The following is a 72,089-nucleotide window of genomic DNA, read 5'->3' as shown; positions in this document are numbered from 1 at the left end:
TAATGTTACACAGACAAATTTTAATACGTGAAACGTAAGAAAGTATAGTTAGAGGTCCAAATACTAGTTTAAATGGTTTTTGAAATATTCGTTACCAACTGTAGCCAGTTATTGGTCAACGCGTCAAAACCAGTTATTCTAAATTGTGGGCTACAATTCGTAACCGGTTTTTACGTGAAAATTGTAACACCCCGACCAAAGGCGGATTATACATCGGGGCGCCACATATTGTTTCATTACTCGTGACACTATTGGTGTCAATATTTATTAATACACATTTTATCGCGCACGCGCAGCGGGGAAAATAAAGAACATAAATCAAACATAAATCAATATATTATAAATTATAACATTCAAACAACATTAACTTGTCTTGATACATTTTAATTCTAGGTCCAAAAGTAAAAACGTCCTACGTGTCCACAAGCTCCAAAACAGCTACTGCAAACCTGAACATGTGTTAAAATAAACGTCAAACACTTTCGTGTTGGTGAGAAATCAAGTTTAATACAATACATAGATAACAATAAATCTGCGCGCAACATGTGTATGTCTGGTTTTCAACAAGGGTGTAATCTGATCGGGACCAACTCTAAGAGACAAGACTGCCAGTGCTCACAATTGAGCTCACAAACAAGACTAACTGTGCATGTGTATACAAAAGAGAAAATCATAAACGATAGTTCTCCCGTGTTCATCTAATGGTACCATGAAAACTGCGGAATAGACCGTCCATACGGTTAATGATCCACACATACAAATAAACAGCCAAGTCTACGTCCTCAACACATGGGATACTGCGCGACTAAAGTTCATAAACAGTTTAAGACTCAAGTTTTGTATGAACACATGAACATCCCAAAGCATTTAAAATAAAAAGGGATTAGATACGAGATAACTCACGTGATAAACGGTGCGGTGTAAGATAAAGCAAGAATCAACTTTAAACAAGCACAAGTTAACCTATAATTAAAGATTATTGTTTTAACGATCTGTTTTAAGTCTTGATAATAAGTTAGCATAATTAATAAGTAACTTAAACATTATTATCATATATATATATTACCGGAAAGACAAGGCAGAACGGAGAGGAAGACGGAGGCAGAGAGGAGGCGGCAGAGAGAGCAAGGAAAACAGGAGAGATTAAGTGTTTTGTGTGTGAAGTGTTAGGAAAATATTATTATTATTTATAGGAAAACCCTAGGAGACATAAACCCTAGAAAAGGGGAAAAGATCTCAAAAAGTAAAAGAAAAGATATCAACGGTAAAAAGTTCTGAAAAGTAAAGATATCAAAAGATATGGCAGCTGCAGGGGGCAAGATAAAGCTGTCAGCGAACAGTAAAAAGGCATGGGCAGGTCAGATAAAGGTACTGGTCAAGCATGGCAAAAGCAGATCTCAAAAGATTATGTCAGTCACTTTATCTGTCAACCAATGGGGTTGGTGCGCATGCTGCGCCGAAAGTAACTATTCAGACATTAGCTAGGTTAGGTCAACAGCACAGAAGATAAGACAACACAAAGCATACAGGCTGGAATAAACAGAAGATACAAGGGTTAAGCGCGGGAAGGCTGAGTGCGCGAGCGCGAAGGCTGGCACAACAATCCTTAGCGCACTGCGGGAAGAATCACAAATCCTTCGCGTGCTGCGTGAAGAACAAGAATTCTAAGCGCATCGCGGGAAGAACATACATTCTTAGCGCATTGCGGGAAGAACATACATTCTTAGCGCGCTGCGAGAAGAGTTCTCTCCACGCATCGCAGGAACAAGATGTCTTCACGCAGGCTTCCATGTAAGGAGTCTGGCGCGTGGAGCTGCAGACATCCTTAAGCGGGAGGAACCAAAGGACAAGCAAAGAGTTGAGGGAAACAAGGTTTAAGGGCGGGACGGCGACAAGAGGGAAAAGAAGGCGGAAAGAGAGAAGGAGAGGGACGGGACGGCGGAAAGAGAGAGAGAGAAAGAGGCGGGAAGGAAATTATATATTTTTATTATTAAAAGTAAAATATAAGTATAAATAAATATTAAATCATAAAAGAAAGAGATCGGATAAGGGAAACGGGTACCTGGGTCGGGTCGGGTCGGGCAGATGTCACAGTCTCCCCTACTTTAAGAAATTTCGTCCCGAAATTTATCTCGAAGTAGGTTGCGCAGAGAACAGGTGCGGGTACTTGATCTTCATTTGATCTTCCCTTTCCCATGTAAACTCGGCTCCGCGCTTGGACTCCCAACGAACTTTCACGATAGGGATACGACTGCGCTTGGTTTGCTTAACCTCGCGATCCATAATCTCAACAGGCTTCTCAACGAAATGCATAGATTCATCAACTTGAACTTCATCGAGTGAAATGTGAAGGTTCTCGTCAGCTAAACACTTCTTGAGATTGGATACATGGAACGTTGGATGCACATTACTGAGCGCGGGCGGCAGGTCAAGTCTGTAGGCAACTTTTCCCACACGCGCGAGAATCTTGAATGGACCAACATAACGAGGAGCAAGCTTACCCTTCTTCCCAAAGCGGACAACACCTTTCCAAGGCGACACTTTGAGGAGAACAAGATCACCAACTTGAAATTCGAGAGGCTTTCGCCTACGATCTGCGTAACTCTTCTGTCGGCTTCTGGCAGTCAGCAGATGATCACGGATCTTGGCGATTTTATCGGTTGTCTCTTGAACAAGTTCGGGTCCTGTGATTTGAGCTTCTCCCACCTCGCTCCAACAAATCGGGGAGCGGCACTTACGACCGTAAAGTGCTTCAAATGGGGCCATACCAATACTGGAATGATAGCTGTTATTATAAGAGAACTCGATCAAAGGCAGGTGCGAATCCCAATTACCTCCAAAATCAAGAACACAAGATCGAAGCATATCTTCAAGGGTTTGAATGGTGCGCTCAGACTGTCCGTCAGTCTGAGGATGATATGCTGTACTCATGTCCAAACGAGTTCCTAGCGCAGATTGGAGAGATTTCCAAAAGCGAGATATAAAACGGCCATCGCGATCGGATATGATGCTCAAAGGAGTACCATGGCGGCAGACAATTTCCTTGACATAAAGCTGCGCGAGATGCTCAACACGGTAGTTTTCACGAATGGGCAGAAAGTGAGCAGATTTAGTCAATCGATCCACTATTACCCAAATGCTATCATGTTTGCTTGCTGTCAAAGGTAACTTGGTAATAAAGTCCATCGCTACACATTCCCATTTCCACGTAGGAATTTCTGGTTGTTCGAGCAAACCAGACGGGCGTTGGTGTTCAGCTTTTACTTTAGAACAAGTCAGGCATTTAGCTACGAACACAGCAATATCCTTCTTCATACCGGGCCACCAATAAGTAATGCGCAAATCCTTGTACATCTTATCAGCGCCAGGATGAATAGAATACCGAGATTTATGCGCTTCACACAGGATATCAGCGCGAAGATTCTCATCAAAGGGAATCCAGATGCGACTGAGATAGCAGAGAATTCCACTCAGATTAGGGACAAAATGCGCTTCCGCGCCACACGCTAACTCGGCGCGAAGGTTACCATTACTGATGGATGCGCGCTGCGCGTCACGAATACGCGATTCAAGGTTGCTTTGAATCGGCGCGAAGTGAAGCTGGGTGCGCGGCAAGATACAGTTAAGTTGGCAGGGTTTTCGGCTGAGCGCATCGGCTACCACATTAGCCTTACCAGGATGATACCGGATCTCACAATCGTAATCGCTGATGAGTTCGTTCCATCGGCGTTGCCTCATGTTAAGTTCCTTCTGATCAAAGATATGCTGAAGGCTTTTATGGTCGGTGTAGAGGATACACTTAGTACCATAAAGGTAGTGTCTCCAGATCTTCAAGGCAAAAACAACTGCACCAAGTTCGAGATCGTGGGTTGTATAATTCTTTTCATGAACCTTAAGTTGCCTTGATGCGTAAGCGATAACCTTGCCTCGTTGCATAAGAACACAACCGAGACCTTGGTTGGATGCATCGCAATACACGACAAAATCATCATTACCCTCAGGTAGCGCAAGAACAGGAGCTTCACACAACAAACGCTTGAGCGTTAGAAAGGCTTCTTCTTGCTTCGAGCCCCAAATATATGGTTTACCTTTGCGCGTTAGAGCTGTTAAAGGCAAAGCGATCTTCGAGAAGTTCGAAATGAAGCGCCGGTAATAACCAGCTAAGCCCAGAAAGGAACGGATCTCGGAAGGAGAGGATGGCGTAAACCAGTTCTTGATTGCTTCAATCTTGGATGGGTCGACATGAATACCCATCTTGTTTACAACATGACCAAGAAACTGTACTTCATCAGACCAGAATTCACACTTGGAGAGCTTGGCAAAGAGCTGCTCAGCTCTAAGCTTTTGCAATACCAATCGGAGATGTTGCTCATGCTCGGCCTTGGTCTTAGAATACACCAGAACATCATCGATAAACACGATCACGAATTTATCCAAGAAAGGCCTACACACCCGATTCATTAGATCCATGAAAACGGCGGGTGCGTTGGTTAGACCGAAGGACATGACCAAGAATTCAAAATGGCCATAACGAGTTCGAAAAGCAGTCTTCGGAATATCTTCATCGCGGATACGCAACTGATGATAGCCAGAGCGGAGATCAATCTTCGAGAAACAAGAGGCACCTTGGAGTTGATCAAAGAGGTCGTCAATACGCGGTAAGGGATACCGGTTTTTAATGGTGAGTTTGTTCAACTCGCGGTAATCAATACACATGCGAAACGATCCATCTTTCTTTTTAACGAACAACACCGGAGCACCCCAGGGCGAAGAGCTAGGGCGAATAAATCCTTTAGCAGTCAACTCTTGAAGTTGGCTGGCCAATTCTTGCATCTCAGCGGGTGCAAGACGATAAGGAGATTTAGCCACGGGGGAAGCACCAGGGACAAGATCAATACGGAACTCGACTTCACGAGCGGGAGGGATACCAGGAAGATCATCAGGAAAAACTTCAGGGAAATCACGCACAACAGGGATATCGCGAAGCTTCTTCTCTTCAGCAGGTTTAACCACATGGGCTAGAAATGCAATACACTTCTTCCGCATGAGTCTTTGGGCTTCGGCGCAAGACATAAGTTTAAGACCACTGGAGGGTTTTTCGCCGTAAATGTAAAGATCACCATTTTCTCGAGGTATGCGAATCAATTTCTTGGCGCAAATAACTTCAGCGCGATTATGCGTAAGCCAGTCCATACCAATGATAACATCAAAGCTTCCAAGAGGCATAGGGATGAGGTCAATCAGAAAATCGTTTTCGTTAAGGTTAAGCGTGCAATCTTTAATCACCGAGTTAATTAAAACAGTTTCACCGTTAGCCAATTCAACTGAAAAATCCTCTTTTAAATCGCTGCGCGGTCGCGCAAGCTTCTGCTCGAAGGCGCGAGAGATAAAACTTCGATCGGCGCCAGTATCAAAAAGTACAGAAGCATAAAATCCGTTAAGTAAAAATGTACCATTAACTACGTCATTATTCGCTTGCGCTTGGTGCGCGGTTATATTAAAAGCTCGTCCACGCGTCACTTGGTTCGAAATCTGGTTCACCGGATTCGCTTGTGTGATTTGCACTTGTAGTCTCGGGCACGCGTTCCGGAAATGACTGGGATCACCGCAGTTAAAGCACGATCTGGGTCGTGGGTTTTGGTAGATTGATTGTGGGTTCTGCGGGTAGACTGGTGGTGTTGGCGCAATTGGATTGGCGGGAAGGACTCTACAGTTCTCAGCAGTGTGACCAGTACGGCCACATCGGTTACAAAGTCGACACGGGGTTTGGGTTGGGTGGTGAAATCTACAGGTTGGGCAGAAAGGATGGTTTCCTGTGTAAGGTTTCTTAGGAGGCGGGGCAGGGAGTGCGGGATTGGTTATGGCATAGTTGTGGCCTATAGGAGGTGTTGGGTAGGCTGACAGAGGTTGAGGGGCGTATGCTAGAGGCTGGTAAGCGGGTTGCTGGACTATGGGCGGGTTGGTAAGCGCGTAAGCTTGTCTGCGCCTACGTTTCTGGTTATGGTTTGAGGGTTCTGGTTTGGTTTCTGCGGGTTCAGGGACAGTTTTGGTGGTTTTGGTCTTCTCAGTTCCCCGCAGGAACAGGGTTCCTGCTCTGACATGGTTGTCGCTAAGCACAGCGGCCAACTCGATGGCGTCAGAGAGGGTAACTGGGTTTCTGGCCCATACAGAATCTTGAATTTCCATGGGGAGACCCCCAAGGAATTTCTCGATGGCTCGGCGTGAAGGGGTAACAAGGTGAGGGACAAGCAGGCTTAGTTCATGGAAGCGCGTCGCGTACTCGCGCGCTTCACCGCTGTATTGCTTCAAGTTCCAGAATTCTTCCTCCAGGCGCTTAACTTCGTTGGGAGGGCAGAATTCTCGCGTAAGAATTTCCTTGAATTCCTCCCATGTCATGCTAGAAGCAGCCTCTGCGCCACGCGCATGAGCTACTCCATTCCACCATGTAAGCGCTCTGGATTCCAGGACACTGGAAGCATATAGGGTTCGTCTTTCTGAGGGGCATTGGGTATGGAGGAAAGTGTTTTCTATTTTCTCAAGCCACTGGAGCATCACGGTGGCTCCTTCAAGACCTGTGAACTTTGGAGGGTTACCCGCGTTAAAGGATTTAATGTTATAACTCGAGGTGTTGGTATTGTTTTGGCTCAAAGCTTGGGCTATTGCGGCGGCCATTTCCTGGGAACGTTGCTGTCTACGCATGCGCGAGGCTTCTCTTCTCTGAAATCGGCGAGATAGCGGAGGCATTCTATAAAAGTTTTAATTTTAGTTAATATCTTGGTTTTATCGCAAAGTATAACTTTATAAAGCTTGGTTTCGCAGAGTTAGATACTATCAAAAGTTAAAGTAAATTAAATGACTTTAAATGCAGACTTAATAAAGGTAACAAATTCGAATCAGAAATCGACAATTCATGTATCACCATGACTTTCCGAATTCCCAATTTAAAATATACGAGTAAACGAGTATTGGGGATTGACGATTCATGTATCACCATGACTTTCCAATCTTCAATATAAAATATACAAGAAAATGAGTATTGGAGGTTGACAATTCATGTATCACCATGACTTTTCAAGTCTCCAACCTCAGAACATAATCGTAAATGGAAATTGAAAATCAACTATTCATGTATCACCATGACTTTTCGGATTTTCAATCCCAACAAACGAATATGTAAGTAAAATCAATAAAAATCGAAATTCACAAAAATCGAAATATCGCGGAATAAAACATAAAACCATATACTGCGCAAGTGCGAGCATATTCATAAATAACGAGTAATTAACAATAAGCGCGCAAACATGAGATTTCTCTCATGCGCGAGAAGGGACTCTTAGGTATTCTAGGCCGTTACGTCTAACCACCTATCCTAAAGTCAACGAGCTCTGATACCAATCTGTAACACCCCGACCAAAGGCGGATTATACATCGGGGCGCCACATATTGTTTCATTACTCGTGACACTATTGGTGTCAATATTTATTAATACACATTTTATCGCGCACGCGCAGCGGGGAAAATAAAGAACATAAATCAAACATAAATCAATATATTATAAATTATAACATTCAAACAACATTAACTTGTCTTGATACATTTTAATTCTAGGTCCAAAAGTAAAAACGTCCTACGTGTCCACAAGCTCCAAAACAGCTACTGCAAACCTGAACATGTGTTAAAATAAACGTCAAACACTTTCGTGTTGGTGAGAAATCAAGTTTAATACAATACATAGATAACAATAAATCTGCGCGCAACATGTGTATGTCTGGTTTTCAACAAGGGTGTAATCTGATCGGGACCAACTCTAAGAGACAAGACTGCCAGTGCTCACAATTGAGCTCACAAACAAGACTAACTGTGCATGTGTATACAAAAGAGAAAATCATAAACGATAGTTCTCCCGTGTTCATCTAATGGTACCATGAAAACTGCGGAATAGACCGTCCATACGGTTAATGATCCACACATACAAATAAACAGCCAAGTCTACGTCCTCAACACATGGGATACTGCGCGACTAAAGTTCATAAACAGTTTAAGACTCAAGTTTTGTATGAACACATGAACATCCCAAAGCATTTAAAATAAAAAGGGATTAGATACGAGATAACTCACGTGATAAACGGTGCGGTGTAAGATAAAGCAAGAATCAACTTTAAACAAGCACAAGTTAACCTATAATTAAAGATTATTGTTTTAACGATCTGTTTTAAGTCTTGATAATAAGTTAGCATAATTAATAAGTAACTTAAACATTATTATCATATATATATATTACCGGAAAGACAAGGCAGAACGGAGAGGAAGACGGAGGCAGAGAGGAGGCGGCAGAGAGAGCAAGGAAAACAGGAGAGATTAAGTGTTTTGTGTGTGAAGTGTTAGGAAAATATTATTATTATTTATAGGAAAACCCTAGGAGACATAAACCCTAGAAAAGGGGAAAAGATCTCAAAAAGTAAAAGAAAAGATATCAACGGTAAAAAGTTCTGAAAAGTAAAGATATCAAAAGATATGGCAGCTGCAGGGGGCAAGATAAAGCTGTCAGCGAACAGTAAAAAGGCATGGGCAGGTCAGATAAAGGTACTGGTCAAGCATGGCAAAAGCAGATCTCAAAAGATTATGTCAGTCACTTTATCTGTCAACCAATGGGGTTGGTGCGCATGCTGCGCCGAAAGTAACTATTCAGACATTAGCTAGGTTAGGTCAACAGCACAGAAGATAAGACAACACAAAGCATACAGGCTGGAATAAACAGAAGATACAAGGGTTAAGCGCGGGAAGGCTGAGTGCGCGAGCGCGAAGGCTGGCACAACAATCCTTAGCGCACTGCGGGAAGAATCACAAATCCTTCGCGTGCTGCGTGAAGAACAAGAATTCTAAGCGCATCGCGGGAAGAACATACATTCTTAGCGCATTGCGGGAAGAACATACATTCTTAGCGCGCTGCGAGAAGAGTTCTCTCCACGCATCGCAGGAACAAGATGTCTTCACGCAGGCTTCCATGTAAGGAGTCTGGCGCGTGGAGCTGCAGACATCCTTAAGCGGGAGGAACCAAAGGACAAGCAAAGAGTTGAGGGAAACAAGGTTTAAGGGCGGGACGGCGACAAGAGGGAAAAGAAGGCGGAAAGAGAGAAGGAGAGGGACGGGACGGCGGAAAGAGAGAGAGAGAAAGAGGCGGGAAGGAAATTATATATTTTTATTATTAAAAGTAAAATATAAGTATAAATAAATATTAAATCATAAAAGAAAGAGATCGGATAAGGGAAACGGGTACCTGGGTCGGGTCGGATCGGGCAGATGTCACAAAAATTATCTAATTTGTAAAATCAGTTTGGTTCGTTTATTAATCGGTTATCCGGTAATAACCTATAATAATTAACCTTATTAAGATTAACCATATTAACCAATGATTGGCTTATTGGTTACGATTCCATTTTAATCACAATGGGTTTTAATTTGAGGCGCACAAATCGGGTTTTTCGAATACCCGGGTTTGGGTATGACCGGGTATTAGAAAATAGGGTATTGGCAAAACCCGGGTCGGGTTCTGGTCCGAGTATTGTCTTTAAAAACCATACCCTATGTATCGGGTTCGGGTCGGGTATAGAACCGGATATTCTAAAACCGGGTATTTAAATACCCTATTTCCGGGTATTGAAAAAACTCTATTTCCGGGTTTTTTCTGGCTTTTTTCGGGTATTTTTCGGATATATATTGGATTTTTTAAGGAGTTGCACCTTCTAGGATTATTTTTTCGGGTATCTTTCTGGTATAGATTGAGTATTTGAGAGACCCGGTTCCGGGTATTTGTAAGCCCGGTTTGGGTATGGAATCAGTTCGGGTTTTCAGGCATTACAGGGTACAAATCGGGTCCGGTTCCGGGTATGGGTTTTGGTACTGAAATGCATACCCTATCCGTACCCTACGGGGTACAAGTAGTGTCGGGTATGGGTTCGGGTATTAAAAACCCGAGTATTAAAATCCGGTTCCGAGTATTTTTATTGGGTCCGATTCCGAGTTTTTTGTGCACCTCTAGTGTTTTTATCTTTTATGGGCCCTTTCGTTTTATATAACAGGCCCATTAATATAAAACCAAAAGCCCACTCTCAAAACCCATAATAACCCCTAATCGCTAAACTACGCACATAACCAACCAACAAACAGTGAAACCATACGCCGATTGTCCACCGTGTCACCGTCGTTCCGCCACCAGTCTCCGGCACCCTTGAATTTGTCACCACCAGTCAACCGTCAATCCCTCAGGTAAGCTTAAAAAATTGTTTTTTTTACCACATAATTATCCTTTAGTTATATTTTTGTATTTTAAATATTATCCTTTAGGTTACTGGTTAATTAATTGAACCATCAATTATAATAAATTGTATATAAATTATTATTATTATTATATTTTGTTTTTTAGACTAATAAGTTGTTTTACTAGTGCTTAAGACTGTATATTTGGGTTGTTAAGTATTCGAATCAGACTCGAAAATAATGGTGTAAGCGAAATGAGCCTAGCCTGAGCTCGGCTCGTTTCCAGCTTATCTTTCTCAAGCGCAAGCTGGGGCCGTGAGTTGGTTTTTCAAGCTCGGGCTCGGCTCGTTTATTATTTATTAATTAATTTATATATGTTTTTTATTATTTTGAAAAAAACCTTAAACGAGACTAAGCTCGGCTTGAGCTCGGGTCATGAGTTTCTCGGGCTTGTCTCGTTTATTATTATTTAAATTATGTACGTTTTTAATTATTTTTACGTATTTTGAGAAAACTTTTAATGAGCTTAAGCTCGGCTCGAGCTCGTGTGTACCGCAAACGGGCCGCTCAGCTCGAGCTAGAGTTAGACTGTGCGGTATAAAGCTAATACATTGAAGTTCAAAAGAGATAAAACATATAAATACAAAAGGCTCAAGCTCGGGCTTGATAAGTAAACGAGTTTGATTTTGAGGCTCGGGCTCGAAAAAGCTTCGCTTGTTTTTGAGCTTTTTATTTATCCAAGCTCGAGTAGCTCACAAGCAACTCGGCTCGTTTGCACCCCTACTTGAAAAACTAAAAATATATATTCTTGGCGATTTCGGTTTTTGAATATTTGAAATTTGGAATCGAATACGAATTTTTTTGATATTTTCGATTTGGTTCGATTCGAAATTCGAATACAAATTATGCATTTTAATTTGTATGTATACAGACATATTTGTATTAATACACACACATAAGTACGTAACACAATTATAAAAGAGCTGTTAATAAGATTTAAATTATGACATTTAATATTCAATTCAAATAATCAACACAAGAAACAATTACCCTATATCAGTAGATGTGTAAAGTTTTTTACTTCCTGTATATGATTTGTTCATTTAGTTTGTTATTTGATTTTGATTTATAGAGAAGTTTGTCAACTAGGCGTGTTCAGTGTTCTTAGACTTGAAAGTTCGGTTCGCTTTGGTTCAAGTTCAGTAACCGAATTTCGAAGTGAATCTGAGTCCGTCTGTATAACCCCTTTAAAGATTGAATTCACCATGGCTGAACAAGAAGTATTAATCGATAAAAACTTCCCCTTATTTTCTCGAAGAACGTCTTCTAAGCCCGCTACCACCACCAACACCACCACCGTTACAACGACCACCACGTCTGACAAACCCCAACTCACCAAAGACACATCATCAAACACTACCAACACTCGACTCACTTTCGCCGACCTCGGGCTCTCAGACTGGGCTCTAAAAACCTGCAAAGAATTAGGCATGAAAAAACCGACACCCGTCCAACAACACTGCATCCCACGCATCCTTGCCGGCGAAGACGTGTTAGGGTTAGCCCAAACCGGAAGCGGTAAAACCGCAGCTTTTGCGTTACCCGTTCTTCACCGTCTCGCTGAGGACCCGTACGGTGTGTTTTGTCTTGTAGTTACACCGACACGTGAGCTGGCGTACCAGCTGTCGGAACAGTTTAAGGCACTTGGATCGTGCTTGAGTCTGAGATGTGCGGTTATTGTTGGCGGGATGGATATGATTAACCAATCGCAGACGTTGATGCAACGGCCTCATGTTGTGATTGCAACTCCCGGTAGGATTAAAGTTCTTATTGAACAGAATCCTGATATTCCTGCTGTGTTTTCTAACACCAAGGTCTGGATTTTTTTTATTTTTTGGACTTTGTATTTTTTTAGTTGCCATTCAACGATTGCATAATATTTAAAGTTTTAACATGGTTTTGTTTATGCCAATGAAAAATTGTGAAATGAAAAAAATGTTTGCAAAGCAACTCCAGGGGTATTTTTGTCATTTAAAAGTTATGCAAGTTTTTTGTCACTAAAGGATTATAGAATATTCAACGTATTAATATGGTTTTTTTTATGCCAATATGGTTTTGTTCATGCTAATACAAAAATATCAATGAGTCAACTCAAGGGTTATGTTGTCATTTTTAAAGTTTCGGTGCAAAGTTTTGTCCTTCTACGATTACAAAATATTTAAAGTATTGATTTGGTTTTGTTTATGCCAATGAGAAACGTCTATGAACAAACTAGGGGTGAGCAAAAAACCGAATTAACCGAAAGAACCGCACTGAATTAAACCGAACCGACGCATTAACTGATGGTTAATTTTTTGTTTTTTTGAAAAACCGAATTTTCGGTTTCGATTCGGTTATCTATTTTTAAAAAACCGAAAAAAACCGAAGCGAATCGATTGTTGGTGATAAAGATTATCAAGATGATGAGGAATGGACTAAACTTTGAAGATAAATAAGATGATCAATGAAGATTGGGAGTGGGACTAAACTTATAATGCTGTTTCATTAAAAACTTTTTTGTTTTTTGAATTTTAAACTTATAATCCCAATTTTAAACTATATTTAGCAACTTTGTATTCGTATAGTTCTACATAACACGTGCCTATTTTTGTTTTTTGAATTCAATATATATGTAGTACTCTAATACGGTCTTGTACAAGCTTAAAATATGCATTTTCATTTTTCATTTTTTACTTTTTTGCAATGTTTACACATAATTAAAAAAAAAACAAAAACAACCGAACCGAAACCGAAAATAACCGGAAAACCGAAAACCGAAAAACCGAAAACGTCAAGGTTTGTATATTCAAATAACTGATTACTTCGGTTTCGGTTTGGGTTTCGCCTAATAACCGAACCGAACCGTGTTCAGCCCTAGAACAAACTCTAGGGGTGTTTTTGTCATTTTACAGTTTCGGTGCAAGTGTTTAGCTGGCCTATAAAACGCATAAAACTGTTAAGATGTTTGGGTGAACTTGTAACATAACATTTTTTATTTTTATTTTGTGGTCTGGATTTTCAGTTTCTAGTGTTGGATGAAGCAGACAGAGTTTTAGATGTCGGTTTTGAGGATGAGTTACGAGTGGTATTCAACTGTTTACCTAAAAACAGACAAACATTATTATTTTCTGCAACAATGACGGACAATCTCCAATCATTACTTGAGGTTTCAGCAAATAAAGCATACTTTTATGAAGCTTATGAAGGCTTTCAAACAGTTGACACTCTCAAACAGCAGTATGTGTTTATTCCAAAATCCGTTAAAGATGTTTATTTGGTTCATATATTATCACGAATGGAAGATATGGGCATTCGGTCAGCCATCATTTTTGTTTCCAAATGCAGGTAAACTTATCAACCATTTAAATTGAAAATAGGGATTAAACTAGATAGTAAAATGACAAAAATGCCCCTAGGGATTAACAGTGAAAATTTTTGGAGGCCACATAAGTAACGATCTGGTTTCGCTCATCCCAAATTTGGCTAAAAAAATCCTGCCGGAATTATAGTAAAATGACCAAAATGAACGAAATTCTCAATTTGATTTTCACGTCTAGAGTTGTAAGTTTACAAAAATACTCTTGAAGCTACTCTTTGAGTTGAATGAGGGGCATTTATATACTTTTTAAACTAGAGAGCTTCAAGTTTAGGGGCATTTTTGTCATTTTACAAATCTTTTATCAGTAGGCCCGTAAATGAACCAAACGAACACAAACTGAGCATGTTTTTGTTCGTCTCTTTAGCTTTATCCAAACAAACAATGGAGCCTGAACATTTAAATGAATGATAATTTTGTTTGTTTGTGCTCGCTCGTTAAGAAAATGGACGTGTTTGTGTTCGTACTTCGTCTATGTCGGTTTGCTTACAGTATAAATAAACGGTTCACGAACGTAAACAGACAAACATGTAGTGCAAAGATAAAATTTAAAATAAACTAAAGGTTACAACATACAAAGCTCGACTAAATTTTGGCTAAAGAGCCTGCTAGAAAATAGTAGAATGACAAAAATGCCCTTAATTCTCAATCTTTTATCGCAAATATTTTTAGTTTATTTTAATTGTTATGTGTCCTTAACGAGTTTTTTTATCAGCTTAGATGTGTGCAAGATTGAACTTTTTTACATCATATTTATGATGGATTTTATTTTATCTTATTAATTTATCAATGTGCAGAACTTGCCATCTTTTGGGATTATTAATGGAAGAACTCGATCACGATGTAGCAGAACTGCATTCACATAAATCGCAATCTCTAAGGCTATCTGCTCTTCATAAATTTAAATCTGGAAAAGTGCCTGTTTTGCTTGCAACCGATGTTGCTAGTCGCGGTTTGGATATTCCTACCGTTGATCTCGTGATTAATTATGATATACCAAGGTAAACTTCACAAAGCTTTCTTTAATTATTATTAATCAATATTCAATAGTTAATAATACACTATAATCTTTTTATCAGATATCCAAGAGATTATGTTCATCGTGTTGGGCGTACAGCTAGAGCCGGTAGAGGTGGATTAGCAATAAGTTTAATCACACAGGTTAGAATTTGGAATATATATATATATATATATATATATATATATATAGGATAAGGATCCTATTGAAATTGAGAACTTTGAGAACCATTTTTAAGCCACAAAAAAAACCTCTTAAAAATATTAAAAAAAGTATTAAATGAAAAAAATAAAAATTTTAAAAAAGTGAAAAAAACAAAATTTTTTATTTTTCATCCCGGTTTTATTAAAAAAACCCTAATTATACACATATGTATATTTGTATTAAATCTCGATTTACATAATGTACACATATGTACATTATCATTTATCTGAATTGTACATATGCTATAAAGAATAACATGCATAAAATTAATAAAATAAGTATTATAAATATGTGTATAATTTTGTTAAACCGATATTTTTTTAATTTTTTATGAAATCTGGATGAAAAGTAAATTTTTTTAGTTATTTTACTTTTTTTATTTTTTTAAAAAAGAGTTTTTTTGTGGTCTAAAATGGTTATCAAAGCTCTCAATTTCAAAATGGTTCTCACGTGATCATAATCCTATATATATATATATTATGTGGCTTATTTTATTAAATTTTTGGCAGAATGATGTGGAGCTTATTCATGACATTGAAAATGAAACTGGGAAAAAATTGGAAGAGTTTAAATGTAAAGAGAATGAAGTGCTTGAAAATATTACACAGGTAAGCCCGGTTTTATTTTTATAAATTTTGAGCAGTTTTTTGTTTTTTTTTTGTTTTGTTTTGTTTTTTTTTAAGTTATGCAATTTGCTTAAATTTGCAATGCAGATTTTTAATGCGAGACGCGTGGCCAAGATGAAATTTAGCGATGGCGGTTTTGATGAGATGGAGAAAACAAGGAAAGCCCAGAAGATGAAAAGTTTAGCCGAAAAAGGATTATTGAAGAAGAATAAAAAGCGAAAAAGAAAAACCGTTGTGAACAAGATAGAAGCTGAGTAGGTTCAAATTTTGCGCCGGTTGTGATGTTTTTGATAATGGTAGATTATTTATTTTTCCTTATATATATGAAATCTGATTATGTATGATCTTCGATTCATTTCGTTAGCAATAGTTTTGTGTTCTCGGGTATGGTGCCAGTTAAGCGGGTTCGCTTGGCAATGGCAATCCAGTTAAGATTACCATATACACAAAAACTTTTTAGCCATTTAAAGCTTTCTTAATTACTACCATCAATTTGCTTACATCTTGTCAATCTGTTTTGACTAGTTTAGGTAAAATGTTACATGGTTATTGATTAGTTCGCCTTCGGGTAGATGCTTATGCTTCTTGATGAGCGGTCAGATGCTCGTTTAGAAAAATCGTGTAATTGTAATTTAAGAGTAGTGTAGTTTGCCTTTAAAAGCGATGTTGTAAAAGTAGGTTTAGATTACTCTACTCCCCAGTACTCACTACAACGTATGTTGTCGAAGCGAATTTCTTTAACTCCGTCTAGTTAGTAATAATCGATCATAAGTGGTCAACCTCAGCCATAATCACATCTGGTCTAGTAAACTCTGGCTTGTTTTGACTTAAAAAAGTAAAACATATTTGTATTTTCTATAATATTAAAGAAAAAAATATCATTTTTTAATTAATGGTTAAATATTTTTAGAATAATTTATTTTTAAAAATGCATTCTTTTATTTATATTGAAATTCATCTATTTTGTTATAAATATTAATAAAACTTATGATATTTCACTTATATATATAATATTCAAAAATCATTTTTTTAAGTTATTACATCTGAGTACTCCTCGAGTACTACTCCCCGGGTACTCATAGTACACCTAACTTCTCAGTCGACTGTCTAGATCCGTCTAGCAATTTTTACAACATTGGTTCAAAGAAAAGGTAAAATTTTATAGTTGATGCTTTTGGCACGAGTAGTTGAGTTGTGTCCGGATTTTGACAAGTTAACCCTTTTGATACCTTCTAAATCCTTTGTGAACATTACAAATTCAAATTCTTTGATAGATTTCGATTCCTTAAAATTCTAAATTTTTCTTTAAACAAATTTCAATTTCAAAGACAATTACTTCAAATTCCCTTAACAAATTCCAAAAAATATTTATGGTGAACCAAACACCATTATTACATTAGCTAAAACGTAGCTAAGACGAATTAGACTGGGTGGTTATCCAGCATATGCTAGAACATATCTAGCACTAGTTTCGATCCTGAGTGATATCAAAACATAACATTGCATCATGCAAGTCGAACCAACTAGATCGAATGCATATGTATCACATGATCACTATTGAAAGATTTTGATAGATTCATACTCAAGCAATGCAAGGCATTGTTCACTAACACTAATAATTAATATTCATAATACATTAAATTTAATAACTTTTCTTTAAAAAAACATATGTAGCAGCCTCCTCTACATAGGGAACTTCAAAACATCTGTTTCATAACCAAGGTTAAGAAAAGGAAACATACTAGATTGCGAGTTCACATCCGGATGATCAAAGTGTTGTGAAGACGAAGGATCATCACACGTTCCTTGTTGATTGTGATGACTAAAAGTAAACCCCGAGTGATGTTGATTCGAAGCTAGAAGTTTGTCCAAGAATGACCAGTCTGCAGTTAGGTTACTAGCACTCGCTATAAGTGGCTTGTCACACCCACCCTGACTCATTGACATCAAGCTCAATAAGTTCTTGGAACAATGCACGTCGTTATTGTTATTGACGAGTTGATGGTTTTGTTGTTGTGGAAGAAAATATGGAGGGTGTTCGTGAGGAGAAGTCAGGAGTTGAGGAAGATGCATTGAACAGTCGAATAATGATGTGGTACTAGTAATGTTGCAATTGTAGCCGTGTAGGGTTTGCATACCTTCGTCGTGCTTGTTGAAATCTTGATCGTCTAATTGATGGTGATCGTCTTCGGTATGAAGAGTATGGGTGTGGTGACCGTCTCCTTGAAATGGGCTTCGATTGTAGTTTCGTTTCTTGAATACTCGACAGACGACCCAACCATCCTCCTGTTTTCGATATTAAATAGTTGAATGTTAAAACTTAGTAAATTATTGGTTCACTAGTAGAAAACTGACTAATAGATGCGAATAATTAACGCTGAAAGATAAAATCTAAAGTAAAAATATATATAAACTGAAGAGTAAACTGCGGTTTCCGTCCTGTGGTTTGTCAATCTGTATTTTAGTTCAGTAGTTTTAAATCTGTGATTTTAGTCCACGTGGTTTCATTTCACTTGCAATTAGACCTGACCCCACTAACCCCGTTAAGTCTGATTGTTAAACTCATCAACGTGCCCCTCACGTGAATGACAGTTTTGTCCTTTTTTTCACCAAATAAACCCCAACCCTAATTCGCAAGCCCCTTCGTGTGAGAGGATGGGGTGTATTTGGGGAAAAAAAAGGAAAAAACAGCCCCTCACGTGAAGAGTACGCTAAAATGGGTTTAACGGCCAAACTTAACGGGATTAGTAAATTTGGGTTTAATTTCAAGTGAAATGAAACCACAGGGATGAAAATCGCAAATTTAAAACTATTGGATTAAAACCGCAGATTCAGACAAACCATAAGAACGAAAACCGCAGTTTACTCTAAAATGAATTATTATTTTTCTTTGTGTTTAAAAAGTGATTTTTTCGACTATTTTTCTAATTATCTAGAGTTAATAATGTAATTAATGTATGTAACATCTTAAAATATCAAAAGTAATAAGGCTAAAATTTTAAAAAAAAACTAGTAATTATATAATTATTACACCATTAGAAATTATATTCCTAAACAGACATTTAACTTATTATGTGCAACATCATATAACATGACATGTACTATATACCTGGACTTCTGATGGTGTGGTAGCATTAGAGTACTGATCATCTAGGCGATACTCGTGCATGATCCAATCGGATTTTTGCCCGTGTGGGGCCCGACCCGTGTAGAAAACGAGGGTCTTTCGCAACCCAATTCTCTTTGAATTGCTACTTAGATGGATGGCCTTGTCTCTCCCGGTTGCCTTCCAGAATCCAGCAGCCGTGGCTCGGTTTGTTCTTGTTCCGGTTGGATACTTCTTATCCTTGTGACTAAAGAAGTACCATTCGTTTTGTGGACCCGACCCGATTCTACACCTATCTACATTCAAACAAGTAGTATGTCAAATATGAATAACAATTTGGGACCCGCTATACACACATCGTTTCAAACAACCTTCCAGATAAAGGTCAGACTACCGTTTTGATAAAAAAAAAGGTTTGACATTTCATGCCTCCATGGTCAGAACGGCTGGTCTGGATATTGGATGCACCGCCGTTCTGACCAATAATTTCGAACCCCCCCCTCCCCCACCCCCCTCCTCACAAAATGGTCATATCGTCAGACTAAATATTCGGGGTGTGCAAGAAACCGAAAATCCAAACCGAAACAAAAATCGAAGGTTTGGTTTTATGTTTTTGTAAAAACCGCACTAACAATTTGGTTTTGGTTTTGCATGTAAAAAAACCCTAAAGGAACCGAATTCCTAAAGTTTTGTTTTTTTATATTAAGTAATCTATAAAAATTAAATAAATATGTAACATCTTTTATTTTTTATCAAATCTATAATAGTCTATTATTTTACAATTAACAAAATTATTTATACCTAAATTCATTATTTTTTGTCAACTTTTTTTCGACCTAAATTTTTCAAGCTCAAATGGCCAAAAACCGAACAAACCGAAACCAAAATGAAATCCGAAAAACCGAAACCGAACGGTTTTAAAAACTCCAAAAACCGAAGTTTTGGTTTATCAATTTAATTTTAGCCAAAAACCAAACCGAACATCACCATACACACCTCTACTAAATATTGTTCAAACGACCATTCTGACCAACAATTTTCAAAACTTGACTTTTTTTTTTGGTACAAAACAGCTGTCTAATTATTTTGTGGACAGCTGTTTTGTACAAACTAAAGTTAGGGTTTGGTGTAACCTTTGAGGTCCCATGGCTCAAGCTTGTTGAGATCAACTTCTCTAATAACATCAAGATCAATGGGCTCATATGAAACCTTCTTTCTCAAGTAATAGTAAACCAACTCCTCATCCGTCGGATGAAACCGGAACCCTGGTGGGACCGACAGTTCGCTACCGTTGCCTGTGGTCATCATCTTGTTTAGTCACCTTGCAAACAAGTGAATAACCTTCAGATTATTATTCAAACTTCATCCATGCATGCATGTCTGAGTGACTCACTTTTGATCTTATTCACTACTTGTATTCTCTTTCTTGTCTTTATAAACTTTGCCAACTTGCTTTCTTTCTGTCAACTTTTGTTAAGTTTTTCTTCTTTTGACTCACCGACATCCTCCAAATTGTATGTGTGTGTATATATATATAAATATATAGAGAGAGAAGGGGGGGGGGGGGGGATGATTAGGAAAATGTGTAAACTTTTGTGAATATGTTTACACTATCAATCTATCAATCTATCATTTATGTATGTTTACACTTCAAAACTGCATTTGATAGTTATTACTTGTATGTTTTCATTTCAAATCAAAGGATCCAATTACAATAAAGAGGCAGGTAAACGGGCAACAAACCGTACTGCATGCCACCCCCTTTTGAAATAAGTTAATGTTTTAAACTTCAAATGTTATTGGGGCTGCATGCTACACAGTATACACACATGCATGCCGTCTAACGTCTAATCTCTCACTATCTCAAACGATCATCGAGGTATTTGTCAAACGGTTGTTTTGACCAATAAGTTTTAAAGTATAACCCCCTATTTTGGAATGTTCGTTGGAGAATATGTAGGATGACCTTTTTTTTACTGCCTACTTTAAAGTTTAAAACAACCGATTGAATGCTGTGAAATCGCATGACGGTGGTGTAGCTCTTTTTTAAAAAGTTAAATTAACCCGATAGCTATACTCGAGAATAGAAAAACACCCAAAAACAGACGGTAATATGTCAGATAACCCTTTTTTTATTATTTCAAAGGGGTTGAGAAGGTACGACAAGCAACCAGGATACGTTTAGCATAACCTTTTAAATTATTTCTATTTCTATATGTAAAAACGTGTGAACCTTTTTATCTAAGTCAATCTCGTAATTATACAATTAATTTAAGGTGAAATTAAGATTTACCATATATAGTCAACAATAGACTTGGACCCGCTTGGCCGCATATACTTATTCTAGGTATAAAGTGAGATCCAATGCAAAAATAAATTATATAAAATTATATGCTAAGTACATAAGTTGTTTAATTGTGTACATGGAAACAATGTTTAACAGCTATAACGTGACAAATTATAATAATTATTATTATATATAACAATTCACAATTTTGTTAAACTTACAGCCTCAATGTCCGGGACCGATAATTCTTAAGAATTAACGTCTAAGTTTACCAACCGACACCACTTCATTGGTCCACTTCAATTTTTGCATTTTTCCGTTTTTAGCTCCGATACCATAACTAAAGTAACCGAACTCGTGTCGAGTTATCGCCTCAATACGCGGGATCAACAACGCTTGGGTGTTACCACCATGCAGGTTTACCGGCTAAATAAATGTTGAATGTTTTATTTGTTTATATGGTAATCTTTTTATATATTTGTTACTTTGATGAATTTATTTTTTAGGTTTAAACATTCAGGTTTTACCAACGATGTCTATGTCCGAATTCATATCGACTTACGGTCTCAACACCCAGGACCAACAACGCTTGAGTTTATCACCGTCTACGTTTTACCACTAGCGCGACGCAATACACTAGGAAAAATACTAGTTCAAGATAATAACAAGCTAATTCATCTTTTGTAAATAACTTTTTTTTGTCCATCTAGTTAATCAAAATGGATTATTTCAACTTGATAAAGTTTGGTCAAATAAAAATAAAATATTGTAAGTATAAAATATATATATGTATATATTTATAACGTGTCTTATTATTCCTTAATAAGCGGTTGCATGTTTAAAGAAGAAAATAATGTAGCATTGGCACGTGAATATGGACGACTGAAGAAAGCAATATCCAGAAAGTCCGCCGGATCTACGTTACTAGGTTTCATAATAATAATAATATTATTAACAATAATAAAACTTATATTATTTATCATTGCATTTACATGCAGGCTGCAGCTAGAGTTAACTATTTTGCAAGGCACGGCGTTACACATTTAAAAACTATTAAAAAAATAATTAATTAATTATATACACACATCACCCATTCTTCCCTATATTTATATGAGACCGAGTATAAGATTAACTATATATTAATTTCACTTGGTTTGAAAAGATAAAAAGTAAATTGAAACCATTAGAAACTTTAATAAGTATATAATGTTATAAGTGTACTTAGGTATTTGATATATGGTTGATTTTAATTTAGGGAAAACTTTATATTGAGTTTCAAATAATGAGAATTATAACGGGTATCCATATATAGCTGATACACACATGTAAACTCATGTATAAACCATTCATGTCATATATCATGGCCGTCTTTAAAAATTTAAATACCTCGGTCGATTCGAAATAAAAAGGTCCGTAGGGCCTAATGAGTAACGAAATATATAAGTTAATTTTTTTCAAAGAATGTTTAACGTTAATTATTTATTCAGTTTTTAAATTTGGTTTCGGCCTAGTGGATTAAATGGATTGCACATAAAAATGGTTTTTGGACAAATATATTTAATATGACTAAGATTCACACCTATTTTATATAAAAATAAAAAAATATATAAGTAGTATATATGTATAAAAAACTTGCCCCCAAAATTTATGTGGCTAGGCGGCCGCCCGGTTTGCCCAACCCAAGAGCCGGCCTTGAACCATGTAACATGCAACGTGTACCGATAGGTATGTTGCTGGTAATATTGAGACACAAAAAGATATTAGCTTAAGATTACCAAAATTAACCCCACACGTGACCAATTGTCATCCCGCCAATACACAATGTATGGCAAATACATATAATCATCCCATATTTGGGCATGGTTCGGTAAACCTGTATGCACGTTTTAAGTAATTACGCCGGGTGTCATCTAATACCGGTATAACATACTTGTCTCATACATGCAAAACCTTTTTGAAGTCAATCACATATTCGATTACATACCCAAATACACGTTCAATTACCCTTAATTTTTCGGATTTACCCATTGGGTTCGAGTTCATTTTCTACCCTAACTATTGTACTATATCTAGTTATCTATCAACTATATAATATAATATAATATTGGTTACCAAAATTTCATTTCATTTCCTTTCATTCCGTTTCATGGATCTCGTGTACCTCGGTCATGGCAATTATGACATTACTGCAATCTCAAAATATGTACTTGAACTCCGTGTTAGATGAGTAGTTAATATAATAATAATAATATAATGTTATTAATAGCACCTTGCAAGATATCATAGTATTCAAGAATAATGGTGTGCGTGGTGTGATTTGGTACGATTTTTTGTTAAAACCGAACCGAAAACCAAAATTTTAGTTTTTGGAGTATTTGAAACCGTTCGACTTTGCTCTTTTGGTTTCGGTTTTCATTTTGGTTTCGTTTCGTGGCTTTTTGCCATTTGATCTTGAAAATTTTAGAGTAAAAGTAAGAGTTCAAAAAATAATTAATTTAGATATAAATAATTTTGTTAATGAAATAATAGACTATTAAACATTTTACCGAAAATATTTGAGTTACATGTTTATTAAATTATTATAAATTACTTAATATAAAATATAAAATAACAAAAATTTAAGAATTCGGTTCGGTTTTTCGGTTTTTATTATATGCAAAACCAAAACCGAACCGTTAGCTTGGTTTTTTACAAAAACATAAAACCAAACCGTCGGTTTTTGTTTCAGTTCGGTTTTTTCAGTTTGAATTTTTTGGTTTTTTCAGATCCGGATTGGTTTTTTCGGTGTTTTGCACACCCCTAGCCAAGAATATATAAATTTAACAAAATTAGGGAAATTTGATTTAGCCGGTACAATTAAAATTTAAAAATGTGCTCATTTAGGCTTTTGATATAAGGTTGTAGGTTGCTTTGTGATTTATGTTATTCTAATTTCTAAGAGTCTAATCGAGCGCATTCAAAAAAAGGTATGTTTAAGTCTGACTTAATTCAAGCTTTTAACAAACATGTTTTTTAAGTATTTTATTAGATTGTTTACACTTTTACACCTAAGTATTAATTTGGTACCATTCATATTATAAAAACAAAAATAATAACATGAGTGATGACGTAAAATGCCCTCGAATATTCAAATAAACATAAACTTGTCGAGCATTTACATTGGAATCTCTATCTCGTACCTTATCCTAAGATTCAAAGTAAAATATATAGAAATGATTAAAGAACTATTTAAAACATTCATGCATCCCATTATTTGAAAGAGAATAAAAGTTCGGGATATAATAAATCAAGTAAAGCCACAATTCCACTATAAAAATACAGTTACAACGCTTATATTGATGCATAAAAGTTTTCGATGTAAAAGATCAAGTGTCATTTATGGGTGTGGAAAGTCGGCTTGGTTCATATTTGACCATGACATAAGTGAACTTCGATTATGACAGATTGCTTAACCATAGCCATAACCGATGGTCGGTTAAGCATAGGTTATTAATTGTTCAATGTATTTTTTGGTTGTTCTAGCTGAAAATGGTTCAGTTGTGGACTGTGGTGTTCCAAGCTCGGTAATTGATAGTTGTAGCATGATATAAAACAATGTTCGAAGCTGGATATGAGATATAAAAGCTGTAAAATCACAAACTTACTACAAGGTTCGGTTCAGTTTGGTTAAAGTCAATGAACAAAAACATTTTACCGTAACCATAACCTAACAATCAATTAATCAGATTGACTTAACCATAGTAGATCAAATTTTTTATCATGATTATTTTCGTTAATCGGTTTCTTGTTATGATTCTATTTTTCCTCACCTTTGCTTATAAAATTTCAGCATATCTATAAATGGATATACAAATATACAATGCAAACAATTACAAAACACAAAAATACTTGATGCTTTTGTGAAACAAACCTAATAGCCAAACATGTGAGAAAGAGATGTAGGGAGAAAGATGGAGATTTCATAATATGGTGTGTATTACAATAAGATACAATGATATATATATATAGGAAAATATAACTCGGAGAATAAGCCTAATCTATATTAGGTATTGATAACCATAATAATATATATTTATAACACTCCCCCTTGGTTATCAACTCAATACGCTTGGATATGCTGCCTCATTAAAAACCTTGCTAGGAAAACCCAGTGGGACAAAACCATAGCTAAGGGAAAAAGAGTGCAACGCGTATTGTCTCCCTCTGATTTATATATCCTTTTAAATGGTAAATATCGATCTTATGTGAAAGTTACCCAAAACTTTTGTAGTCAATCATTTGCGTCTTCGTCCATTGACATTTGAATCTTTAAGTTGAATAATGTTGTATGATCTTCAAGTGAAAACTTCTATTGCTTCATCTAGTAAACACCATGATTCTGTTGTGTTTCTCTGCATCAACAAGACGAACCAAACTTGTTTTGATGGGTCAGTAAAATATAAAAATATAACTTTCATACCTGAAATACATGTTTTAACTCATTCTGATGTCTCCTAGCAAGACACATGCTGATAAACATAAATAAAGAAAATAATAATCATATATAGCTAACAGTACAACATAATGCATATATGCATTTAATTATAGTATTTTCGAACCAATAATATTTCATATTTAGATAGGAAATTATAAAGAGTCATTGTGTGACATCCTTTAACGTGCTAAAATAATTAAATTTGTCCATGGCAAAATGTCTCAACATTTTGTAGATCTTTGATGGATTTATAAACATATAAAAATATAATTACACATATACTCGAACTTGTCAAGGTCTTTCAAAAAGAATTATCTCTATAAAAGCTCATAATTTTCTCTCGGTGATATATCCTCATTGTAAACTGTGATTATAATGAACTTTTAAGAGTGAAATTTTGATAAAAATATGGCTAATTATACCCAACTTATCTCCCTCTTTATCAAAATATCTCTTGATTTTGCCAAGCTCAATTCTCAGTTCGAATAGTTTAGCTCATACGTAATAAGCATAAATCCATGCATTTACCAATCCATCATGGACTTCTTTTCTACTTGACAAATTATACATACACATTCACTTTATCAGGATATTTGCTCATAAACTTGCTCATTAACACATAACTTTGTATCACATATCAAAATCCATATTGTACAATTTCTTTGTTTATTGAGATATTGTACTCATAACGTGTATTCTCTTCTATGTGTATGCTTATTGATTCACATAATAAACTAATCTTTCAAGTATTCAATTACCTTAGGAAACTTTTCAGGAGTTCCATTTATATTCAATAATCGTAAAGTATCAAATATGACTTTATACACAACAATCATTATGTTCTCGAGAACTTACTTTACATGATTTGAAAATTCAAATCTTTCATAGATTTTCTTGTAAACTCTCAGTATCAACTGAATAACAATATTTATTGGACGCATATCAATTCTCTCTTTATATTACCAGACTTTTAGTTATCGGAAAGTCATTGCTTCCACCATTGGAGAATGTGTCTCCTCAATCCTCATAATAATCATGGGTCTTTGCAAAATATTTTGTGCCATCAATTTTGCTTTATATCACTTGATGAATTTTCATAACTCATATACAAGACCCGTTTGTATCTTACACATTTTACAATTTTAGTTGTACGGACTGCTGGTCCAACAAACTTTCCGTTATTTAGAGAATTCAACTCTGTCCTGTTTGCGTTTTTCCACTTTGGCCAATCATTTTTTATAGGCAAATTTAGAATCTTGATCCTCATCATCATTTCAAGCGCTAATTATATATATAGATAAATTATAACGATGTCGACTTTATTTCGATTCCATTTATCTTTGTAGACATGATACAATATAATTTATTGAGAGCTCTTTATTTTCAGGTACCTAAGGTTCTTCAAGAACCATCATGTCTAATCTCTTTCAAGAGACCTTTTACTGCACATCGACTTGACCATCTTTATTACTTGCTCCAATTTTCGAGGAAATTTTAACTTTTGAATCGATCAATCTGCCACGCTACAAGCATGCATTAGAATTATTATCAATTTGCGTTTGTCCTTCCGGGACATTTATTAATTGGAGCATTAGCAGTTCGCATAGGTGTCTTAGCTAGATACTCTCTTTTGGTCAGTAAATCGTCCTGTAATTCATTCGTTAATCTTTATTCATGAATTATCTTTTGAACTTTTAGTTTATATAATTTAGTTTGAGGATCAATGATAATTCATTCCAACTAAATTTGTTTTCCAACTACTTTAAATCTCCCCCTAATGTTGGGAATGTTGATTCACTAAAGTGAAAACTAATGAGCAATAATCAAATATCTCATTAATGGCTCTAAGTATTTAATCATATATAATATTTAATACCGACATATATTCCCAACTTCCTTTGTGTTCTCATCTTTGTGTCTTGTGGTGGATTAATTTCAGTATATAACACATACAAAATATTAGATGAGAAATATTTGGTTACTGACAAAAAACCAATTGCAATGGGGAGGAAGTATCATAACTTGTTGGCTTGATGTGAATTCGTTTAAAGACAGTAAATCATATGTACTCAAATACAAACATGAACCTTTGCTCTCGTGATGATTGCCTTTGCAACGAATTATAGACGTCGAGTAATCGTCATTAACAATATAATTTATGTAAGAACATAATCTGTTATGAAGTTCAACACTTATTCCGATGATCATTATTAACTTGGGAATCAAAATTCATTATTATAACCAAATGTAAATATACCAATCTGGAATAATATGCTTGCAATCTTATTAGCTAAGCCATAGATCATGCAAACATGAAGTTGCGATCTTGATAACCATTTAGACGATGCATCGATTTTCAAAACACTAAATTGTATCATGTTAGGATATGTGTACCCTTTTCTCAATTCTATAACATCTAGGGATTCACACCCTCCTTTAGTTGGTAAATAAATGATTTCCCTTGAGAGCAATTTTATATGTATAATTATTATGAAAAATCTTTTGGTTCCTCAATAAATTTCTCATCATTGACTCGGTGTGGTCTAACCGGTCACGCCATAAGATAATCATGATCCATAAACCTCAGGTTTATGATCGTATATGTATCATGATTCTTTAGTACAAGATTGTAAATATGAGTGAACATTATATTATCGTTTCAAACGATCATGTGATTTCACTTTTGTATTTCTAGATTTTGTTCTCATATATGATCAATCTCTTTGCCACATGTGGTGGTCGATCTCATTATTAGCATGACCAACATTATAATTCCGATAGTAGATCTCATTATTAATATAATCACTGTTTCAAATTTTCTATTAGATCCATGATCGCAACAATCGGTGCGTATTCACATCGCTTCAGGGAATGATATCAAACCAAACACTTCTCATGGTTTATTCATAATTTTCTCGAACATAGATACAAATCACTTCAAACCCTTCATACGTCAGGAGCATATTTGAGGTTTGACAAATGAAAAATTATTTTTCCGTAATATAAATATTAGTAAAAATCTGATGACCATCTATAAATCGATAAAGAGATTTTTAGAGATTGACATCAAAACACATTTATTTTATTCTCTTTCATTAGAGTGAAAATAAAACACAACTCACATATAGTTATTATACTAAATGCTAAAAAGTTATAGCATACATAATACAAGATATACATAACGACATAATGTTATAACATGTCACCATATAAAACGACTAATCGCAACCTTTGTGAAATATTATTTTCATCACTTGCATGTAATTACATATAACTTATGTATTAACATATCATGATATAAATATCTCCATTTTTAATAAAGTCTCCAAGGTAAAATTTAACACAACTTTCAATGTGCCAAATAAACAAACGAAAATTGTTCCATGGTGTTCGGTATAATGAACAACGGTAAGAAGACCTGTGTATAAATCATATTTATGTATAACAAGAACAATGCATATAAATTGTTCAAAGAATATGAACTCAGGAAACACACCAAGTGACACATCTTTGGTTATAGAATGTACATATAACAATAACTATGGTTAAAACATATACGTATGATGCATTATATCTATAACCACCACATTTACTTATATCAAATATGTAAACAATTAAAAGACCTTTAAACGTAACACAATTCATGTCAAAATTATTGTAACTTATAAAGAGATATGGAGTTTATATATTAGTTATTTATGCATATTCTAACACATAAGACATAAACATGCTTTACTAATTCATGACTAATCAGTGAACATACATATTAACATATATTATTGAAGTGGAGTAATATGGAAATCAAATATGGTCAACAAAATATAGATAAATAAAAGTCCATCATTTGGAATCAAACATGTTAAAAGAGAAACTGAAAACACACATTATATTCAGTGGGTATTAAACCCAAGTAGTTAATTAAGAGTTTTAAACTATTATTCTAACTCTGTATAAGATAATAAATAAAACAATTGAATATATCTATGTACTAAAGAAAATATAAAATTTCTAACCGACTGCCAAAAAAAACTTTCCAAGTTTACATAGAATCAAACTTATGTGGTAACATGAATCAAATAATAAATATAATTTAACCTATATGGTACACAATCAAATAATAAATAATAATATATCTTTATCACGATTAATCGCAAATGTATCAATCTTTTCATTTGTGAACTTCTGTTATATATTTTACTTGGTTGTTGTTTAAATTAACATATTAAAATCACAAATCTATAATAACAAATCATAAAGTAATTTAATATGCAGGTCTTACGAAAAGTTCTATCATAATAATTTATTTAACAAAACCATTAAATTTGCATATACACCATTTCTTTTTACATTCAGAAAATTAAAAAAAAATAACAAAAGACAACTTTGGTCATCTTCTCTTTCGATTTACTCTCAAATTATATTAGAGAATTAAAGTTGTTTTTAATTTTATTTGAGTACTTTATTTAAATTTATATCAGGTGTAGGCACTAAAAGAATAATAAATGACACATCAAAAATCAAAATCATTGCTATACTATAATTCATAAATAGTGTTCTGAAATAATTAATATAAATCTCGATTCAACAAAAAAAAATTGTATGAACTTCAATATAAATATTATTTTAAGAGAGATTAAGCAAATATTAAATCTCTAACATAACCTGAAGTTTGTGTTTGAGATAATAATAAAGAACAATAAAAAATAACTTACCTTAGGATAATCCAATCTCACTAAAGCAAGTCAGTGTTGATAATGTGTTGTGAAACAAGCCTAATAGCTAAACATGTGAGAAAGAGATGTAGGGATGTAAGGCCCCGTTACCGGTAGCCCTACTTTAACGTTGGATTTACTCATAAACGCAGTTTTAAATATCAGAGTTAACAAAAACTTTAGCGGAATAATAAAACTTCAACCATAACATTTTACATAACCATCAAATCATGTCTTATAAAACATTCGTAGTCAATTAAAACAAAACATAGTCTTTAAAACATCACAACATTTCTTCGAGATGCCAGTATCTTCGATTTTCATGCCATGTGTCTTCAGTCACGCGAGCTGCCTCAACCTATTTGCCTGCGTGCATACTAAAAGTCAGCTATGCTGAGTGAGTTCTAGTTAATCACATAACTTACTTTTCATACACATGTACGTGCCCGAAGGTACGCATTACAACATATCAAGATCAGCATTCGTCCATACACATTCATATCTAACCATACATTATAAATGGCGTTTCACCCTACATACCTCGGATAGTTTTAGGGTCCGGTACCCTCCATCCTCGGATATTATTAGGGTCCGGTCACCCTTCATCCTCGGATATTATTAGGGTCCGGTCACCCTTCATCCTCGGATATTATTAGGGTCCGGTACCCTTCATCCTCGGATATTATTAGGGTCCGGTACCCTTTCTTCCATAGCTTCACACTATACCTGTCCTTAAATATTTTTCCAGACAATACGTGCAATCTCCGAAGAGCGTTCACGTACCATTAACTTATCATACGTACATTATGCATACATCATAAATATTCATACATGCATCTTATCTTACATCATACATAGCAATCACGTCTTTAGCTACCACCTGACGGTACATGCAATATCCGAAGATCGTTCACGCACCGTCAAGCAATCATCATACATACATCATACAAGGCATACACTTACCACTTAAGGTAAGTGTGTTAACTATCACATCGAGTATGCACATAGCCCCGAAAACATAACAAGGAAGTGGGGCTAGAAACTCACTTCAATGCGGTTGCGTTCACCGTATACGGTTATTCCCTTCATCCTCGGATATTATTAGGGTCCGGTACCCTTCATCCTCGGATATTATTAGGGTCCGGTACCCTTTCTTCCATAGCTTCACACTATACCTGTCCTTAAATATTTTTCCTGACAATACGTGCAATCTCCGAAGAGCGTTCACGCACCATTAACTTATCATACGTACATTATGCATACATCATAAATATTCATACATGCATCTTATCTTACATCATACATAGCAATCACGTCTTTAGCTACCACCTGACGGTACATGCAATATCCGAAGATCGTTCACGCACCGTCAAGCAATCATCATACATACATCATACAAGGCATACACTTACCACTTAAGGTAAGTGTGTTAACTATCACATCGAGTATGCACATAGCCCCGAAAACATAACAAGGAAGTGGGGCTAGAAACTCACTTCAATGCGGTTTCGTTCACCGTATACGGTTATTCCCTTCTTGAGCTGTGCACGACTAACTGTATAATAATTATACGTTTCAGTAAACTATCACTACACATATCGCTTTTTTAGTTTAATTATTACCCTCAACGAACGGGGGTCCGGGGGCAGCGCCCCTGGCAGTGGGGTTCTAGGGGCGGCAGCCCCTAGCGGGGTCCAAGGGGTAGAGCCCCTGGCTGGGGTTAAGCTGCCAGGTCAGCTTGGAAAAATTTTATTTTCATTAACTGTCTTAACACATTTTCTGTTAGCATTTTGAATCATTGAATAATATGCTACTTAAAAGTTCAAGGGCTTATTTGTAATTAAATCATTCTTTTCTAAGTCCAGGGACCATTCTGTCATTCTGTTAAACTTCTAATTCGTTACTTATCCTTAACGAACTGACTTGCCATGACGAACTGGTTCTTGTAACGAATTGGAACCTTTAACGAACTGGTTACTTACACGAATTGGACTTTTAACGAACTGGACTCTTAACGAATCAGTCCATGTAGCGAACCAGTCCAAGTAGCGAATTGGACCTTCTAATTCGTTATCTCCTTTAACGAACTGGTCATAACGAATCAAGGGTAATTCGTTACCCTTTTCCCTTAACGAATTGGATACGAACTACAGCTAGTTCGTTAATCTTTCCTTAGCGAATCAGCTGGCGAATTACCTCTAATTCGCTAGTTATTTCTTAGCAAACTAGGGTTAGGTCAGATTTGTCAGAACATTCCCTGTCAACCTCGTACACGTTTTTGCCATTGCCGGAAAAACGTATCTTCACCGTTTTACACCGTTTTTCATCGTTTTTCGTCCCGTTCGATCCAGATCTGAGCTCGGGTGACCCCTAAGCTCATATTAGGTTCGGTTTATACCCGATTCCACCCGGATCTCATGACTTAAACGGTTTAACGGTGTCGGCTCGTCGTTTCATGATTATATCTAACGGATTTAAGCTCAGACAATAAAACACTATCATTACCTCGGGTCGGTTCTCAGTTTCCTTCTTGATATCGGTTTAGAGAGAGAGAGAGAACTAAAGAGAAAATCTTAAGTGTGTGTTTTGGATGGTGTAAGGGATATGTGTAAATGAATTAAATGGAGGATTAAGGGTATATATATTTTTGATCATGGGCTTAAGCCCATGGTCTTTCCTTCATTCCTCCATAACCCAAGTCCATAACCCATATCCATTTACCCAACACAAGTCCATCTCGTATTCTATTCAACTAAACCGATAACGACCCGCTATAAAATAAACAAACTTTATTTTATTAATATAACCGAAAGTAGGATGTTACAAGGGAGAAAAATGGAGATTTCATAATATGGTGTGTATTACAATAAGATACAATGATATGTATATATAGGAAAAGATAATTTGGAGAATAAGCCTAATCTATATTAGGTATTGATAACCAGATGCCTAAATAAGTTGGGTTATTATTACGGGTCGTAAGCCCAATTGGGAAAGCCCACTGGGCCTGGGCTTCTGATCACTTTCTAGCTTCTATAAATGAAAAAAAAAACAAAACAATTTAAATAAGTTGTTACTTAAAATGATAAATTCAATTGCAGTAAACGCAAAGTTATGATTCTATTGCACTAGTTTTGTTTATTCATGACAAATTACAAATAAAACTAGTATTATATAACAAATGTCTATGTTAGAAACTCATGTATTATACGAGTTGTCAAAGCATTAGCTAGCTGTTGTTCAATTGTTGCCTGGAAATGTTCCATCGGGCGCTGGTCACGCGTTCAGATTGAAGTTAATCAATCGCTAGGCGAAACTTGGAGTGACAATTGAATTTTTGGTCAAATACATGAAACAACCGTAAATTAAATAAAAACACAACACGACCCCATATATCAACTGGTTTTCATTATATACATAAAACCCGTCATTAAAGTGTTGTGCTTTTCATTTACCATTTTAGTCTCGTCTTCATGCTTCTTTAGCATATGTTACAATTTTGTTATAGTTATTGATTTTCTTGAGAAATTCAAACAATTAACCATATGTCCATATAATGCAACTTTACTCACATTAAATAAATAGGTGGCTACCAAAATCTTAGGTCATAGTCATAAATTGGAAAAATTCTTAAAATAGTCTTTTTATAGAAAGATTCCAAAAATGTTTCAATTTTTCGAGTTTTCAGTTTTGTTTCTAACCTATTTCGTCGTCGGCGATGCATTATGTGTGCAAACGCGGCGTTGAATTAAGATAACACGTCGCCGATGACGTGGCTCAATAACATACCGCCGTCGATTAGATGGGCTAGATAACACGTCGCCGACGACTACTTCCGACCACATGTCTTTCTCTTATTGGCTTACTAACACGTCATCGGGAATATCTAATCACGTCGCGGACGACGAGATAGGTTAGGGACAAATCTGTAAACTCGAAAAAAAAGACATTTTTAGAATCTCTATCTGTAAAGGGCTATTTTGAGATTTTTTTGGTTAAAAAATATGTTATAATTTCTTGTCTAACTCATGCCTTAAGGTCACATGTTAATGACTTTCAAAAATTTTATTTTAAATAAATGAAATTACTATCAATTTAAAGCCTTCCTCTTCATTTAATATTTTCGCCCCTTTAAGCTAAATTATTAAATTAGTGTGACGATATTCTGACTTTCACCTAAAAAGCAGCCTGCATAATTTAGTGACCAACTTTTCAAAGAGCAACACACTCAAAGAGCCTTAACTAATAACCAACAATTTCTAGTCTAATGGTATTAAGGTACGATGGAAATGGGTTTCTCCTTATTACGTTGAGAATTCGAGTCTCGTAATAAACAAATGATGTAGATATAAAAGTAGATGTAGTGAATTTTAGTTAGCCGTTAAAATAGTATAATCGTGGGCAACAAATAACGCAAAAAGTATAAACTGTATATAAAGAAACCGGTTCAATGTTAAGTCACCATGTCAGGACTACCATGGGCAACAAATTCTACCCAATAAGTCACCATGTCAATACTACAACCATATACCATAGTTAAAAACTAGGTTACGATGTTTTATAACTCGTATACTATTATGTGAGTAATAAATTGGTTAGGCTTGTAAACGATGCAAGAAAGAGACATGTTTGTGTTTGTTTGTTTAACTTTAACAGAACACGAATGTTAGATATTAATCGATTAAGAGAGAAAAGAATTTAATTTTTAACAATTATTGTTTTTTCTACTAACTTAAAATATCAAACAAGTGTGAAACTTGGTTATAATTTAGTGAATAATTTTTCTTCACTTTTATCTCATAATTTAAACTAATATGAAAGAAATATTACCAAACTTTAACCAAGATTCATTTATTCTTCATTTGTCTTAATTTATATAGCTTAAACATTTATTAAAAAAAGCTGGTTGACTTGCAAAAAGAAATGTGAGTGATTTTTGTGTAACACTTGGAAAACTACTTAAAAACTTAGTAGTGCATGTCTGCATGAAGTATTTCCAAATTTAAAATTTAAATTTCTAGTTATTTAAAAAGTTTCAACTTTGTGCAACACTTGGAAAAACTTGGTTAGTATTTAGTACTAGTAGACTAGTAGTGCATGAAGTTTTTCCATATTTACTAAAATCTATTTTTATGGGGAAAAGTTCTAAAATAAGCGTTTATGAAAACGTTTTTCAGGTTTTAAGTGTCATTTGCAAGAAATTTCCAAAATAGGTATTATAAACTAGTCGTGACGAATAGTTTATGATTACACACGAGTAGTTTGTAGAACCAGTTAAAACTTTCCACGTGCCCTTAAACTAACCGTAACGAGCATGTTCACTAATCATTTGCTCGTCACGACTAAATAAGTTCTATGTCTCGTAATCAACGCCCACGAGTAATTCATAGGTCATTTAGTCGCGTCGACTAGTTTACCTGGTTTACATCCCCCACACGAGTAGTTTATTAGTAGTTAACTCGCCGCGACTAGTTTAGCCTTACAATCTACTCGTCGCGACTAAAAAACTTATGAATTACTCGAGGACGTTGATTATGGGGCATAAAACTTATTTAGTCGCGACGAGTAAATGGTTAGTAAATATGTTTGTTATAGTTAGTTTAAAGACACATGTTCAGTTTTAATTGGTTATATAAACTACTCGTCACGACTAGATTATAATTCCTATTTTGAGAATTTCTTTTAAATAACACCTAAAACCTAAAAACATTTTCATAAACATTTATTTTAGGAAGTTGCCCTTTTTTATGGAGGTTGGTGGCTGACTTTAATTTTTATCTATTTATTTATTTTAGCATTTCTACCTTAAATTACATTTTTACATAACCTTACCATTCACACAGGCCGCTTGGTTTTACATTGTCTCTTAAAAGAGTAAACAAGAAAGGTTGATCATGGAAACCTTTCTAATTCAATTTACATCAAATTCTGAAAAATCTATTAAATTACTTTTTACCTTTTTATCATACGTTTTATTACATTTACTTATTTTTCTAAAATGCCCACTTTACTTTTTATTATTTTTTTCTTTTCTATTTAGTTAAATTATTATTTTTTTGTTTCCTTTTCAAATTTCAGTTACAAATTTTTTGTTAAGCATCTTTGTTTCCTTTTAACTTTACTAACTAATACTAGTCTAACACGTGGCGTCTTCTTTCACAAACGTGAGGTTGTGTGGTTAAATACTTAAATCCTTACAAGTGCAAAGTAAATGTGAAATTATATTGCTATGATAAATAAATATATCAGAAAAATAGAAATTCTATTGTTCTGGTAAATAAATATATTTTGTTATAAAACATTTTCAATAGTAACTCTATCTTTATCTTTATAATTACACTTAAAAACATTACATTCGCTCTCATTTTCAGTTAAATAATACATTTTTATACTTTTATTATTGCATTTTCTCTCTCTTTCATGTATAGCCACTTTAAAAAAAAATAAAAAGTTATATATGATGAAAAATGTTTCTTCAAGTTTCCTTATGAACAAAAGTTTCTCTATTTTTTTAACTCACAACCACTTACAACTAATCTATAGTATACAGAGAATATACTCATAATAATATGGATAACATGTTGTGAACGCTCTAACTACATTTCTACACATGTGAATACAAAATATATTTTGATATATTAGAATCATCATTTCTTTTAATATTTAATATTTATAAAAGTGTATATTGCATTACATTAATAAATAGCAGAAGATATTCACATCACACCACAACTCAAGTCACTCTCTCTCTCTCTCTTTAGAAAATGAGCATGCTATGGTTAACAAGATCAAGAACAAATGGTGGTAACTTTGTCAAGAAAATAATATGCACTAGCCTAGCATTAAACTCTTATCAAGCAACTACTGCTTCTTCATTTTCATATCTTCCTAGTAATATATCAAGTAATGATAAAAGGGCAACTTTCGCATTCCGTTATTCGTATTCATGCAGCTCAACATCTGCTGCCTTTCGCCGTTACACCTCCACGAAAGCTGAGAAACAGATCTTATCTGTTGACGATGACGACGTTGGTGGTGCTGCTTTTGAAAAAAACCGGGTAAATATATCAATGCTTAATATTAATCGTATTGTTATGATCATGCACTCGTACTACACGTTAAAAATATTTTGAAATTAATTAGTATGAGTTAAGATATGATTAAAATTACGTGTAAATTACTGACTAATGTGTCAAGTATCTCAAAGTTACTATATCATTTAATATGTTAGTGTTTTATTATTATTATTATTATTATTATTATTAATACAAATGGGTAAAATAAAGGGAACGGGAAAAATGAGTTTAGACTCACAGAATTATTGCATATAGTCGAAGCACCAGTTACTTATTTAGCAGGTATAGATACATGTGGCTACATACGTATACGACATGTCATTACAAATTTTGTAAGAAAAGAAACCTTTGATGAGGCTTTGGCATTGTTCTCTTCCATAAAACTAGAGGTGCACAAACTGGGTTTTTTGTATTTAGGTTTATCGTACTTCTTAAATTTAGAGAGCCATGTTATTTCACTATGTCCAGACTATGTTGTCTTAATCGGGTCCACATTGCTTCGGAGTTTGGCATTAGGCATTCTCCCAGAAAACCATACCGTCGGCAGCCACTTGCAGTCGTTGTGCCGCCACAAGAGCAAAACTTTTGGTGTAACACACAGTGGGAAGAAAACCCGAATGAGCTTGGGATTCGAACTGGAAACCTTGCACAATACCTAACTCAAACCATTCATTGTCATAATCTACCAAAAGTGATACAAGTAGAAATCGAACTTGGATCTTCACTGTAGAACCCAAACATCCTACCACTAAGCCACAATAACAATGTTGGATGTCTAAAAGTATCTCAAATAAGTACTATATTTAATATGTTATGTTTTATTATTATTATTATTATTAATACAAATGGGTAAAATAAAAGAAGCCATTGCCTATTCAAACACACTTTTTACTATTCATACACCCTTTTTACATAGAATTTCTCTTGTGCACAAACTCTCTCTAAAATCCCTGTGGATATATGAATAGCAGCACCCTAAAAAAACGGGAAAAATAATTGTAGACTCACAAAATTGTTACACGTGGTTGGATGGAACACCAGTTCCTTATTTAGTAGGTATAGATAATTTTGGTATTATTGTTTCTTCCACAAAACTTTTAAAGGCATTTCATGTTCATCATTTAACACGTTATATTGTTAGGAACACAACAAAACCAAGACAAATACATGTTACATATGGTCTTATCTTGTTGTAGCTATGTGACAATGAGTCAGTGACCATGTGATAAATAAAAGTGCCTGAATTTTCACTAAAAAGTAAATACTAATAATGACATTGAACAATCATATAAATATTATGTACCTTCCACACCCCACTTATTCGTACATAAAGATATTATTATGTACCATAAAGATGTTATTATTAGGATAATAACTAATAATAATTGTTGTTGTTGGACCAGGCTACGGGTTTTCCAGGCGGCGAGATCGTGTATACAACTCAGATGAAGTTTCTGCCCGGTTCGTCGGAGAAAAGGGTGCAATGTTATCGAGTACTTGATGAGGATGGTTACTTGATGTCTGCTAACATGTCGGAACTAGTAATGATCGATATTTCTATTAACCGAGTACTTGTTTGATCACTTGAGTTAACTGTGAAAATCCGTAAAAATCCTATTTAAGAATGAAAAAAGTTTTTTCTTATGTAATATATATTATTAATCTTTCGAAATGATTTTTTTTTTTTTTAAAAAAAACCTAAACTATTTTTTACACAATCCGTAACAAAATGTTACTATTTTGTAATTATATGTAACAAAATGTCACTAGTAACATTGGTTTCAATTTTCTTTTAATTTTTTTGTTATTAGGAAGATAATAACATATATTGTATATGAGAAAAAAAAATAATATTGTCACACATGGTTTTTCTTTTCTTTTCTTATTTTTTTTTAATAATAAATCTACTCTATGAAAACCACACCTCTCCGGGTTAAAAAATCCTAACTGAGAGGAAAACAAAAATAAATTACATACTAAGAAGCAGATATCTAAGCCACTCTACCTAACTTAACTTAAACTTACAATTACGTGAAGAAAATAAAAAAAAAGATATCAAAACTATTGAATCGAAAAGAGTGTATTGTAACTCTACTAGCTAACAAATAATAGTCTCGTTCCGAGCTCTCCAGATTATCCACCAAGTAGTAAACACGATCGTCTAAACCGTTTCTTTTTTTCTTTCACCTAGTAGAATCCAACCAATCTAAAATATTTTTTCGAACCTTTGTACAAAGGGAACTTGATGCAGCAGTATAACGATAACGAAGATCGAATCACATTGATTCTAAGAATACTCGTGATGAACTTCCAAAACCCCCAAATCCCACCTAAAGGTCAAGGAAAATTGAAGTGAAGAATATTTATTATCAAAATTCAAGTCTGCATTTTCCAATTACATAAGAAACATATAAATAGACCTTCTAATACGAAATGGGCCCAAAAAAGGCCATGGGCCAAACACAAACCCAAAAAGAAAAACGTAAAAACCAATAAAAAACATAAAAAGGCCCATAACTTTATTTAGGATGCGTTTTTGGGCTTCGGACAGGGGCCAAACCACTATAGGCTGTTTGCCACAATGTGCTCTTCGTCTCAAGCTTCGATTTGACTGGTAATGGGCTTGAAACGGAGCTTCTTGGGCCAAGTTATGCCCATTTTCGTGGGCCACCTTTGGAAGCACAATCATGGACCTCCAAATATAACATGACACGTTCTTCAATACTTGGGTCTCCATCAGAACTCCACTTCTCACCAACGACTAATCGAATTTTAAATATTTACGGGTTTTCTTAACTCGAAAGAATATTCATCCTATATATATATATATATATATATAATATTTTCCCTACATATTGTTGATTCCTTTGTTGTACCAATGACTAGGTGAGTAAAGAAGTTGCACTAAAAGTGTATAGTGGCATGGTAACACTTAAATACTACGGATAAATTCTTTTATGAAGCACAAAGGCAAGGAAGATTATTATTCTATTTAACCTCATTTGGTGAGGAAGCTATCAATTTTGGAACAGCTGCAGCACTTAGCTCTGAGGACATAGTATTGGCTCAGGTTTGACTAAACTTCTAATATTCACGTTGAAGATATAGATGTTTTAAATGGGTACGTATTTAGGAGTAGACTAATTTGTCGTTAGAAAAAATATAATTTTTTGAAAATAAAAACATTCTACTAAAATACTGGCATGATCTTTTAGGCCCCCCGTAGTGGGACATTTTGGAGGAGAAAACGCACCCAAGACGACGGGAACACCGCCCTCCCTAGCGTTTTGGGAGTGTTTCGAGTCCAAAAATGTCTCCCAGCGCTATGGAGAAACGTTGAAGGTGCATGAAGGTGGGGCCATCATATTTTTCCAGCCAATAAGGAAGAAGGTGGTGGGCCATCATATTTCAAATCTAAGTTTTGGCATATGACAAAAATGGCCCTTCACTTATTTTAATATTAATTTAAACATACACAATTTTAACCTTTAAGTTTTACTATTAGTATTACTAAACCCTCTACTTGATTTATAAAGGAATTATAAAATATATTTATTATCGGTATTTGCATATGAATCCACGCTAAAATGTATGATGTTTGGAACCGGTTGACGCATAATTATTGTGTCTTTAAAAATTAAGAGATAATGTTGATACATATATAGTTTTTTTTAATAGCATTACTAGTTTGAAAACATTAAAACGTGATAAGGTGTCATATTCCGCCATTTGCGATGACAGAATACCTAGTTTCCATCACTAACGCATTCATATACCTAGTATCCAGAAGTTTTTTTTCCCTAAATTTACTAATCCAAAAAAGAAATCGAAGTAGGCTAATGGGCTTATATATTTCATCACTAAAAATTAGCTAGTTTAAATTCGCGGAGACGGAGTACCTAGTTTTCATCCCTAAAAATTAGCTTATATATATCATTATTTGTTAAGGACTATGGGCCTATTTATTTCAGCTCGGCTGAGGTATTTAAATTCTTGGAGACGACCCTGATTATTATTATTATTATTATTAAATTTCATCCATTACTCACGTGTCACTCAAGTAGGAATGAGCTAGCATACAAACATTCACTTTAGAAAGTAAAATTATATCATTTATATAAATCATGCACATTTGTTTTATACTTCTATATATTATAAATTGCAGTATAGAGAGCCAGGAATATTGTTATGGCGTGGATTCACAATACAAGACTTTGCAAACCAATGCTTCGGCAACAATAAAGGCCATGGCAAAGGCAGAAAAATGCCAATTCATTATGGGTCAAAGAAACTCAATTTTATTACCCTCTCATCACCCTTAGCGTATGTTACCCTAAAATATTAAGAGTATAAATGAGCTGAGCTGAGCTTGAACTTGACTAGGCTCGAGCTCGGTACGTGAGTCATCTTTTAAATCACGGGTTCGGGTCATTTTATTATATTATTAATTAATTTATATACGTTTTTAATTATTTTTATATATTTTGAGAAAAAAACCTTAAAGGAGCCAAAGCTCGGCTCTAGCTTGGTTGTCAGTGTGAAATTAATACATAGAATTCCAAAAAAGGCAAAATCTAAAAAATACAGAAGGCTCTTTAAGGCTTGACAAGCCCAAACGAGCTTCCCATACAAGGCTCGATAACTAAAATTTTTAAATGATTTTCAGGGACAACCTGCTCGACTCAACTCATTTGCACCCCTAATCTTAATTACTTATGCTTTTATTTCAACTTTTGAACACTCTCATAAAACATCTTTTTTTTTAATCTTTACATCTTTTAGCACACAGCTCCCACAAGCAGTTGGTATGGCGTATTCGCTAAAAATGGATAAGAAGGATTCATGCGTAGTTGCATTTTTCGGAGACGGTAGTGCGAGTGAGGCAGTAGAAATATTTGTTTTCCATTCGTTCTTTAATTAGAACTCAGCTAGTTGCTTTAAACCCGCATGCTGCAACGAGAACTTGGTCAATAAGAGTTCGTATGTACTGATTCGTACCATGTTAAAAACTTGTGGGGTTTTTTTGTGTAACTTAATGAAACTTAAGGGTTATCAAATTAAAAGGTTAAATATATGAGGTTAATTATGTAACTAACTGACACTTGTGGGGTAAAATGTATAATTATTTTTACACATATTTCAAAACTATGATTTTATTATACAGTGACGATGTTTTTTGACGACTGTCGGTGTTATTTTCTTATGAAGGGTGATTTTCATGCTGCTTTGAATTTTGCCGCGGTTATGGATGCTCCGGTTGTGTTCATATGTCGCAACAACGGATGGGCTATTAGTACTCCTGTAACCGAACAATTTCGAAGTAATTGTTCCGATAATATTACTTTTAGTGAAGCTTTTGGTGTGTCACAATGTCACTATCCGGTTCTCATTGAAATGGCTTGCATATGCGCAGGCGATGGGATTGTCGTGAAAGGCCAAAGCTATGGAACTCCAAGTATTAGGGTAGATGGCAACGACGCTCTCGCGGTTTATAATGTTTTTCGTAGTGCTCGTGAAATAGCCATTAGCGAACAACGACCAATACTTATCGAGGTTGGTATATATTAGATCATCTCTTTTCAAACTCTCAAAAAGACCCGTAAACATACTCAGAGTCAGCTAATAAATCATAGTTTTTATTCGTACTTTTATGATATAACTGCAAACAACTATTTTTACATTTATTTTTTTTAAATCAAAATTTTAATACCCAATCAAATATTTTTTTAAACCAAATCAAATGATTATTTATAAAAAAATTAAAAAAAATTAAGTCACTTGTTATAAACAAATACTTTACCTTCAAAATAATTTATATGAATTAAAGTATTATGTAAAGTTATATAAACTAGTGTTCTTATAATCATATTTGATTCAATTTATTAATTTTAGGCAGAATTACAAATTTTGTCATTTAAACATATGCAATTTATGAATCGGATCGTTTAAAAAGTTTATCTGCAGGCGTTGTTCTTTACATGACATGTTTGTTTGATTTTCGTCCTTTTAACTAACTACCATCCAAAAACCCCGTTACGTCTTGGCATGTGAGGGCATTTAAGTCTTTTTACTCAAACTATTTAAGTATTTATAATTAAAATACAAATTAAATATATTATTAGAAAAGGAAACTAAATAAAATATGTTAAACAAAAACCCCGCTAAGTCTTGGCATGTTTGAATTTAACTGAGCTTTTGGATGACAATTAGTGTAAATGACAAAAAGCGAATGTATTTTGTCATATAAATGATACCGCCCGCACACAACATTTGTAATTTTGTCTTAATTTTACTTTGTTAAGTGAAAGTCTTAATACTGATTTGTTTTATCTTTTACGTACATATTGTGATGGTGAAACACAAGGCCATGACATATAGAGTAAGTCACCATTCTACATCAGATGATTCCACCAAGTATCGATCGGTGAATGAAATCGACCATTGGAAAACAATGCATTCTCCTATAACAAGATTAAGAAAATGGGGCGAGAGAAAAGGTTGGTGGAGCGATATAGAAGAACTCGAGCTTCATGATGAAGCGAAGAAACAGGTAAATTGATCATAATCATTTTTAGAAGAGTAAATTGCGGTTTTCATCCTTGTGGTTTGTCCAAATCTACGGCTTTAGTTCAATAGTTTCAAATTTGCGATTTTCGTCCCTGTGGTTTCATTTCACCTACAATTAAACACGAATTCATTAACCCTGTTAAGTCTGGTCGTTAAACCCATCAGCGTACCCTTCACGTGAGGGGCGGTTTTGTCATTTTTCCCCCAAATACACCCCAGCCCCCTCACGTGAGGGGGCTTGCGAATTACGACCGGGGGTTATTTAGTGAGAAAAAGGACAAAAATGGTCCTCACGTGAGGGGCACATTGATGGGTTTAACGACCAGACTTAACGAGGTTAATAAATTCGGGTTTAATTGGAGATGTAATGAAACCACAGGGACGAAAATCGCAAATTTGAAAATTTAAACTATTGGACTAAAATCGCATATTTGGACAAACCACGGGACGAAAACTGCAGCTCACTCTTTTTAGAAACAGTGACTCGATTCAATGTGTCCATATTCATATAACCAAAAGTTAGTATTGTGAGACAGTTGACCGAGTACTAGCGTTTGCAGGTTAAACACGCAATCGATGAAGCCGAAAAGAAGGATATGCCACCACTTAGAGACATGTTCACAGATGTATATGATGAATTACCTTCAAATTTAGTAGAGCAAGAAACAATGCTTAGAGAAACAATACAAAGACATCCACAAGACTTCCCTAAGGACATACCAATGTGAAATCTTATAATGGAGTAAACTGCAGTTTTCGTCCACATAGTTTGTTCAAATATGTGGTTTTAGTTCAATAATTTTAAATTTGTGATTTTCGTTATGTGGTTTCATTTCACTTGCAATTAAACCCGAATTCATTAACCTCGTTAAGTCTGGTCGTTAAACCCATCAACGTGCCCCTCACGTGAGCTGCAGTTTTGTCATTTTTCTCCCCAAATAAACCCCACACCTAATTCACAAGCCCCCTCATGTGAGGGGTTGGGTGTATTTAGGGGAAAAATGACAAAACTGCCCCTCACGTGAAGAGCACATTGATGGGTTTAACGACCAGACTTAACGGGATTAGTGAATTCGGGTTTAATTGTAAGTGAAATGAAACCACAAGGATGAAAATCGCAAATTTAAAACTATTGGACTAAAACCACATATTTGGACAAACCAAAAGGACGAAAACCGCAGTTCACTCCTTATAATGTTTATAAATTTGTTATTTTAATTTAAATAAGTACTAGCCAGATTTGATGCTACCTTTCTTATCTTTAATGTGGAAGCATTTAGATGTGAAATAAGTGAATTCATTTATGCTTAAGTTCATGCGAAAAATCATCAGAACTGAGATGTTATCTTATTGTATGCATAAATATATTAATCCTATCACACAATCTCTCCTTTTTTACGGTAAAATACCTCTCTGATATATTGTGTTATGCTCTTCATTAAATCGACACAACACACGCGGGGAGAAAATAGACAAAACTGCACCTCACATGAAGGCACGCTGATGAGTTTAACGACTAGACTTAACGAGGTTAATGAATTCGGGTTTAATTGCAAGTGAAATGAAACCACATAGACGAAAATAGCAAATTTGAAACTATTGGACGAAACTCGTAGATTTGAACAAACCACAGAAACGAAAACCGCAGTTTACACTTTGTATTATTATCTTCTGGTTTCTTGCTCTATTTGTATTTGACAGTTAACAGTAAATAGTTGGCTAATGTTCATTAAAATGTTTATTCTTTTTAACAACTTACATTATTACCTTTAAAACAACTTAATATTAACATAATGTTATTTAAAATTATGTTTTTTTATTCCAACTAATTTTTTAAAATTTTATTTTTATAAATACTCTTATGTTACATAATATCTAATTGTGTTAAAAAATTTAAAACAATACATGGACAAACTACCACTGCTAAACTAATATGTAAGTGTTATATGGGATTTTAACTAGTCTACTAATTAAATAACACATCTATTCGCATAAAACAATACATAATATCGTTAGACTGGATGTTAAATTTAAGCAGAGGTGTGAGAATTGTATAAACACTTGTACATAGTGCTGGTCCGATATAATGTGGTTAAATAACCATTGTATGTATCACAAATAAAACAATATATCTGTATTTATGTGTATCTTTAAACCGTATTAAACGAAATCAATATAGCTGTATTTATGTATCACAAGATCACTATGTTAACAAAAAAGTATAAATCAACAACTTCATATGTTCATTTATATATAACTGTTTTGTATAAGTAACATTCCACAAAAATTAACACACAATATTCATTCACATCAACCGAATTCGCCTCTACATCCCGGATATTTGCAACACCTTAATTTCATTCACTTGCTGCTCTTGTAAACAATCTCGTCATCATCGTCATCATCCACATCATACGACGGGTTACACAAGCATCTAAATAACCTACCAATTCCCTGTTATATACATGCAATCATAAGTATCCAATACTATGCAAGTATAACTTTTAACATAAACCATATACTTTATAAAATATAATGTTTACATCAAGAAAGACAGAAGGTAAGCAGACAAGAAGCTGCGCTGCAAGCCATTAGATATGATTATGTTCAACTTTTAAAGATTATGAAAAGAGCAAACCTGTGTGATAAACGGGGCTCGATAACTGAGTGTTCTTGGTGAATCTTCATCATCGTCACTACTATCGTCACTGCTTGTATCGTCGTGAATATCGGAAGCAACTTTCTTCTTTGATGTTCCAACACTTTGAGATTGTTTTTCTCTCTAAAACCAATAAACATCACCATCAAATCAAAGTTGTAAAAACATATTTATTACTAGACCTGTAAACAAACCGAACGTTCAGTGAACTGCTCGTGAACTGTTTGGTGGGAAGTTCGTTTATTTAATAAACGAACGAACTTGAACAAAAAGTTTGTGTTCGTTTAATTAAACGAACGGACATGAATACATGTTTCGTGTTTTATTTATGTTCATTTATGTTCGTTTACATATTAATAGCAAATAATTAAACATTATCTAGAAGAGTTATCTACTTAATAGTATTATATTTGTTCATTTGTGTTCATTTATGTCTGTTTGTGTTCATTTATATTTGTTCATATATGTTCATTTGTGTTTGTTTATCTTTGTTCAGTTATGTTCGTGAACTGCTCGTTCATATTTTAGACAAACGAACATGAACATGTTCATTTTTTAATAAACGAACACGAACACAAAATACGTGTTCGATTAAGTGTTCATGTTCATTTAAAGTTAAATGAACAAACACGAACATGCCCTTGTTCATGCTCGCTTGGTTCGTTTACAGACCTGTTTATTACAACATCAAAACTCAATCCCACCTGAAATATTTTTCCTAACAGTTTTAGAGCAACCGCACGAGCTTTAAGTTCTTCCTTCTTCACATTATTATCATGAAGAACCTACCAAAAAAAAACAAAACAAAACAAAACTCAAATCTTCAATGATCTTACCTTAACAGCAAAAAACATTATATACTTTCACTTACCATTTGACAAACATGCAAAAGTGTAACTTCAATATCAACAACATTAAGTTTCCAGAGTGAGCTCATGAGTGTATCCTTGCTCGATTTTAGATGTGATTCAACGTCGTTTATGGGCCCGCTTCCGTCTTTCTTAAACTGGCGGCTCGCTTCTTCTTGAAGTTGCAGCAACTGAAAAGCCCCTAGAACCATTTCTCACCAAAATAAGTTAGTATAGTAACTTGATAATCAACATATGTACTTACTAACCATTTTTTTTTGTTAGTATTTATAATTTATAAATATATAACCAACTTTGTTCAAACTTTCTATAACTATATAACACCCTAAGTTCCAAAAAGAATTTTAGACATATTATAATGCGAAAAATACGGTCCCAACTTTTTTATTTCAGATGTTTTTTTGAACTGACATCAATCACTACATATAAAAACACGCATCTACTTGTAGATGAGGGCGGAAACTGTGGTTTTTGTCCAAGTCTGCGGTTTTAGTCTAATAGTTTCAAATTTGCGATTTCTGTCCATGTGGTTTCATTTCACCTGCAATTAAACCCGAATTCATTAACCATGTTAAGTCTGGTCGTTAAACCCATCAGCATGCCCTTCATGTGATGGGCAATTTTGTCCTTTTTTCCCCCAAATACACCCCATCCCCTCACGTGAGGGGAGCTTGCAATTTGCAAATGGGGTTTATTTGGGGAGAAAAAAGACAAAAATGTCCCTCACGTGAGGGGCACGCTAATAGGTTTAACGACCAGACTTAACGGGGTTAATGAATTCGGGTTTAATTGCAAGTGATAGGGACAAAAATCGCAAAATTGAAACTATTGGACTAAAACCATAAATTTAGATAAACCCATAGGGACGAAAACCGCAGTTTACTCTTATACATATAACCCAATAATAATAATAATAATAATAATAATAGTAATAATTATTTTTTTAAAAATTTAGAAACTTAAAAATTTGTTGGTTAACTTTTTATTTTATTTGAGTTTTTTATATATTTATTCTAGTTACCCTTTGCTGCAGTAATTTGTGATTTCCAAAAATGCCCTTTATTCCGAACCCACTCGGCCATAAATGGTACCCCAAGGTAAACTGCTTTCTTTCCGAGCTCTTGTGCAGCTTGTCTTTCGTACATGTATCCGATAGTATGCAAGATATTTGCTCCAAAAGCTGTTACAATAGTAGTTTAAAAGGGGTCATAATAACAATAATAATAATAATAATAATAATAATAATAACAACAACAATGGAGGTAGGCCTGTAAACGAACCGAATGAACACGAACACTTAATCGAACACATATTTTGTGTTCATGTTCGTTTATTTAAAAAATGAACATGTTCTTGTTCGTTTATGTTTGATTGTTTTAACTCTAAACGAACAGTTCACGAACATAAACGAACATATATGAATTAATGTAAATGAAAACAAAGAAAAACATAAATGAAAACACTTAAATGAATATATAAAACCATTAAGTTAATGAGTCATCTAGATAATATTTAATTATTTTCTGTTAACATGTAAAAAAACGAGCATTAACAAACATAAATAAACGAACGTTCACGAACAAACGAAACATGTGTTCATGTTCATTCGTTTAATTAAACGAACAAAATTTTTGTGTTCATGTTTGTTTGCTTATTAAATAAACGAATATAAACGAACTTGTTCACGAACAGGCCTAAATGGAGGCATCCACAACCTGCATGCGAAAGTCGTTCTGCCTCTGATTCGGCTCGGTGCAAAAACCCTTCTTTATCGCCTCGAACATATTGTTGAACAAAGTTTTTTAACATTCTAGCCAATTTTTCTTCTCTTTCTCTTTGTATAGTCTACAATTTAAAATATTTTAAAAAAATAGTTAAATAAAAAAATCATCATTCAAATTCATAACATATTATTATTACTTGCCTTGAGTTTTTCATGTAATATTTCAGGGGTATCATTTTCACCAACTAACTCTGCAGAAGCCATTGTTGCAACTGCTAAGTGACCTATGTAGTCTTCAAATAACTCACTTCCAAAAAGAAAAGCGAAAACCGCAGTCGAATCCAGCATTGTTTCCCTGTGAAATGATGGATAATGTAAGAATATTAATATATGTTTTATGCATATGATGTTTGTGACATATAACTAGGGGTGTTAATCGGTCGAGTTATTGTTCAACCAGAACAAGACCCATATTTTCAGCTAAAACCAAACCGAAAACCAAAACTTCGGTTTCTGGATTTTTTGAAACAGCTCGATTTCGGTTTTTTGGTTTTAATTTTGGTTTCGGTTTGGTTTTGGTTTTTTCGGTCTTTGCCATTTTAGCTTGAAATTTTTAGGCCGGAAAAAAAGTTCGGCAACAAATAATGAATTTAGGTATAAACAATTTTGTTAATTGTAAAATAATAGACTATTATACATTTGACCAAAAATATTTGAGTTACATATTTATTAAATTCTTATAAAGTACTTAACATAAAATATAAAAAAAAAAAATATTAGGAATTCGGTTCGGTTTGGTTTTTACAAAACATAAAACCAAATAGCCGGTTTTTGTTTCGGTTCGGTTTTTTCAGTTTTTCGGTTTCGGATCGGTTTTTTCGGTTTCTTACACACCCCTAGACTGTAACCGAACACGGCCCATTTAACTCATTTATCTACATGTGTCAAACGAGTTGGCAGGTTGACGAATAATAATCAAATTGTGAAAATATTAATCGGGTTGTATAAAATGGGTTAAACGGGTTAGTGGGTCGACCCATTTAAACGCACAAATACTCGTTTAATTAAACAGGCCAACCCGAACGCAACCCGTGTAACCCATTTATCTAAAACATATCAAACGAGTTGGTTAATTTGGAAAATAATAATCAAGCTGCAAACGTGTTAATCAGGTTGGTGAGTTGTAAAGAGATGCTTAAACGGGTCACAAACGGGTTATTGGGCCGACCTGTTAAAATGAAGTAACGAACCCATGAAAATGTTAGCCAAATTGTGAACTACCCGTTTAACTAAACGGGTCGACCCAAACCCGACCGTTTTATTAAACGGGCTATTTTTTTATTATTATTTAATATAAAGCCCATACTTACTTTGATATGGATCCCTTTCCATTCCTATCATATGCATCTCTCTTCAATGGATCACTTAAAACTTGATAAGCTTCACCAAGCACCTACTTATAAACGATAACCGTAATTATATTAAACAAACCACAGTAGTTAAATCCATTAAAAAAATATATATAAACATCACTCGAAACACTTGCCTGAAATCTCTCAGCCGCTTGCGGATCATTTGGATTTTTATCAGGATGAACTTGTCGCGCCTGTTTCACAAAGCAGGTCAAAATATACGGGTCAAAAATGACACAAAAGTGTGTTCAAATTTCAACATCATACTAACTTCAAATAATCAAAAACTGAAATAAAATGATGGGATTTAATCATTTAATGATTTAAATCACTCGAAACATTTAACTGAATAATTTTAAACGATTACAGGAAAGTGACAGGTTTTTAAAACAGACAACAAGCTGCGCTGCAACCCCCTTTTGGATTAGCAAAATCGATCATACTGAAAACAAGATTTAGGATTTTGATACTAAAAACATACCTTGAGATAGTAAGCTTTCCGGATTTCGTCATCGGATACATGTGGACTAACACCAAGAATATCATAATACTCAGTTTCTTTCACCATCACAATAATCTTGATAATAATAATAATATCCACACACTACACAAACTAACACCCGAAAAACCCGATCCCGAATTCCAGGATCAGAATGCACAGAATAGAATGTGTGAAAAGTTAAGAAAGAAAGAGAGAGTGAGAGATCATGATTCATAGAGGAATGAATAAAGAAAGATGGAAAGTTAAAGAGTGTATATTATTATTATTTTTATTATTATTAGTTTTTTTTTAATAATTTGTGAAAGCTTTTTCGCGGGAAAAAAACAGTATTATAACGGTTGATGTGTGGTGCTAATGATGTCTTGTGAGTTTGCAACTACTTTTTTAAAATATGCCCATTACTTGCTTTTGCAAAAGGTGGGTTTGTGTTTGGTTGTACTTGTAGGGTATGGACCACAAGACCAGTGTTTTCAGGGTTAGATCGGACCGATCGGTCAGATTAGGACCCAGGCATTCGAAGGGTTTAACTGTATGGGCCTGGTACAGACAAACTTTAACTTCTTTGAAAGTTACGAGTCTGAAAGTTACAAGTCGCAAACACTAATAAAAAGTTTGGTATTCCGTTTCAGTGCTCGGTTCGAAAGAAATGTGTAATCATATTTCTTGTAAATGTTTATAAAATATATATTTTAAATAACATATCTTATATTTCTCAATCATATTTTTATTAAAGTTTAAAGAATGAGTTATGGTGCAAGAATATTATTTACCAAGTTAAAGAAAACCATGGAGTATTATTTAATAGGAGAAAGATGAGAAATCAAAATCTAGACTACTGATGAAGTCGACACATGGCATCGAATGTTTAGTTAAGAGAGACGCGAGAAAACTAACTTTTAGGTAGCCTACAAAGCTGATCTGTGTTCTTTATTATTTTTTTTTATTAGATACAGAAGATGAGTATATGTAAAGTAAATAGCTTGTCTTTCTTATTTTTTAATTTTTTAATTTTTAATATTTTCATGCTTTGATTTCTTCAAGAAACCAACGTAGTTCTTCTATCTTTTAAATATAAGTAAAATGACGACATAACTATAGTAAATTTTTTTATTTAATAATATTATATAAATATATTTAAATTAACTAAGACGTTATTCAGTTCTTGAGTTCAGTCTGACTAGTAAACAGTATATCTGTTTGTTGAATATAAGTACGGTTATTAAACATGTTGCAAACCGGACCATTCAAGAAGTGACACTTTGTTTCATGGGTTGGCCTCACTCATATAATCAAAGTATTATTAAAACACATTATAACAAAATACAGTTTCTATATAATTTTAGCACATTATTATTTTAACATGGGCCATGAATAACTTTTTTTATTATGTTTTTAAACTAAAAAATGATCCGTTTCGACCCATTTGTCATGAATGAACTATGAGCGGGCCTGTTTGGTTCAGTTCGTTATTTATCTCAAACGAGACAACTAGAAAGATTATAGGCAAACGGAAACAAATTAAACGGTTTGTATACTTTAATTCATATGTAGTATAATTTTAATGCATACAATGTCCTAGCTTGTTTTTATACAAATATATAATTAATGTAATAAACAGGATTTAGTATAACAAAAACAATCTTGAGAAACCAATCAATACTATTCGTTTTGCTTACTAGTTACTATATTACACTCGTTGCATCCAAAACGTGTTGATGGTATTTGAGGTCATGCATTCCACATGAACCGAACATCTATTTTGTCTAGGTATATTGGTTTTTATCAGTCTCAACTATCTCCTTTTGGTCGTTATCGGTCCCAATTAACAAATAGGCTGCTGGCGGTCCCAACTTTTACTGCATATGTTCCCAACAGTCCGCGACTAACGGAATCCTAATACCATTAGTTGCAGATCGTCGGAAAAACGTTTTTGCTCGCAAAAGTCACATTTTTTTCCAGAAAACACCACCCGAACACCGCCACCACCACCAATTGACTCACCACCAACCAAACACCACCACTTGAGCACCACCAACTGTTTCTGACGATGGTTCTAGGGTTCCGGCGACCTCAATAATTGGGGCTTTTACTAGAAAAAAGTTCTTAAAGGTGCGACACAAAGTTACAAAGACGTTTGGGACAAAGTGTTGAGTTTTCCGGAAAAAAAAATGTGAGTTTTCCGGCAACTAACGACGTTGGGATTCTGTTAGTCGCAGACCATTGGGAACGTATACATTAAAAGTTGGGACCGTCAACAGCCAGTTCGTTAGTTGGGACCGACAACGACCAAAATGCGATAATTTGGACTACTAAAAACCAATATACCTTTTATCTACAATCGATAGTAAGATTTGCCTAAAGTATTACAACTTTAGTCTTTAAGTGAAAATAGTATACTGGTTGTCAACCAAATAACCAAAACCGAAACAAAAAACCGGTTTATAGTTAACTTTCAGGCTAAAGAAAACGCCCAAATGATATGTTCGATTAACCTACAAAATTGTAGTTTCGGTTTAATCAACGAACACCCCTAAACTATATAAGAGCTCAATATAAGATTAACAAATATTAATAACAAAAGAAGCAATGCATTTAAGATGAAATTTACAGCTTTCTTTATGAACAATGTCTAGACAATTTTGAAGATTAAAAATATATAAATGACCAAACAATAAATATTATATAAAAACATATCACCTTTAGCAACAGGCACTGGTTGATGCATCTGCAACTGGCTTCTGTCTAAATATGTTTCTTTTAACAGCAGTTGATCCTTCATCAGTAAGACTAGGTGTATCCAAAATCTGCATATTAACATTTACAAAATATTATCTTAACAAAACTGTTACTAAGAAGTTGGGTATATTGGTTTTAAATATACCCAACGGTCACATTTTGGTCGTTACCAGTCCCAACTAACGAAATGGTCCTATCTTTTATCTTTTTTTCTACCAACGAAATCCTAACGCCGTTAGTTTTTTATGACGTGGCGTGCCAGTCTGTCAAAACTCGCTTATGTGGCATATACACGGCGTGCTTATATGGCAATCATTACACCGCTGCCACCACCACCACCGCAGCATTGCACCACCACCTGCCACCACAACGACCAAAAGAGACAGACAGATATACACTCGCATATTTTGGTCGTGGTAGCAGGTGGTGGTAAGATGTCGCAATGGTGGTGGTTGCCATCATGGCAGTGGCGGTCTTGCGGTGGTGACAGTGGCGGCCTTGGTGGTGGCGGTGGTGCAATCTGCCACATAAGCACGCCACACATATTCCACATAAGCAAGTTTGTGACACGCAAGCATACCACATCATCAAAAACTAACGACATTAGGATTTCGTTAGTTAGGGTTCATTGGTAGAAAAAAATGATAAAAGGTGGGACCGTCACCAAGCATTTCGTTAGTTGGGACCGGCAACGACCAAATGTTGATAATTGGGATTATTAAAAACCAATATACCAAAAAACTATAATCCATTAAACATATACCTTTAAAACAAGTTCTTCAAAACACTGCTCCACATTAACCCGAGTTTTCGCGCTACATTCGATAAACAGACATCCGTATTCCCTTGCAAACTCGATTCCTTCCTTCTTCGTGACAACCCTTTCGTTTTCCTGCATAATTAATATTACACGAAAGTTAAAATACAAAGGGAGACAAAAATGACAAGTGTGAGAATGATTTTTGGCCTAAAAAAGACCTTAAAAAAAATTCAAGAAAAATAATTAAAAAAATCATAACTCAAAATATAAATAGAAAACGAAAAAAGTAAAAAAAAAAAATAAAACATTTCCCACGTCTTTCTCGTTTAAAAAAAACACACAGTGACGAAAATAAGCAAAAAACAAAATGATAAATTAAAAAAAGACACAATAGATCGAAAATATAACACAATGTCAATGTTGAGTAATAACGCAATATCAAAGAAAAAAGACAATCAATGACGAAAACAAACAAAAAACACAATGATAAATAAAAAGACACGATGATCATTTAGCCTTAACATTATGTCTTTTTTTTTGGACGAGGATGACAAGGAAAACATTTTAGGTTTTTCAACTTTTTTTTTTGTTTTTTTATTTATATTTTGAGTTATGATTTGTTTATTAATTTATCATTATTTTTTTAGAGGTTTTTGTGTGGCCACAAATCATTCTCATCTCCCTTTGTAGAATAACTTGACCCTACACGTTAAAGTTAACAAATATATAATCGATCCCTGTTTTTATTATATTTACCTTATCGACTTTATTGCCAACAAGCATCTTGATACAATCTTGATTTGTCGAGTGCATATCAATTTCTTTCGCCCATACGTCTGATAAATTAGTGAACGTTTCTCTTCGTGTTACGTCATAAACTGTTTAAATTTACCACATGAGGCAGTTAGTGAATATTATTTAACTAAAAGATACGATTTTTATAACTTAAATGGATTCATGTACCCATTATAACTCCTTGAGCTCCTCTGTAGTATGAACTAGTTAAAGTTCTGAATCTTTCTTGTCCAGCTACAAAATAATATTTGTCACATAAGTTTTACTAGATAATATAATATATTTAAATGGCTTTTAATTAAATAAAAAAAAGATAATTAGAAAATGAAAATAGTTACCAGTGTCCCAAATAGCAAGCTTCAACTTTTTTCCATTAATTGTGACATATTTCACCTTAAAATCCACACCTGTAATAATGGTGAATAGTGATTAAACTTAAATGTTAACTAGTAAGGGCGTTACCGAGCCCGAGCTCGACTCGTTTTGACATACAAGAGCTCAAGCTCGGTTCGTTTTGAACTCATTTTCGAAAGCTCGAACTCGTGTCATGAGTTGATTTTTCAAGCTCGGACTCGGCTTGTTTATTTTTTATTAATTAATTTCATTCGTTTTTAATTAATTCTATATATTTTGAGAAAAACTTTAAACGAGCCTAAGATCAACTTGAGCTCGTGTAGTGCCTTAAACAGCTCAGCTCGGCTGTACAGTGTTAATTAATACATAGAAGTCCAAAAGGGGTAAACTTTAAATATACACAAGGCTCGAGTTCAGGTTCAATAACAAAATAAGCTATATTTAAACCTAGAGCTTCTCAAAAACGCTAGGCTGGTTTTGAGCATTTGAAAGGCTCGGCTCGTTTATCCCCTAATGTTAAGTATTTCAATGTTATGCAGGGGGTGTTAACGAACTGAGCCAAGCAGAGCCCAAGCTCGACTAGGCTCGAAGTCGGCTCGTTTTGACTTACAAGAGCTCGTGCTTGATTTGTTTCGAGCTCATTTTCTAAAACTCAAGCTCGATTCGTGAGTCGCGTTTTCAAGCTTGGACTTGGCTTGGGACTGGTTCGTTTATTATTTATTACTTACTTTATACACATTTTTAATTAAACTTATATCTTTTCAGAAAAACCTTAAGCGGGCCTAAGCTCGGCTCAAGCTCGTGTAGTACATTAAACGAGCCAAAGCTCATCTATGCAGTGTGAAATTAACATATAGAAGTCCATAAGAGGTAAACTTTAAAATACTCTACGTTCTAGGCTCGGGCTCAACAACTAAACAAGCTATATTTTAGGCTCGGGCTCGTCTCAAAATCGAAAAAGCTTAGCTTTTTATCAAGCCGATCTCGAGCATTCGGACGGCTTGACTCGTTTGCACCCCTAATTTTAAGCTGAACTTGCCGAGCCCGAGCTCGGTTCATTGCAAGCTCATTTTCTAATGCTCGGGTTTGGATCTTTAATTATGTATTAACTAATTTGTATACTTTTTTAACTAATAGTTTTATATATTTTGAAAAAAAAAACATTAAACGAGCCTAAGCTTAGCTGTGCAGTGTGAAATTGATACATAGATATCCAAAAGAGATCAAATTCAAATATACACAAGACTCTTTAAGGCCCAACAAGCCTAAGTGAGCTTCCTATACAAGGCTCATGCTTGATAGCTAAACAAGCTTTATTTAAGGCCCGGGCTTAATTCCAGCTCAAAAAACTTGACTTGAGCTCGAAAAAGCTCGGCTTGTTTTGAGCATTTTGTCAAGCTGATCTCGAGCATTCGAGTCGCTAGGCTCGTTTTTATCGGCTTCAAATTATATACTATCAAATAAAATGCCATTGAAATTGAAAATTGTTTAATTAACTGTACATAATTTGAGAAAACCCTTAAACGAGCCTTAGCTCGGCTCAAGCTCGTATAGTACTTTAAACGAGCCATAGCTAGACTATGCAGTATGAAATTAAAATTACTACTACATAGAAGTCTAAAAGAGCTATAATTTAAAAATATATAAGGCTCATTAAACCCAAACGAGCTTCCCATACAAGGCTCGGACTCGGGCTCGTAATAAACAAGCTTTATTTGAGACTCGAGCAGTCGAGCTCGAAAAAGTTCAGCTTGTTTCGAGCTTTTTATCAAATCATATAATATCAAAATATAAAGCAATTTATTAACTAATACGATTTTTAACTAATGTTATACATTTATAGAAAAAATTTAAGCTATCAAACATAAAAATACACAAGTCTCGTTAAGACTGAACATCTTCCTATAAAAGGCTCGAGCTCAGACTCATTAGCTAAGCCAGCTTTATTCCAGGCTCGGGCTTAAAAAAGCTAGCCTCGTTTCAAACTATTAATCGATTATATCAAATAAAATGCAGTTGAAATAATAATAATAATAATAATAATAACAATTTGATGTGTTAAGTATTTCAGCTTTAAATTATATAATATCAGATAATAATAATAATAATAAAATGAAACGAGCCAAATCTCGGCTGTACAGTGTGAAATAAATATATAGACACCCGAAAAAAGGTTTAATTTATAAATACATAAGAGGTCGGGCTCATTAACTAAACAAGCCTTGTTTGAGACTCGGACTCAGCTCAAGCTCACGGCTTGGCTCGTTTGCACCATAATGTTAACTATTTATAAGCTTCAATTATATAATATCAAATAATAATAATAATAATAATAATAATAATATGTTACTGTTTACCTACCAATAGTAGGTGAAAGTTCTTCAATGGCGTTATTAGAAGTAAAACTTAATAACAGAGAGCTTTTACCCACTCCTGAATCCCCAATCAACAACAGCTTGAATAAATAATCAAAATCAGATGAACCCGAAGATTGATCCATTATTATTATTACTATTATTATTATCAATCACGAACCCTAATTGATCACGTAATGTTACACAAATCATAAATTAAACGCATAAATGTGTGAATTGAACGGAAAATTAATGCGTTTGAAAACAATTTTCCGATCTGGAACGGTAACAGAAAGATAATAATAAGCTTAAGATACAAGCAAAAATTAAACAACAAAAAAGAAAGTTATTGTTTTTTTTTCTTTCTTTTAACAAATTAATAATTGTGTTTAAAGCCACTTTAAACAAGTAACGACCAGTTTAACTTTGGTTTGGTTCGTTTATTTTTTATTAATTAATTTTTTTATATGTTTTCATGTATAATTTATATATGTTGAGAAAAATCTTAAATGAGGATAAGCTTGACTAAAGCTCGTGCAAATTTAGCATTGTTCACGAGTCGATTCAGGGTGGTTTTGAACTCGAGCTCGAAAATAAGTGAGATGGCTCAGCTAGGCTTGAGCTCGATTTTGAAGTTAAATGGGCATAAGATCGAGCCAACGAACGAGCTATGTCCCTAGCCGAGCCATGGTTTATTTTGGCTCGGTTACAAAAATGAGCCAACTTAGCTCAGGCTGTTTCAAATCAAGTTTTTTTAGCTAATTTTATCGAGCGAGCCACGGGCCCGAGCTTCAAGTCGTGAGTTTTTTGAATAACCCTATATGTGATATATTAAACAAGCTTAAGCTCGCCTTGATCTCGTCTGCACAATGTGAAATTAATACATAGAAGTCTAGAATAGGTAAAACTTGAAAACACACAAGCCTCGACAAAACCTAAACGAGTTTTGCATACAAGGCTCGAGCTCAGGCTCGATAGCTAAACGAGCTTTGTTTGAGGCTCGGGCTAAGAAAAGCTCGGCTCTCTTCGAGCTCGAGAAGCTCACTATCAGCCAGGGCCGGCCTAGGGGTGTGGCCGGGTAGTCGACGGCCACAGGCCCGACACCCCGCTAGGCCCGAAATTTATTTTTTTTAAATTTATATGTATTTTTATGAAAAAAAAAAAATTATGTATAATCAATGTTTCAACATAATTTCATAACCACTGGTTTAGTCTAGTGGCAAAGAGGTATGACATCTAACTAGGTAGCCCACTTCAAATTAAATTGTTTAAACCCCAAAAAAATATTTCTTTTATTTAAGGCCCAAAAAGCTTTTCGCCTTTGGCCCAAAATTTTTTTCGTCTTTTCGAAGCCGGCTCTGCTATCAGCTAAACTCGTTTGACAAATAAATCTTTGGATTTTTTTCCAATTTTTTTTATAAATCTTTGTTCATATTAACAAATAAAAGTATTTATGTTTGTATCATTGAATTTTTTTTTCAATAAATATTGACGCGTATTGCTTAATGTTGTTTTATGGTATACGTGTAATACGCGATCTCAACACGGTCACGAATATATAATATTCTTTTTCTTTAACTTAATTGTTTATGTTTTCTTGAATTGCAAATAAATTAAAACTTGATAATAAAATATAAATCAAGTAACTTATGAGTAAATTAATCATACATTTGAGTCATTCACTCGTTTGAACAAGAACAACTACAAGCAAAGTAATCAGTTAAGACAGTTACTACCTTAGCGTTTAAATGTTATTAAGTATAATATAAGTGATTATAATCGAAAAGTTAATACGAGATTGTTGGTCATCTTAGCGTTAATTTATATTTTTAAGTTGTTTATTAATATAAAAATCAATAACTTAGCTCGATATATATCACCACAACAAATGTTCTTATGTGTGTAATGTGAAACTCACTACGTAATACATTTTTTTTTTTCACATCTCACATTACAACGTAACGAATGACCTAAGGTAAGTTTGTTGAAAATAAGCTAGCAAAAAGTTAATGTTGGTATTTTTGTAGTATTAATTGTCAGCAATTAAACTTCATGGGTTGTTTTTGTAACAACTGTATAGTTACTTATAGCATTCTTCAATTGAGTTTACGTGGCACTGTTTGAATCTGCAAACGCATGTTACAAACTACTTCCCTTCATTGGACCTTCATTGGAGTGGTTTGTATTTCCACCGTTAGTTTGTGGGCAAAAACAACACAAAAATGGGCCTGTGCACATTTGTATGTGATGAACTGATATAGAAATAAAGGAAAAGTAGGTGATGATATGTCGATTTGAAAAAAAAAACACGGATAATAATAACTGGATGAAGGGGGGGGGGGGTTGGAAGTTTCCTTCTTGAGACAAGGAAAGTAAAGTGCATGTGTGCATGTTCACTAGTCAAGAAAGGAGAACATGTGTTTTCCAAAGTAATGAAGGTGAAAGCTAGTGGAAAAGTTTAGGCAATTACTTGGTTCTCTTTCATGGCTGCTTTAATGGGGATATATATGATTTTAATTTTTATGAGTCGAATCAAACTTATGTGTAGTGTGTGTTCACACTTATTATTATTATTATTATTATTATTATTATTATTATATATAAAAGGAAACCTAAGAAATACTGTAGCAATCTACAGTAAAGTTTATAGTTATACAGTTTTAGTCCCTGTTGTTTGAGTTATACATATTTTAGTCCCTGCTATTAATTAATATATATGTGTTATATATTTAGCATCTTGATTTTGTCTATGTCTGACTTAGGCCTCTACCTTTTCACATTCTTTTGTATATTTAACGGGATGGACATGTTAGGTTATATCTCTAATGGGAGGAACCGAGGTCATATCTTATCTCTTAACGGCTCAAACTCATGTTGTGTATTGTCTCTAACATGTTTATTGGGGTTATGTTTTATCTAGAACCAATACCAACCGATCTTTGCGGGACACACGATAAAATAAACGCATACGTTGCACAACTACGGCGCAATGCGCCGGGAGTCTACTAGTTATTATTATTCACTATGATAGATTGATAGATGATACAATAATTATGTATTCTTTTACAATAAGATACATTATCACACTAGTGACTAGTCGTGTATATATATACTTTTTGAATAGGCGTTTGTACGGATTTCAAATAGATACGTACATTCTAGCTATAATTTACAACAATGAGTCTAAAAAAAAGAAAATAGTTCCCTAAACGGGCTACCATGCATGTCAGTGACGAATCTAAAAGAGAAGTTCAGGAGTAACCCAAAAAATATTTTTTTGTTCTATTGGTAAAAAAATGTGGTCAACAGGTTTCGAAACTACATAGGTAAAGCCCCCAGGATTTATAATAATGCTTGATAGACACAAACTACATTCTCGGGTTTAAAATACAAGGAAAAAAATGATAAAATTAGATAGAGGAAGAAAGGAAAAGAAATTATATATCTAAAAAGTATTCTCGAGTTAAAATAAAAGAAAAGAAAAGAAAGTGTTAATTACATTCTTGAGTTAGATCGGAAAGAAAAGATAGGAAAAAAAATGTAACTTTACAATTATGTTCTCATGGCAATATGGAAATGATAATTGAGATATGGTAAATTAGTAATAATTTAATGGGCTATAAACTTTCATTCACAATCCATATTTAACTGGAAAGTTTGGAGGAAAAAAGCCCTAAATATTTCTTTTCATTCTCTTTCTTTTATTTTAAAAGAAAAACTCAAGAATAAAAAAAGAAAAATTTTCTTATCTATTCTTTTCTAAACCCTTAAATAAAAAAAAAACTCAAGATTACAGTATTATAGATTATGTTATAAACTACTAAACATAGCATACATATTGGTTTCCTAATAATGCAAAAAACATTAAATATCCGTACTTCACCAACAAAGTTGAGGGGTAACTCGGGGCTACCCCTCAAACCTCCTAAATCCGCCTCTGGCACATGTACAAACAATGTGTCCACCATGCAAGTTTGTCACACTATTATAGGGTCTTCTAACGCACAAATTATAATAGTGTGTCTAATCAAATATTCAATGCACTGATATTGTTATAAAATGGTACAAGTGAGCTAAAAAGATGATAAAAAATGATGTCATGGATATTAATGCAATAGATATAAACTATCAAGGGATTAAATCTCATGTCAATTTTATGCATCACTATTATCAACCTTAATCTATATTCATTCACATTAAATATAAAATTTGTGTGATCGTTTATCATTATATTTGTTTTGTGTCAATAATAAAAACAAGATTATGGGCTTCAACACTAATTAAGTGTGGTTAAAAAAGATGTAAGGAATTAATGGACAGCTTTTGACATCGAACAGTTTAGACAATTTTTGTTGTGATATTGTGGTAGCGTTGTAAACGAATCGAACCAAACAAGGTCTTGTTCATGTTTGTTCGTTAAAATTTTATCAGACAAGCAAACGATTCATGAACACCTAACCGAACGAAATTTATTGTCCGTGTAGGTTTATTAAGGAAATGAACGTGTTTGTGAACGGTTCACGAACACGTATTATTTTATTTGGCTTACCAATACCAACAATGGTCAATGTCAACAGTTTGGTTCAGCTATCAACTTTGTGTTAGTCTTATAGTTTTTTTAACGGACGATTTATATATAAACAATCCAAAGACTAGACTAGCAAGGAAAATTCGATAAACAAAAATTAACGGATAAACATAAACAACAACATTAACGAACATGAGGATACGTAAATGAGCACATTATAGAATGTTTATGAACACAATTGAATGAACATGGCCTATTTTTGTGTTCGTTATTTGTTAATAGAACGAAACTACTTGTTCTTGTTTGTCCATTTATTAAACGAACAAACATAAACGAATTTGTCAAACAGTTCATAACTAGTTCGCTAAACGTTTGATTTGCATACGATCCTAAATGTTTGGTTTTTTTTAATTAAAAGACAATTTATTGTGATTTATTGATGGTGACTTTATCCTAGTTGATGTAGTTAGAGTTGGCATTTTGGGGTCGAAAACAAACACTAAAATTGGGGTACTTTCTTAATTTTATTCATATCAACAATTATAAGAAACAAAGAAAAATATAATTGGCTAAACTATAAAAATAGTTGAAGTGAAACTTACCAACAACCATTGTATTTCTATATACATGTGTCAAAACACTCTATATTATATATAACCAAAATAGTTGTGTTGGCAGTGTCCTTTTTAACATAAGTGATTGGGTTTTGAAATAAAGCCCGACCACTTATGTTAAATTTTTTTCTTTTTAGTTAAGATTGTTTATGGCAATGGCCTCTTGGTATGTCGACATTTGGTGTTTATCTCTATTAAATTGTTATGGTTTTGAGTGTTGCAAAGTGAACAATAGGTGCATTTAGGTGTTAAATTTTAGGAGGGTGTGTGTACATTGTTCAAAGAAGAGTTAAAATTGTAATATTTTAAATGCTTACCGTAGGCGTCTGGAAATCTACCTGGAGATAGAAGGGAATACAAAGAGTGAAAATTTTGTAAGAATATTTTGTAAGGAAATCAGGAGGAGCCATAGAGACACTGTGGGGATGAGAGAGAGAGAGAATGCGACATGAAAGAGAGAGTGTGGCGTGTGTCTGCCCAACCAAATTGATTGTTAAGGTTGAATAGTATACATCTGACACCCGACCAAGATGATCATCATGTCTCTAGTAGTGAAGTAGAGGGACGATGCTCTCGCTCTCCCAAGCCATATCCTCCCACATTCCTCTCCCGTGTTCTTCGCTAACTTCACTCCAAATTCGGTACACACTTTCTACTTCGGCTCCAGATTGCTACCTTCCGAAGGCCATGGGTCAGTGTTTGTGTTTCCAAGCGAGTTCGATTACTACCTTGACTTGCTAATTACCCACTTCCATAATCATTCCCTCCACCCTAACAACCAAACTAGGTATTTTTAAAAACATGAATTTCTATTAAAGCATGATAATCACATAAATAGATCAAATTTGTTGAATAAGTTGTTTACAAAATAATCAAAACAAAATGAATGTTTGTGATAAATTCACTTGCTCCACGAAATTCGACTATACAACAAGACAAGTGATATCTTTTAACCACATATAAAACTAGTTATAGACTAATAAATTACAACATTAAATGTACAAGTTATATACATATTACAAGCCATTTAAGTACATTACTATAAGGTAACTAGAAAAAACGAAGTACATAATGAGTACACTTTAACACTGTCTGATTGCCTACTTCTAAGTATTATAGTACAACAACGTATGCAAAGGTTTCTTTTTTGTTTTCTATCAGTTTTTTCTAACACCTTGATATCATGAGGACAAAGACCCTCTTATATGCAGAAAGGCTTAATTAACAAAAAGTTTTACACTTGTTGAGCTGGAGGATGAGGTTGAGGTCTTCCGAGCTGAATCTCCTCGCAGGGTTGTGGATACACCACCGTCTCCCCCATATAAGCACTCAAAAAAGTCGACAAACTTAACTTGTCAATAACTTCCCGATGATATGACTTGCAGACTAGATACAACACCGTTTGGGTTACAATAAACAACAAGAACACCATCATAACCAAAATTCCACACAATATCCCGATCATCACCCTCCAAATCATCGCTAACCCCGAATCATCCCATTCAACGAAAAATTTGTACACAATTAGTAATCCATACAAAATTCCATACAACACGAACGCAATTCCCATCCCAACCACCTTCTTCCCGCTCGCCAAAAGTTTCCCCTTTTGTAAAGCTTTAAATCCATTAATCTTTTCTAGAACAGTAACAACACTAGCCGGCCCTGGCCCGTAAATGGACCTTTATGAGCTTCTAAAGTATCTTTTAGACCATGACCAATGCCCCAGTTGGTCCTATACATGTGACCCGCTATCAGAAAAAGAATTGCAATAGCTAAATGATGGTGTGCAGTATCGGTTAGCCATAGACCTCCAGTTACGGGGTCTAATCCTCCACGAAAAGTAGGAAAGTCCCCATATTTTGACCAATTCAAGGTGAAAAATGGGGTTGCTCCCTCGGCAAAACTGGGATAAAGTTCATTTGAGCGTATCTAAATAGATACTATGTTTACATATGGATCCCTACGTCGTTACATTCCATTTAGGATTAGGAATAGGCGTAATCGGACCTGCTTTTTACATATCTCTCGTTATTTGGGACCCTATTCACCTCTTTGGGCTTCAATTGAATTTTTGGCATCTTTTTCTTTGCTTTGACCGCGACTTTGTTTGGTCTTCATCGTTTCTTCGGCCCATGTTTCAAAGCTAGCAAAAAGTTCGAGCCTCCGGGATCTCTCTTGAACGGCGGCGGTCGGTCAGTCCTTTTCTTCTGTTGATGCTGAGACTGATGCTTTGACTGTCTCCCATATCATTGAGAATAAAGATATACTTGTTGACGCTAAACTCAGTACCTCGCTTCCTTCCTAGTACACCTAATAGACCCATACTCATTACGAATGTGTTCACCAGACATCTGACTTAGCAACCTTTTGCTTAGACCGGCAACGATAAGGAAGGAGATCTTTGGATAATGGGATATAGAAGCCAGGTGCGACGGTCAGCTCAGTCAGATCGGAAGCGGTCAGGTAAAGTTATCGTCAGACAATGTAGTGCAAGCGACGGGTAGCGCTTGCCTATTAAATCATTTTATATTAGTATTTATTCCGAGTCTTTTTAAAATCGTTCAAATATTCAAAAGAAGAAGTTATAATTGGTCAACTGATATGACCAAGCGATATATAAAAATAAAAACGAATACTTCTATATAGTAAAAAAAATAGAGCAAGGATCAAAATTTAAGCTAAAAAGAGCACTTTATCCTGATATGAATTATAGGATTAACTAAGGGCATTGTTCTAATGAAATAAAAACTCTTGATTTTAGTTAGTTTATTCCAACTCATTAGTTGATTCACATGGTTCTCACCGGTTGAGACAATATTTTTTATATACACCGTATTGCATTCTGTTTGTATTCGTAATAACTTTTCTTTAATTTACCTAGAGGTTAACGTAAATGAACCATAACTATGTAACCCGATTCCTAATAGATTGACCCCAAAATAGCATATCCAAATTATAAGAAAGCCTATACTCTATCCGAGAGTTATCAGTATTTATCAAATCTGTTCCTATCTAACGGAACACTATTGGATCAAATGACAAAGGCATTGTTGAGAAAAAGATGGCTTTTCCCGAATGAAATGCAAATTGGATTCATGGAACAGGAGAAGGATTTCCCATTCCTTAGCCAGAAAGATATGTGGCCATGAAAGGCGAAGGAAGGCTGGAATGCCAACAGGCGTCTATTCCCCTAGAGAGAGATAAGGCCAAGCAGAGCGAAAAGGGTTTTCCATGAGATGGTAAATGAAAACTATTAGCCCCACACGAAGTTTGTGAATAAGTGATTGTCTGATAATGAGCAAGGAATATCCGTCTTTCTGCTAAAGAGGATGTATTGATCACAGTAACAATAAAAGTCATACGTCTTTTGTTCAGCCAACAGTGTTCCACTCTACTTATTATTACTTACTAGTTATTACTTACTAGCGCCCTTCACTTCAACTCATACTACTTGACTTTAAGCTTATTCCCAAATCAAAGCTACTTGCTTATAAGAGAAGAGCAAGGAACTATTGATAAAATCATGATGATAAACGCAACCACCACCCCGACTGTCAAATTTATGGCAAATATAATTTCAGAAATAACCAAGACGACGACGAAGAGTATTACGTTGTAGATGAATAGAGTGAAGTATATAATAACAAAAGTGATGAAAAGTTGTTTCCAGACATTCGGGATGACAAGTGTCATGACTTTCTGGAAAACAACGTCCCGATCAGTGTAGACAGAGGCCGTTGTGAATACTATGGCTGTAGTAGAGAGGATAGAAAAGATAGCTAGGAGAGTGAGATAGACGATTTTGAATAGGATGTAGTAAAGCAGATATGTGATGGTTATATTCTTGTAGCTCGAGTATTGTTCATAGTTATCGATTCTAGAGAAGAATCGATTGGAGATCTTCATGTGAGCTAAGAAGATGATTGTGAGTGGGAGGATTGTTGTGAGGGTGATTTTGGTGAAGATTTTGCTAGATGTGAATATTGTTTTGAATGATTGTTTGAAGATTCCGAAGAATCCGACGAGTTTCATATCTTGTTCGGCTTGATCCATGGTAGTTTGGTACATGTTTGTTTGTTGAAGATTAAGGTTGTGTGGATTGTAGATGTTTGAATAGAGTGGGGTTTTATTTTGTATTGAGTACCACACATGGTGACTATCTTTATTTTTGTGGTCTCCTTTTGTTTTATCAATTTATGTGTATTTAAAATATCTCTAACGGGTACGATGATGATGATGATGATGATGTGTATTTAACCCTCCTCAGACTCTACCATAGCATTGCTATTGGTGGGATATACTGAGTACGATGATGATGATGATGATGTGTATTTAAAATATCTCTAACGGGTCGTATTTCAGGTGTCTATGGACCGCGTTATACAAGTGGACCGTAACGAAGAAAAAAATATATTTAAAGATGGTCTCTTGACAAAAAAAAATTTATGATTAAAGCTAAGTTTTTAATTAAACCACATGAAAAAAAACCGTATTCAACTCGAAAAATTATATCTATGAGAAAGTTATTGAAAGAAAATTATTATCCATGGAAAGAAAATAGTTTTAAATATATAGATGTTTTCCGTCACCAATCATATTTTGAACATGTGAAACTTTGGTTCTAAAGGTATTTTAGCCCATGAAATTCAACTATACAACGAGACAAGTGATTGTTCATAAAATGTTTTGTAATGATAGATGAAAAAGAAAAACTTAATCAACACGAAATGAATTTAATTAAGAAAAGTTAATTCATTAGGGTTAGTTTTGGAAAACAAAACAATTTATAAACTAAATAAAGTACAATATTAAATGCACAAGGTATACACACATTACAATTACCGTTAAGTAAATATACACACATTACAAACCATTTAAATTCATCACAACAAAATAAAGTAACAAGAAAAAACTAAGTACACAATAAGTAGACTTTAACATAGCCTGATTGGCTACTTCCATTTTATTAAGTACATAAACGTATGTAGAAGGTTTTTCTTTTAACAGTTACCCTTGATATTACGAGACCAAAAACCCTTTTTATATGCATAAATTATTTTACAAAAAGTTTTACACTTGTTGAGCTAGAGGCTGAGGTTGAGGTCTTCCGAGCTGAATCTCCTCGTCGGGCTTTGGATTCGCCATAGTCTCCCCTATATAAGCACTCAAAAACGTCGATAAATTCAACTTATCAATAGCTTCTTGATGATACGACTTGCACACTAGATACAACACCGTTTGGGTCACAATAAACAACAAGAACACCATCATAACCAGAATTCCACATAATATCCCGATCATCACCCTCCAAATCATCGGTAACCCTGAATCATCCTGATACGGATTCGTATTAGTGGAAGCTATAAACCCTAGCTTGAATAAACCTCCTTCGGTCGGCCGAAAGGAGAAAACCGAACAAGAACCTGTTCGTAAGGAGAAAAGAATAATCTTTCTTTGAAATAAATTGCATGCCATTCCAACATTTGATTACAATGTTAAATAGAAAAAGTAAAGAGATAAACATAGAGAAAATCCCAACAATTAAGGAAAAGATAAAGTCTAAATTTTAAACAATACTTAAAATAAAAGATGGTTGGAATGGGTCTTGATAATAACTCGATGGTCCAATGCTAGCCACGAATTATGACCGGGCCAACACTTGTATGACTAAGGTCGGGTGGTTCTTCAAGCGTATCCGGATCCGTATCATCCTCCCCCTCTAAAAAAGGACTCGTCCGCGAGTCGTCTTCACCCTCCGCGACATAAGGAAAGAGGTCAGCAATGTTAAAAGTGGCAGACACTTTATAATGGCCAGGGAGATCAATCTTGTAGGCATTGTCATTGATGCGTCTAAGGACACGAAAAGGACCATCAGCCCTGGGGTGTAACTTCCCTAATCTTCCTTGAGGAAATCGTTCACGGTGCAAATAAACCCAAACTAAATCACCTTCATTAAAAACCACCTTCCGTCGATGTTGATTTGCGCGCGCCTGATATTGTAAGTTGTGCTTAACAATCTGCTCACGAACCTGCTCATGTAGTAACTTGATTTGCTTTGCCTGTCCATCCCCTTCTGCGCTAAAGTACTCAAGCTCGGGAGACGGTGCCAGGTCAAGTGGGGTAAACGGGTTTCGGCCATACACAACGAAAAACGGACTGCGACCCGTAGAACTATGATTGGACCGATTATATGCAAACTCGGCCTGTGGCAAGGCAAGATCCCACTGTTTCGGATTATCCCCAACAAGGCTTCTAAGTAGATTACCCAAGCTTCTGTTAGTGACCTCCGTTTGACCATCCGTTTGAGGATGGTGTGAACTACTAAACTGCAGCTTTGCGCCCAAACGTTTCCACAACGTTCGCCAAAAATGGCTAACAAACTTGACATCCCTATCAGACATAATCGTCTTCGAAACCCCATGCAACCGAACAATCTCCGTAAAATAAAGGCGCGCTACTTGGGAAGCATCATACGTCATAACACAAGGAATGAAATGGGCCATTTTGGAGAACCGATCGACAACATCCATGATTGAATCCTTTTTGCGCTGAGTGAGAGGAAGACCCAACACAAAATCAAGACTGACATCCTCTCAGGGACGAACCGGGGTAGGTAAAGGAGTGTAAGGTCCTTGGTTCGTATGACGGGTTTTAGCAATATGACAAATGCGACAACGACTCAAAATTTTCGAAACCTCTTTTGAAATCTTAGGCCAATAAAAACGATCTTGGATAAGTGCAATAGTTTTATCGCGGCCAAAATGTCCCGCCAAGGCGCCCTGGTGGCATTCTAATGCTATAGCCTCCCGAAAAGATGAAAGAGGAACGCACAACCGATCTCCCAGAAACAACAAGCCATTCTTACGAAAGAAACATTTGTAAGGCCCGTCTTTGGTTTTCTTCCAAACGTTGTCACCAAAGTCTGGGTCATCTTGATAAAGGTTTGAAAAAGAGTGAAAACCCACGACGTCAAAGGACATGGCTGTTGTAAGAGCTGGCCGGCGGCTCAAGGCATCGGCGACAGAATTTGCAGTTCCGGCTTTGTGAAGAATAACAAAAGAAAAATCTTGTAAGGTTTCAACCCACTTAGCATGTCTTGGGTTCATCTTTGCTTGCCCTTGAATGAACTTGAGAGCCTGATGATCAGAATAAAGAATGAATTCATTTGGGAGTAAGTAATGTCGCCAATATTCCAGGCTACGAACGATGGCAAAAAACTCTTTATCGTATGTATTATAGCGTCGCCTCGTGTCACTTAACTTTTCACTAAAAAACGCAGTCGGACGGTGTTGTTGGCTGAGAACACCTCCGATGCCCAAGCCAGACGCATCACATTCAACCTGAAATACTTGTAGAAAATTGGGTAGTGCGAGAACCGGGGCCTGTGTAACCGCCAATTTTAAGGCGTCAAAAGACGACTGTGCATCAGAAGACCACACAAATTTACTACCTTTTAAACATTTTGTAATGGGGGCGATGATTGAACTAAAATTCTTAATGAACCTGCGGTAAAAAGATGCGAGCCCATGAAAACTACGAACATCATGGAGGGACGTTGGGGTTGGCCAAGTTGTTATGGCCGAGATCTTTGAGTCGTCCATGCGGATGCCAGAACCCGAAACTAAGTAGCCCAAAAAAGTACCTCTGAAGTTAAAAAATGACATTTCTTTCCGTTTGCATAAAGCTTTTGATCTCGGAGAACCGTGAAAATATCTCGCATGTGTGATAAATGGTGTGCCACATCCGAACTATAAACCAAAATGCCATCGAAGTAAACGACTACGCAACGACCTATAAAAGGCTTAAAGATGTGATTCATTAACCTCATAAAAGTACTCGGTGCATTCGACAACCCAAATGGCATAACCATCCACTCGTACAGACCGTCTCTAGTCTTAAAAGCTGTCTTCCACTCATCCCCAGGCCTCATACGTATCTGGTGGTAACCACTACGCAAGTCGATCTTAGAAAAAACTTGTGCGCCATGTAAATGATCTAGTAAATCATCAAAACGTGGGATTGGAAATCGATATTTGATTGTAATTTTGTTAACTGCCCTGCTATCAATACACATGAGAAAAGTCCTATTTGGTTTGGGGACTAATAATACGGGTACCGCGCATGGACTCATGCTCTCCCGAATAAGACCCTTTTCGAGAAGTTCGGTGACCTGGCGTTGTAACTCGGTGAACTCTTTCGGGTTCATGCGATAGGCCTGTTTGTTTGGGACACTCGCACCCGGTAAGAAGTCAATGCAATGTTGGATGTCTCGAGTAAGAGGAAGACCCGCAGGGATTTCCTCTAGAAACACATCGCTAAACTCAGATAATAGGGTTTGTACTTCTGATGGGACTTGTGGCACGTCCGGGTTTTCTTCGGCAATCAATAAACCAAAGATGAGCTGTGTTGTGGGGACCGTGCCAAGACTGAAAATTAAGGCTTGGTGACTAACATGGACTCAGAACCTTCCTGCCTAGGATCGCAAGGGGCAAGGGTAATATTGACACCATCTTTTTTGAATGTGTACGTGTTCCTGAACCCATCATGTTTGGCGCGCCTATCGTACTGCCATGGGCGGCCCAACAGGATATGACACGCATCCATAGGTAGGACCTCGCACCAAATTTCATCCGAATACTTGTTACCGATTGAGAACTGTACGAGGCAACGGTGAGTAACTTTGATCAAGTTACCCTTCTTCAGCCACGTGAGTTGAAACGGTTCAGGGTGATCTTGTGTGGGTAGATTGAGCTTATCAACCATCGACTGAGAAACTATGTTTTCGCAACTTCCACCATCTATAATAACCGTACAAACTTTCCCTTTGGAAGTGCACTTGGTGCGAAAAATACTGTTACGAAGCCATGCCGTGTCGTCGCTTGTATCTGGGAGATTGGTGTTTAGAACTCGGCGAATAACTAGCGCCTCACCACGATCGGGATAGAGGACTTCGGATAGTTCATCTGAATCATGTTCTGGCTCGGTATCATAGGTCGGGACCGTGTCTTCAATGAGTGCAACAAATTGTTTGTTTGGGC

General features: G+C 35.0%; 5 protein-coding genes, 1 long non-coding RNA gene and 1 pseudogene across 7 annotated transcripts in view; 3 read left to right on the top strand and 4 right to left on the bottom strand.

Moving 5' to 3' along the window:
• Positions 1–11,450: 11,450 nt before the first annotated feature.
• Positions 11,451–15,897, top strand: LOC143568405 (DEAD-box ATP-dependent RNA helicase 36-like). Its single transcript, XM_077054571.1, has 6 exons — positions 11,451–12,131; positions 13,319–13,641; positions 14,470–14,673; positions 14,752–14,833; positions 15,404–15,502; positions 15,608–15,897. Exons 1-6 carry the CDS (start codon positions 11,523–11,525, stop codon positions 15,776–15,778), a joined length of 1,488 nt encoding a protein of 495 aa, XP_076910686.1. The 5' UTR covers positions 11,451–11,522; the 3' UTR covers positions 15,779–15,897.
• Positions 15,898–17,202: 1,305 nt separating this feature from the next.
• LOC143568392 (protein SOMBRERO-like) lies at positions 17,203–19,934 on the bottom strand. Its single transcript, XM_077054562.1, has 3 exons — positions 19,760–19,934; positions 18,630–18,922; positions 17,203–17,806 (listed from the first exon to the last, which is right to left on the bottom strand). Exons 1-3 carry the CDS (start codon positions 19,932–19,934, stop codon positions 17,204–17,206), a joined length of 1,071 nt encoding a protein of 356 aa, XP_076910677.1. The 3' UTR covers position 17,203.
• A 20,134-nt stretch (positions 19,935–40,068) lies between these two features.
• Positions 40,069–42,045, top strand: LOC143568391 (uncharacterized). Its single transcript, XR_013141571.1, has 3 exons — positions 40,069–40,245; positions 41,341–41,498; positions 41,958–42,045. It is a non-coding gene; the product is annotated as an uncharacterized LOC143568391 (long non-coding RNA).
• A 299-nt stretch (positions 42,046–42,344) lies between these two features.
• LOC143568415 (2-oxoisovalerate dehydrogenase subunit alpha 2, mitochondrial pseudogene) lies at positions 42,345–44,476 on the top strand (annotated as a pseudogene). The gene is made up of 3 exons (XR_013141575.1): positions 42,345–42,728; positions 43,540–43,725; positions 44,303–44,476. The product of XR_013141575.1 is annotated as a 2-oxoisovalerate dehydrogenase subunit alpha 2, mitochondrial pseudogene (transcript).
• Positions 44,477–46,014: 1,538 nt separating this feature from the next.
• On the bottom strand, positions 46,015–50,995 carry LOC143568389 (chaperone protein dnaJ 10-like). The gene is made up of 10 exons (XM_077054561.1): positions 50,887–50,995; positions 50,540–50,599; positions 50,364–50,446; positions 49,195–49,348; positions 48,986–49,115; positions 48,292–48,450; positions 47,273–47,451; positions 47,106–47,186; positions 46,381–46,524; positions 46,015–46,196 (listed from the first exon to the last, which is right to left on the bottom strand). The coding sequence occupies exons 1-10, from the start codon at positions 50,971–50,973 to the stop codon at positions 46,104–46,106; spliced, it is 1,170 nt and encodes a 389-aa protein (XP_076910676.1). The 5' UTR covers positions 50,974–50,995; the 3' UTR covers positions 46,015–46,103.
• A 2,543-nt stretch (positions 50,996–53,538) lies between these two features.
• LOC143568388 (ras-related protein RABC1-like) lies at positions 53,539–58,070 on the bottom strand. Its single transcript, XM_077054560.1, has 6 exons — positions 57,914–58,070; positions 55,537–55,605; positions 55,367–55,432; positions 55,160–55,281; positions 54,407–54,535; positions 53,539–53,711 (listed from the first exon to the last, which is right to left on the bottom strand). Exons 1-6 carry the CDS (start codon positions 58,050–58,052, stop codon positions 53,607–53,609), a joined length of 630 nt encoding a protein of 209 aa, XP_076910675.1. The 5' UTR covers positions 58,053–58,070; the 3' UTR covers positions 53,539–53,606.
• An 11,574-nt stretch (positions 58,071–69,644) lies between these two features.
• LOC143568414 (uncharacterized) overlaps positions 69,645–72,089 on the bottom strand; it is a 4,609-nt gene continuing 2,164 nt past the window's right edge. Inside the window, exons 3-5 of the mRNA XM_077054578.1 lie at positions 71,579–72,089; positions 70,694–71,477; positions 69,645–70,469 (exon numbers count right to left, since the gene is read on the bottom strand). The exon at positions 71,579–72,089 is cut by the window's right edge and continues 1,170 nt beyond it. Coding sequence (XP_076910693.1) covers positions 69,645–70,469; positions 70,694–71,477; positions 71,579–72,089 — 2,120 coding nt within the window. The remainder of the gene's footprint in view (positions 70,470–70,693; positions 71,478–71,578) is intronic.

Source organism: Bidens hawaiensis, unplaced genomic scaffold (genome assembly GCF_021521415.1).
Source record: "Bidens hawaiensis isolate Kalapana, Puna unplaced genomic scaffold, B.hawaiensis_p1.1 tig00023985_1, whole genome shotgun sequence".
NCBI classification, from domain to species: domain Eukaryota; kingdom Viridiplantae; phylum Streptophyta; class Magnoliopsida; order Asterales; family Asteraceae; genus Bidens; species Bidens hawaiensis.
The sequence above is the reverse complement of the archived record's forward strand: the minus strand, read 5'-3'. Positions and strand labels throughout refer to the sequence as shown.

Bases quoted from the DNA above. Each gene is read 5' to 3' on its own strand.
- LOC143568389 (XM_077054561.1), bottom strand. From the start codon at position 50,973: ATGGTGAAAGAAACTGAGTATTATGATATTCTTGGTGTTAGTCCACAT. The intron at 48,451-48,985 runs GTTGTGGATGCC...CTATTGTAACAG, and splicing joins AGAACGACTTTCGCATGCAG to CTTTTGGAGCAAATATCTTG. The intron at 47,452-48,291 runs GTAACTAGAATA...AAATGGTTCTAG, and splicing joins ACAAATTACTGCAGCAAAGG to GGGCTTTTCAGTTGCTGCAA.
- LOC143568392 (XM_077054562.1), bottom strand. From the start codon at position 19,934: ATGATGACCACAGGCAACGGTAGCGAACTGTCGGTCCCACCAGGGTTC. The intron at 18,923-19,759 runs GTTACACCAAAC...GTTTGAATGTAG, and splicing joins TGAGCCATGGGACCTCAAAG to ATAGGTGTAGAATCGGGTCG. The intron at 17,807-18,629 runs GTATATAGTACA...TATCGAAAACAG, and splicing joins CCACACCATCAGAAGTCCAG to GAGGATGGTTGGGTCGTCTG.
- LOC143568405 (XM_077054571.1), top strand. From the start codon at position 11,523: ATGGCTGAACAAGAAGTATTAATCGATAAAAACTTCCCCTTATTTTCT. The intron at 12,132-13,318 runs GTCTGGATTTTT...CTGGATTTTCAG, and splicing joins CTGTGTTTTCTAACACCAAG to TTTCTAGTGTTGGATGAAGC. The intron at 15,503-15,607 runs GTAAGCCCGGTT...TTTGCAATGCAG, and splicing joins TGCTTGAAAATATTACACAG to ATTTTTAATGCGAGACGCGT.
- LOC143568388 (XM_077054560.1), bottom strand. From the start codon at position 58,052: ATGGATCAATCTTCGGGTTCATCTGATTTTGATTATTTATTCAAGCTG. The intron at 55,606-57,913 runs GTAGGTAAACAG...CCATTATTACAG, and splicing joins AGAACTTTCACCTACTATTG to GTGTGGATTTTAAGGTGAAA. The intron at 54,536-55,159 runs GTAAATATAATA...TTAATTATGCAG, and splicing joins TTGGCAATAAAGTCGATAAG to GAAAACGAAAGGGTTGTCAC.